Source organism: Nicotiana tomentosiformis, chromosome 2 (assembly GCF_000390325.3).
Source record: "Nicotiana tomentosiformis chromosome 2, ASM39032v3, whole genome shotgun sequence".
NCBI lineage: Eukaryota > Viridiplantae > Streptophyta > Magnoliopsida > Solanales > Solanaceae > Nicotiana > Nicotiana tomentosiformis.
In genome coordinates, this window is record NC_090813.1 from 185,658,953 (window position 1) to 185,731,041 (window position 72,089).

The 72,089-nt window shown below is 39.1% G+C and overlaps 3 protein-coding genes across 3 annotated transcripts; 1 reads left to right on the forward strand and 2 right to left on the reverse strand.

Moving 5' to 3' along the window:
• Window positions 1–20,444: 20,444 nt before the first annotated feature.
• LOC138906247 (uncharacterized) lies at window positions 20,445–20,978 on the reverse strand. Its single transcript, XM_070194779.1, has one exon. The coding sequence runs from the start codon at window positions 20,976–20,978 to the stop codon at window positions 20,445–20,447; it is 534 nt and encodes a 177-aa protein (XP_070050880.1).
• A 5,795-nt stretch (window positions 20,979–26,773) lies between these two features.
• On the reverse strand, window positions 26,774–28,477 carry LOC138906248 (uncharacterized). The gene is made up of 3 exons (XM_070194780.1): window positions 28,160–28,477; window positions 27,303–28,010; window positions 26,774–26,998 (listed from the first exon to the last, which is right to left on the reverse strand). The coding sequence occupies exons 1-3, from the start codon at window positions 28,475–28,477 to the stop codon at window positions 26,774–26,776; spliced, it is 1,251 nt and encodes a 416-aa protein (XP_070050881.1).
• Window positions 28,478–64,219: 35,742 nt separating this feature from the next.
• Window positions 64,220–64,807, forward strand: LOC104116295 (uncharacterized). Its single transcript, XM_033661344.2, has one exon. It carries the CDS (start codon window positions 64,220–64,222, stop codon window positions 64,805–64,807), a length of 588 nt encoding a protein of 195 aa, XP_033517235.2.
• Window positions 64,808–72,089: the final 7,282 nt, after the last annotated feature.

The window sequence follows — 72,089 nt, forward strand, 5'->3', positions numbered from 1 at the left end:
ACGCGCACGACAGATGTACCCGACGATAGAGGAGTTGCTCTCCCTGTTGCTAGAGGCTGAGGGAGAGCTTCAGCTCGTGGTAGAGGACGAGGGCGTCCCAGAGTTGTTCCATTCATGCCACCAGTAGATCCAGTAGAGGATCCTATTATTAAGGAGCAGGGGGAGGTGCCTGCAGTAGAGCCAGCCCTAGTGGATTTCATATCTGCACCGGAATTTCAGGAGGTCATGGGCCGTATGCTACGGTTCATGGATTCTATGACTCAGGCTAATTTATTTCCAGAAGACCCATCCACATCTCACCCGGGAAGGGGAGCACAAACCTCTACTGCTCAGGCTTCAGGGCATGCAACTGCCGTATATTAGACCCCGGGCTCAACACCTGTGGGCGGAGCTCAGCCAGCTGCAACAGTTATACCTGAGCCCTGACCAGCTGCGGTCGGCGATCCGCAGAAGCTATTGTACAGATAGACCATGATTCATCCTCCTGCCTTTGGGGTTGAGCGACATTAGGACCCCCAGGACTTTATTGATCGGTGCAGGGATAGACTGCACAACATGAGGATATTGGAGTCCCATGGGGTGGATTTTACTACTTTCCAGCTGGAGGGCAAGGACCGTAGGTGGTGGCAGTCATATCTTCTTGGCAGACCACCAGGTTCTGCTCCCATGAATTGGGATCAGTTCACACGCCTCTTCTTGGACAGGTATATTCCACCCTCTCAGAGGGAAGAGTTGCGATTTCAGTTCGAGCAGCTCTAACAGGGTCAGATATCAGTGACCGACTATCAAGCGAGGTTCTCTTAGTTGTCTCGCCATACACTTATGATACTTCCTACCAATACAGAGAGAATGTGAAGGTTTATTACCGGGTTGCACTCTGGTATCCAAGCCAACATAGCTCAGGAGGTGGAGATGGGGACTTCTTACGGGCTAGTTGTGGATATAGATCGGAGGTTCGAGGGTGTCCATCAGCTAAGCCGAGAGCAGGAGACGAGGGATAAGCGATTTAGATGTACAAAATGAACCACTATCTAGAAAGCCTCTAAGAGTATTTGACATCCAATGGGACAGGGTACCGGACTACCCATAAGTCCGCAGCAAAATTCTGACACGATGACTCATAGACTCGGCTGTACTTCGAATGAGGTCGAGTCTTACCGATCCTTCGCTGAATGCTAACCTCGTCTACTATGAGGGCTCGTCAAACTGATTGTCTATACCTGTAGGCATGAATGCAGCGTCCCCAACAAAAAGAACGTCAGTACGAATAATGTACCGAGTATGTAAGGCACATAAATAAGTATATAAAAGACATGGAAGAAACATGGAGTAAATGACTCAACCTGTAAGTTTGGATAACTCAGTAAATCATTAAATACTTATAGTGTCACACATATGCATATGAATGTCATGTCATGCATAGGTACATGTGTTCATAACATCATCAAGCCTCTGAGGGCATCCCATCATATCATCTCGGCCACTGTAGGTAAAATCATCAACGTGTACCAGCTGATCAGGCGGTGGTGCGTATATAACGCCGTATGCTACGGTTCATGGATTCTTTGACTCAGGCTGATTTATTTCCAGAAGACCCATCCACATCTCACCCAGGAGGGGAATCACAAACCTCTAATGCTCAGGCTTCATGGCATGCAGCTGCCGTATATCAGACCCCGGGCGCAATAACCGTGGGCGGAGCTCAGCCAGCTGCAACAGTTATACCTGAGCCCTGACCAACTGCGGCCGGCAATCCGCAGAAGCTATTGTACAGATGGACCATGATTCATCCTCCTGCCTTTGGGGTGAGCGGCATTAGGACCCCAGGACTTTATTGATCGGTGCAGGGACAGACTGCACAACATGAGGATATTGGAGTCCCATGTGGTGGATTTTACTACTTTCCAGCAGGAGGGTAAGGATCGTAGGTGGTGGCAGTTATATCTTCTCGGCAGACCACCAGGTTCTCCTCCCATAAATTGGGATCAGTTCACACGCCTCTTGTTGGACAGGTGTATTCTACCCTCTCAGAGGGAAGAGTTGCGATTTCAGTTCGAGCAGCTCTAACAAGGTCAGATGTCAGTGACCGACTATCATGCGAGGTTCTCTTAGTTGTCTCGCCATGCACTTATGATACTTCCTACCAATGCAGAGAGAGTGTGAAAGTTTGTTACCGGGTTGCACTCTGGTATCCAGGCCAACATAGCTCAGGAGGTGGAGATGGGGACTTCTTACGGGCTAGTTGTGGATATAGATCGGAGGTTCGAGGGTGTCCGTCAGCTGAGCTGAAAGCAGGAGACGAGGGATAAGCGATTTAGATGTAAAAAATGAACCACTATCTACAAAGCCTCTAAGAGTATTTGACATCCAATGGGATAGGGTACCGGCCTACCCATAAGTCCGTAGAAAAATTCTGACACGATGACTCATAGACTCGGCTGTACTTCAAATGAGGTCGAGTCTAACCGATCCTTCGCTGAATGCTAACCTCGTCTACTCTGAGGGCTCGTCAAACTGATTGTCTATACCTGTAGGCATGAATGCAGCGTCCCCAACAAAAAGGACGTCAGTACGAATAATGTATCGAGTATGTAAGGCACATAAATAAGTATATAAAAGACATGGAAGAAACATGGAGTAAATGACTCAACCTGTAAGTCTGGATAACTCTGTAAATCATTAAATACTTATAGTGTCATACATATGCGTATGAATGTCATGTCGTGCATAGGTACATGTGTTCATAACATCATCAAGCCTCTGAGGGCATCCCATCATATCATCTCGGCCACTGTGGGTAAAATCATCAACGTATACCAGCTGATCAGGTTTTGGTGCGTATATAACGTTGTCACCTTTTTCCATATCCCATACATATATATACGCGTATATACTGCCATCTGGTCATGGGTCAATGTACATATATAAATAAATGCATTGCATGAGAAGTACGTCAATAAAATCTTTTGGAATGTCATAAGACCATTATGCCTTTGAATAATATCATAAAGTAAACTTTATCAACTTAGGTATTTTCTGAGACCCATGAACAGATGATAGAATAATAGGACACATGGGGAATCAAGAACATAGACCTCTCTAGTATTTCTATGAATAGAGTCATTTATGAAAGCTGTGTGTTTGCTCATTTCATTTGTATCATTTGGATCATGAAAAAAAGGAAAGAAGGGATAGCCTTAACATACCTGTACCGATTCTTTTGATAATTCCTCTAACACACGTCTTTTACGACGAAACACGTAACAACGGATCGAAGTAGGGAAATATCCGTATAAGGCTGGCAAGTGGGCCGGTCCAGGCCCAGGACCGGTCCGGGACCGCGGGCCAAACGGCTAAACGGGCCAGGACAGTTTGGTCCGGTTTTAGCGAGCCTGGTCCGGTCTCGTGGGCCGGTCCTATGATTTAGGCCCGTCAGGCCCGGGACCGTTTGGCCCGCCAGGGCCCGGTCCTTTAGCGGGCCAAACGGTCCCAACGGCTATTTTTTTTTAAAAAAATAAAAAAATAAAATAGCCGTTGGGCTGTCAAAAATAGCTGTTATCTATTTATAAAATAGCCATTTAACCCCCCCTCCCCCTCCCCCCCAATTTTGTTTTAATCCCAAACTTTTTATAATTACACTTTTTCCCTATTTTCAACTATAAATATCCCATCATTATTTTATTTTTTCTTACAAAATCATCAATCTATCACAATCTCTCTCTAATTTACTTCTATAATTGCTACTATTGCTTACTTTATTGTTACAATTTGTGAAACAATTGTGAAGTTGGTGAATTGAAGTCTTCAATGATAATCAATTTCCAACAAGTTATTCGTCAATTCGGTAAACTCGTTCCAACTCTTAAGTTTTAATATTATAATTTTGTTTGTTTTATTTACTTTACTTCATTAATTAAGATGGCTTATTCCTTAAAAAATATGTTTAGTAAAAATAAGAAAAAATCGAAGAGTGGTGAATCTAGTGGCCAATCTGTTCCTCCTCCACTTCCCCCGGCTCCCCGACCCAAACCTGTTGCCCGTCTTACACCTCCTATTCTTGATAGCGATAATAGTTTATTATAATTTACCGAGAGTCGATTTTGCCATAATATTGTACCCGGTGAATAATTAAACCATGAATATATGAATGCTCTTTATGGTAATCCAACTATTGATGAAAATGATGACGAAGAAATAGATTTTGATGAAACGCAACCGGATGACGATACACCCACTAGTCCTGCTCCTGAAGTTAACCCTACTAATAATAATCCAGATGATCCCCCGTCTGACCCTCCTATTAGTGCCCCTATTTTTTCTAGACAACCTTTTAAATGGACAGAAACATCTCTTGTTTGACAATTTTTTACTCAACTAAGAGAAAAAAATAGGGCTAAGTGTAAAACTTGTGGCAAAGAGTTAGTTTTTCAATATATTGGAAGTCGGGGGAGGGGGGGATGGGAAGTTTGACTTGACACATATTGCTATACCCTCAAGATAAAGCTAGATATTTTCGTATGAAAGTTTTGGCTGAGGGAACAAGTGCACCTAGTCAGGCTGACCTTAGTACCGGGTCAAATCAATTTCAACCGGGAATTAACACTATTACCGGTGGTATTTTATATTATGATCCAAAAAGAAATCGGGAAGAATTGGCAAAAATAGTTACTGTTATGTGCTTACCCTATAGTTTTCCTTCTAACCCCCACTTTGTGCATTATATTAGAAAAGTTTATAATCCTACTTATAAAGGTTTTCCTCGCACAACCGTAAAGAGTGATATTTATAAATATAAATATGAATATGAACAATATTTGCGCTATTTATTTACTCATATAAATTGTCGTCTTGCTATTGCAACCGATATTGGTAGAAGTGGTAATGGCTGTGATTACCTTACTGTTACCAGTCATTGGATTGATGAGCATTGGATAATGCAAAAGCGCATTATTGCTTATAGAATAATAAATTCACGTCGCTGCATTGTTAAATCCTACTATGAAATTAGGAGGTCCTCAATTTTGGTATGAAACTGTTTATAATGGTTTAGCACTTGAAGATGAGGAGTTGTCTAAACTTCCGAACGCAATAGCCTCAATTAAAATAAATGTTCAAACTATTTATAATGCTTATCAAGTTGCATTAGATCATGCTAGACCAAATGTTCCAACTCCTTCTTCTTCTAGTTCTCAATCATCTAAAAGAACTGCGGGAGTAAGAGCACTTAGTGCTTGGGCAGGGTTCAGGGGTTCTCAAGGTTCTAGTACTAGTGATTTTTCACAACTAAATGAGCTTGAAGTTTATTTGTCACAGGGAATTGAGGAAGTGAATCCCGACGGCTCCTTTAATATTTTGGAATGGTGGAAGGACAAAGAAAAACACTTTTCGATTCTTTCAAGGATGGCCCGAGATATTTTAACTATTCAAGCTTCAACAGTGACATCAGAGAGCGCTTTCAGTCAAGCAAGACTTCAACTCGGTGATTATAGAGCGTCTATGATGGAGAGCTTGGAAAAATCAGTACTTTTCAGAGATTGGATCCGTTCGGAAAGAAGAAATTTTGGACTTGCTGAATCACAACCAGAGGTAGACGAAGCTTACAAAGAAATGCTAGCTGAACTTGCGGAGGATGATGCTTCGCCTGGAAGCGGTGATGACCAAGCTTCATTTCCGCCACCACCAACGGAAATTCCTCCGGACCTTGAAGGATTTATGAAATTTGTAAGAGATACCATGTAAATTAATATGTAACTTGTATTTTGGCACATCTTGATTAGTTTCTTTTTCTTCTCAATGGTGGTATTAGCACCTTGTTGTGCTCATTCCATAGGGGGAGGAAGACTAAAAAAGATATTGCCATGATTTTTAATGCTATAATAAAAATATAACGCATTGATTTGAATATCGCTTTACAATATTTTTGTCTTTTTATATATCTTAAGCTATACATATAGTATAATATAGTATAGTATAGTATAGTGTGTATGTATATATGTATATATAGTATAGTATAGTATATATATAAGCTTATATATATATGTATATATAGTATAGTATATATATATATAAGCTTATATATATATATATATAGAGAGAGAGAGTATATCTTAAGATGTATACTATCGAATATGGCTTATATACTATGTATATATAGTATAGTATAGTATAGTATAGTATATATATACTATATATACAACTTAAGATATATAAGCTATATTCGATATACATATACATATATATATATATACTATACTATATATATATATATATATATATATATAATATAGTATAGTATAGTATATATATATATATATAAGCTTATATTTATACTATACTATAGTCTATACTATATATACATCTCATAAGATATATAAGCTATATTCGATATACATATATATATATAAGCTTATATATATACTATACTATACTATATATACATCTTAAGATATACTATATATACATAGTATACTATATATATATATATACTATATATACATCTTAAGATAGATTATATATACATAGTATACTAGATATATATATATATATAGTATAGTATAGTAAATATACATGTATATATAGTATATAAATCGAATATATCTTATATATAGTAAGATGTATATATATTATAGTATAGTGTAGTATATATATAAGCTTATATATATATATATGTATATCGAATATAGCTTATATATCTTAAGTTGTATATATAGTATATACTATACTATACTATAATATATATACATCTTACTATATATATTATATATATCTTAAGATGTATATTATCGAATATGACTTATATACTATGTATATATAGTATAGTGTGTGTATATATATATATATATATCTTAAGATGTATATATAGTATAGTGTGTATATATATATATATATATATATATATATCTTAAGATGTATATATAGTATAGTGTGTGTATATATATATATATATATATATATATATATATATATATATATATATATATATATATATATATATCTTAAGATGTATATGTAGTATATCTTAAGATGTATACTATCGAATATGACTTATATACTATGTATATATAGTATAGTATAGTATATATATAAGCTTTTATATATATATATATATGTATATCGAGTATATCGAATATACTATGTATATATAGTATAGTGTGTGTGTGTGTGTGTATATATATATATATATACTATAATATATATACATAGTTTATAAGTCATATTCGATAGTATACATCTTAAGATATACTATATATACATCTTACTCTATATATATATATATATATATATATATATATATATATATATATAGCTTATATATCTTAAGATGTATATATATCTTAAGATCTACTATACTATACTATATATATATATCTAGTATATCTAGTATACTATGTATATCTAGTATACTATAGTATATCTTAAGATGTATATATAGTATATTTTAAGATGTATACTATGTATATATAATATAGTATATATATATTTTAAGATGTATATATAGTATATAAATCGAATATAGCTTATATATATTTGTTACTATTTTTTTTCTCTAACTTCTATAAAAAAAATTTAAAATAGAAAGTTTCTGTTGGGCCCGTTTAGGCTCGTTTTGACCCGTTTAGGCCCACTTAGGCCCGGGACCGGCCCACTTAACTCGGGACCGTTAGTTCGTGGTCCCGGTCCCGAGCCGATTCCAGCAATAAGCCCGCAAAGCCTGGGACTGTTTAGGACCGGACCGCATAGGACCGGCCCACTTAGGACCGGGCCCGCGAAGCCCACTTAGGACCGGGCCCGGCCCACTTGCCACCCTTATATCCGTATAATATTCTTGAGAAAGATTGTACCGTGCTCTCTTAGAATTGCAAATCCCATTGCTATTACGCAGTATAACTTTAAATGAAATTTTTGCTGAAGATCCATTACTTTGCTTAATTCTAATTCACCTCTCTTTGTGAATTAGAGGTCTTATACCTTAGTGAAGTAAAGAGATCCTTGAAATTGTGAGCTTCATCCGTAAGCTTAGCAAGCTTATGTATTTTTCTCTTAAATTATGTATATTAATCTCTTATCTTTGTGATTTGTGGCCCCTACCCTTTTGTGATGATTAAGCCACAAAAATCCTCCAAATGTGCCACCTATTTTATGAACTTAAGAGTCACAATCCTTGGTTTTGTTGGCTGCCACGTTAAGGGTTCCTTGGTCTTATCCAAGGTCCTTAATTAATCATCCACTAATCCTTAATTTATTTGCTAATCCCCCATTAACCAATAATTAATTAATTATCCACATAATTAAGAATTATCTCAAATTACTTAAAATACTACTCACTTTTAACATATCTTATACACCTTACTATCATAGTCATGTGGTACCTTGTATGGCACTAGTTCATAAACATCGGGTATTATAGCTCGGGCCATATTTTATCCCAAATTAACAAACTTCGACGAAACTCATTTTCTTCGATTCGCTTACCCTCTCACCTTCATGAATTTACTTATCACTTGTTTGAAATAGCATAATACTTATAACCTCAAAATTACTTATGGCGTACTTTCACGTACGAAAACATGGGGTGTAACACACACTTTATATCTTCAACTCACTTCTTTTACTTTCGAGCATCTTTATAGATTATAAATAACAAGGCATTTCCAATCAAGACTTTAGGTACACATATGAGCAATTAAGAGTCTTAAGCATATCGAGTGTTTCTCATACAATTTGGCATACTAGCTTTCATTTGGAACACGACTCAAAGCCATAACATATATCATTCTTGGACACATTCCCGAAGGATAACATAATGTGATAGGAGTAATTAGAACACATTTTGAATACATACATATTTCGACACTTTGCTTACTTGGGATAATCGAATTTATTGGAAATAACTCAGAACATGAGAATAAGGAACTTGAGCCAACCATACTTGAAACTTACGGGAACATCATGGAATTTATTTCTAAAAGAGTAGTTTAGCCAACATACCTCAAATTCATCCGTTAATGATACTACAATGATCCACTACACTAAGCAACTTCAATATACAATAACAACATCCAATGAGACCAATATTAGTAATAAATTCCATAATTTAGGCCATTTGGGCACTTTATCAAACACTTAGTAGGCATGAATCTCTACATCTCTTAACCATAGAATTAGTTCCTCCAACTACTAATATTTACCAATAATTTATCCCATCATCATTCTTAAATAATTCATAACTTTCAACATCACATACATGACCATCCATCCACACCCAACCAACAAAATTTCATAAAATAATCACATTTCAATCTCTATAATGGTTATGTATTTAAATTGAGAACTTATGGCTTCCAATCACCATACAATAAGTTCTAATACTTAATTCATACTCATATTTTCATAATATATCCATATATGTAAGTCTAAGGGTGTAGGATTACCTTTTGGAAGAAATCATGCAAAACCCTTTTTTGAGTTCTTGAAGAAATTTCTTGAAGATCTAAGTATTTTATGTGTAGATCTTATCAATACTAGTGTAGAAATGATGGAATTACACATCAAGATAATGGGGATTTCTTACCTTGAAGATGGGAGGAGTTGGTGGTCTTGAGAGAGTGGAGAAGAGCTCCAAAATTCATCCAAATAAAATGGGAAAAATGAGCCCCAAATTGGTTTAAAAAGAGCTATAGTTGGGGCGCGTCTACTCTAGAGAAGTGTACCTCACTTCACTGTCCACTGCATGCAAGGGAAGACCGAATCTGCGTCTGGTCTGGCGAAGCGACTTCACTTCGCTGTCCGCCAAATTAACTGGGTAATCTGACTTTGGTAATTTGATCATAACTTTTAGTAGGAATGTCCAAATGACGAATGGCTTGATGCGTTAGAAACTAGACTCAAAGGGCTACACTCCAGGGGAAAAATTCATTGGAAATATATATACTCATTCAAAGTCAAGTGTTGTGCAAATTTGGACATCTATTCCACTTAACATTTCCAACTCATTCCTAAAAACTTCTTTCCACTTACAAACCTCTTTAATATGTTCCAAAACACGTTAAACACATATTTTCATTTCAAAACAATGTATTTCTATCCCATGAGTCTCATTTAATACTCGAATACGTTATTCCCGAATATCATTGGCTCACTTTAAATTCTCAAATCATTAGGAAATTTTTAACGGAGCCTTACATCTTTCTTCTTCGACCTCTCAAGGCTGGCAACTCTAGTATCACCTCCTCTACCATCATCCGGAATATCATCTACAATAGCTGCTGGTGCTTCGGGGACAGGTGTAGAAGAGGGCTCTGAAGCCTGACTTGCACTCTTCGAACCCTCGGAAGTGCTATGTAAGGAGGAAGGCTCGTCTCTAAGTTGGTATCTGCCCTGTGGCTGTTGTGGATGTGATTGAACATCAGGCTGCTCTTGCACTGAGTCACCCTTCGACGCTTCCCGAGATGGGGCGTATGAACTATATTCGAAAGGTTTGGGCTGTCTTTCTCGGCCTGTTGTGGCTTTCTTACTGATTACCCTTTGGAGGGCGAGGGGTAAATTGCTTTTGCCCCTGCCTCTGGAAGGCTCACCCCTCCCCTTTGATGTATGACCACGACCTCGTGATCTAACCATTTTCTATAACAAACAACAACATGAGTCAGTTCTAGTTCAAGTGCAGATAAATAGACATTCACAAAACAAAACATGTTTGCAGGGTGGGGAAGTACGGTCCGCACAATTGAAGGTGCGGTCGTAGTGTGGGTTGTGCGGACCGCATAATTTGAACTTGCATCCGTAGAGATGAAACTGCGGTATGCATAATTTTGAGTGCAACCGCGCATCTAAAGTACGGTCTGCAAAATTGTCAGTACAACCACACTATGAGTACCTTTAAATAGCAAATGTCTGAAGATAGAGATTGGCCTGATCTGCGGCCGCGCACACTTTTCTGAGGCCGCGATGGGATTTCTGCGTTCCACATAATTTTAAGTGCGGTCCGCATAATTTTGCCTCACCAACTGCCCTAGTTAACACTTCTGCGGATCACATAATGTCTTGTGCGGCCATAGATTTCAAAATTAGATCGGGATATTCCTTAAGGGTTTCGATTTATGCACAAACTGGACATGGTAATAGCAATTAAACATGATAATCAAGATACCCATTCCCCAAATAGCAATTAGGAGTTGACCCAGCACAATTTACACCCCGCATGGATATAAAATTGACTTCTTATGACAAATGGTCTAAAATAACTAACAAATTGTAAATTAAACTATGAAAATTGAAGAATCCTAGAAGTGATTTGAACATACCAGTGATGAAGCAGTGCTAAGGAATGATCACAGATGCGTATCTAGGTGGTAGATGATTGAGCAGATGTGTGCAAAGTTTTAGCCTTATTTTAGTGCTCAGAGAATGAAAAGATTGTACAGTAGCCTTAGCATTACTATTTATACACAACAGATCTGGATCCGAGATGATGACATAATGAGTGTGGGAGGATGTCACAACCCGCATTTTGGGGTTGTGACTTCGTTCAGAACCGGTGAGAAAAGGCTCTTCTGATTCTTTGACGTAGACATTTCTACTTAGGAAACTTGGGCTTTTTAATTTTAAGCATATATAAGGGGGTATAGGTGTTGAAAGCTCGACCTGCCTCCCCCATACGTGCTGCCACCAAGCCGTATCAAATGAGCGACCTTGAGGGGGAACCTCAAGAGCCTGCCTGGATGACTCAAAGGAGTGTCCTAGGTATCCATACGAGTTAGGGAACTCTATGGACGGCGCGATGCCTTCGGGCTAGTGTTGGGCACCAAACGGGCTCTGAAGGCTCGATGTGTGGGTCGGTATGCCCCGCGGGCTGCCGAACTATTGGACAAAGACCTCTGTGCCGATTGGATACTTGATGCACCTATCTTAGGGGCATCATGTTTCGACTTGTAATCATGGCCTGGGTTCAGCCATGCGAGCAAGGGTCCGTTGGCGTAAACGTGCAGTTGTGGGGCGACACTGCACTAGACGGGATGGAAGTGTATCGCGAGGGCTATGTATGGGCATGCAACTAAAGACTCACATGAAAATGGCCAAGGACCAAAGGTTTCCTTACTCGGGCAAGGCGCAAGCCGGGTGCGGATGCACGAGGCGAGTGTCAAGCTTGAGGATTGGGTTGTGCAAGCGAGAGCTATGCTCAATCTTGGGCGAAGGACAAGACATGTCCTTAGCCAACCCCCAGGGCGCGCATGGATTATGATCCTAATATAAGAAGTGCCACAACATGTTGAGGCCAAGAGCCTAGACATCATACGGGCGGTACAGTTGGAGTATACCTTCTAGGCAAGCTTCACCAGAGGCACATAATCGTGCTTGGAAAACCTGGGAAAGGATATAGGCTGGCCTGCAGCGAGGGGAACTGCAGGCATCGCACGGGCTATTCGTTGCCGCTGGCGAGCATAAGAAAGTCGGCCCGTGACATAATAAAAAATATGTTTGCCGAATATCAACATTTCTAGTTCAATTCCCAACATCATATACCACCCATAACCTGTCTACGTAGCCTCTAAGTATGACAGAAGAATAGTATGGAAGTGCCGACAATAAGGCCCCGGCTATACCTCAAAACACAATGTACAACTCGAATGACATCAGGCCCGGAATAGAGTAGGACTCACCAAAACCTGCTGAATAGAGATTGACTGCTAACAAGGACCAAAGTTGCCCGCTACTGAATCACCTGCATCCATTGAAGATCCAGTGCCCCCGGCAAAAGAGATGTTAGTACATATAGAATAGTATTATATGTAAAGCTAACTGTCCTCTTTCAAAATAGAATGCCAGCATAAAGGGGAAAACCATGGAAAAAACAATCAATAATCAATGATATCCAATTTCCAAGTTAAAACATAATAATTTCTAAAATATGAAGATAATATTATTTTTGGTTGGGAGATCTTTAGCATCGATATACCACTGTTCACAATACTAATGTTCATAATACCAATACCACCTTACTTTTAGTACGAAGTCCGATCACGACCTGATCGGCTAGGCCATCTCATCTGAGACATCAACAACAATCAAATTTCAATTACAATTTACAACATAATCACCACCATGTGTGCAGCATGGCGTGCGATCGGCTAGGCCGTCTCACCACAATGTCGTGTGGATCGACATCATCCTTTTCTATCAATCATCTCATCCCAATTAAGGGGAATAATTTTATCACATCGATCTTATCCCAAATAAGGGAAATAATTATAATTCACTCCTACACCGGTACGTCTAGTTTCAGGGTTAAGTTATTTCAACCTACCCTTCCTCGGTGACTATCGATACTCCCAAAAACATTTTTGATTTGCTTACAAAGGAAACAACAATACAAATGCATTTACCTCATAACTTTTCATACTGTATATAGCCTCATTGGCACTTTCAACATCATTATTACATTGGCTCTGTTGGCCATACATATGATTCTTCATTCATGGCACAATGGCCGTTTTTCATATTCCACACTTTCATTTCTTTCCTTTCATGGATCATCATCATAAATATCAACACATATAATATTCCAGAAATCACAACTTTAAGTTCATTGAAAGTGCAAAATTTAAGCACATTGGATTCCTTTCCATGAAATGGAGTAAAATGATTGGCAATCGATGCGCAAGTTAAAATCATAAACAAGTAACACACCATTTATTCTTGAAATACTTTTCCCCCAAAAGGGCAATACACAATTTCCACTCACGAATATGTGAGAACGCAAAACACATTGAAAATACTCACAAAACATAGTATTAGTTAAAACAGCCACATTGGGACATGACTTGAGGACATGAGCTTTTTAGGAAAACTCTACTTTTGAAGTAATTTTGGAACAATTAAATCAAGGCTCATTTCATAATCTTTCTCACATCATCTCATTTCATTGGCACCACTAGCCACAAGTATAGCTTTCATTCTTGGCACGGTGGTCACACCTTATATCTTCAACTTACTTCTTTCACTTTCGAGCATCTTTATAGATTATAAACAACAAGGCATTTCCAAACAAGACTTTAGGTACACATATGATCAATTAAGAGTCTTAAGCATATCGAGTGTTTCTCACACAATTTGGCATACTAGATTTCATTTGGAACACGACTCAAAGCCATAACATATATCATTCTTGGACACATTCCCGAAGGATAACATAATGCGATAGGAGTAATTGGAATACATTTTGAATATATACATATTGATTACTCAAGATAATCGAATTTATTGGGAAAAACTGAGAACATGGGAATAAGGAACTTGAGCCAACCATACTTGAAACTTACGGGAATATCATGAAATTTATTTCTAAAAGAGTAGTTTAGCCAACATACCTCAAATTCGTCCTTTAATGATACTACAATGATCCACTACACTAAGAAACTTTAATCTACAATAACAACATCCAATGAGACCAATATTAGTAACAAATTCCATAATTTAGGCCATTTAGGCACTTTATCAAATACTTAGTAGGCATGAATCTCTATATCTCTTAACAATAAAATTAGTTCCTCCATCTACTACCATTTACCAATAATTTATCCCACAATTATTCTTAAACAATTCATAACTTTCAACATCACATACATGACCATCCATCCACACCCAACCAAAAATATTCCATCAAATAATCACCTTTCAATCTGTATAATTGTTATGTATTTAAATTGGGAACTTATGGCTTTCAATCACTATACTATAAGTTCTAATACTTAACTCATACTCATATTCCCATAATATATCCATACATGTAAGTCTAAGGGTGTAGGATTGCCTTTTGGAAGAAATCATGCAAAACCCCTTTTTGAGTTCTTGAAGAAATTTCTTGAAGATCTAAGTATTTTAAGTGTAGATATTATCAATACTAGTGTAGAAATGATGAAATTTCACACCACGATAATGGGGATTGCTTACCTTGAAGATGGGAGGGGTTGGTGGTCTTGAGAGAGTGGAGAAGAGTTCCAAAATTCGTCCAAATAAAATGGGAAAAATGAGCCCCGAATTGGTTTAAAAAGAGCTGGAGTTGGGGCGCGTCTACTCTAGAGAAGTGTACCGCACTTCGCTGTCCACTGCATGCAAGGGAACACAGAATCCGCATCTGGTCTGTCGAAGCAACTACGCTTCGCTGTCCGCCAAATTAACTGGGTGATCTGAATTTGGTAATTTGATCATAACCTTTAGTAGGAATGTTCAAATAACGAATGGCTTGATGCGTTAGAAACTAGACTCAAAGGACTACACTCCAGGGGCGAAATTCATTGGAAATATATTTATATTATGAGATTTATACCCATTCAAATTCAAGTGTTATGCAAATTTGGACATCTATTCCACTTAACATTTCCAACTCGTTCCTAACAACTTCTTTCCACTTACAAACCTCCTTAATATGTTCTAAAACACGTTAAACACATATTTGCATTTCAAAATGATGTGGTTTTATCTCGTGGGTCTCCTTTAATACTCGAATACGTTATTCCCGAATACCGTTGGCTCACTTTAAAATCTCAAATCATTAAGAAATTTAACGGGGCCTTATATCTTTCTTTTTCGACCTCTCAAGGCCGATAACTCTGGTATCACCTCCTCTACCATCGTCTGGAATATCATCCACAACAGCTGCTGGTGCTTCAGGGACAGGTGTAGAAGAGGGCTCTAAAGCCTGGCTTGCACTCTCCGAACCTTCGGAAGTGCTATATGAGGAGGAAGGCTCGTCTCTAAGTTGGTATCTGCCATGTGGCTGTGATTGAACAGCACGCTGCTCTTGCACCGAGTCACCCTTCGACGCTTCCCAAGATAGGGCGTATGAACTATATTCGGAAGGCTCCGGCTGTCTTCCTCGGCCTGCTCTGGCTTTCTTACTGATTACCCTTTGGAGGGCGAGGGGTAAATTGCTTTTGCCTCTGCCTCTGGAAGGCTCACCCCTCCCCTTTGATGTATCACCACGACCTCGTGATCTAACCATTTTCTGTAACAATCAGCAACTGGAGTCAGTTCTAGTTCAAGTGCAGATAAACAAATATTCACAAAACAAAACATGTTTGCAAGGTGGGGAAGTGCGGTCTGCATAATTGAAGGTGCGCCCGCAGCCTGGGTTGTGCAGACCGCATAATTTGAACTTGATTCCGCAGAGATAAAACTGCGATCCGCATAATTTTGAGTGCGACCGCGCATCTGAAGTGTGGTCCGCACAATTGTCAGTGCGACCGCACTATGAGTACCTTTAAATAGCAACTCTCTGAAGATAGAGATTGGCCTGATCTGCAGCCGCACACACTTTTCTGAGGCCGCGATGGGATTTCTGCGGTTTGCACAATTTTAAGTGCGGTCCGCATAATATTGCCTCACCAACTGCCCTAGTCAACACTTCTGCAGACCGTACAATGTTTTGTGCGGCCGCAGATTTCAAAATTAGATCGGGCAGATTCCTTAAGGGTTTCGATTTATGCACAAATTTGACATGGTAAAAGCAACTAAATATGATAATCAAGATACCCATTCCCCAAATAGCAATTAGGAGTTGACCCAACACAATTTACACCCCACATGGATATAAAATTGACTTCTTATGACAAATGGTCTAAAATAACTACCAAATTGTAAATTAAACTATGAAAATTGAAGAATCCTAGAAGTGATTTGAACATACCAGCGATGAAGCAGTGCTAAGGAATGAACACAGATGCGTATCTAAGTGGTAGGTGATTGAACAAATGTGTGCAAAGTTTTAGCCTTTTTTAAGTGCTCAGAGAATGAAAAGTTTGTACAGTAGCCTTAGCATTACTATTTATACACAACGAATTCCTTCTGCGGTCCGCACTCTGTTACTTGGAGATTTAATTTCCTTTGATGATTTGCGGTCTGCAGATTTAGCTGTGCGGCCGCAGAATTTGGTGCGGACCACAGAATTCGTTGTGCGGCCACACTTTGGTTGTTTCTATGACAAACAAACTTCAGAGAGTTTGCATTTTTCCATCTCTATTTGTGCAATATGCACAAGAATTGTGCTATCGCAATTGCCTTCTGCTGTAGCATTCAAAATTGTGCGGTCCGCACTTTCTCCATACTTAGCCAATTTTTCTGAGCACAGTTCCTGTAAAGCATATTCATTCCTGCAACACACTTCAAATCCAGTTAGCACAAAATAAGACCTATCTAAAGAAGAAGAAAAGAAAAATAAAAAGAAACAAGGATTGCCTCCCAAGAAACGCTTGGTTTAACATTGCGGCACGACACAGATTACCATCACTTGAAATGAATTACCGCCACGACATGGCCATCACCAACTTTTCCCAGATAATGCTTCACCCGGTGACCATTGACTCTAAACACATCATTATTTTTATTCTTCAAGTCCAATGCACCAAAGGGTGTCACACCCACAACCTCAAACGTGCCACTCCATTTAGACTTTAATTTTTCGGGAAGCATCCGTAACTGTGAATTGAACAACAATATAAGATCACCCTCTTTAAACTCTTTGTTGCAGATGTACTTGTCATGAAGATATTTCATCTTCTCTTTGTATAAGGACGAACTTGTGTATGCATGGTACCAGAACTCACCCAACTCATTCAAATGTGCCACCCTTAAGTTGGCGGCGACATCCCACTCAAAATTCAACTTCTTTAAAACCCACATGGCTTTGTGCTCAAGTTCCACCGGAAGATGACAAGCTTTTCCATACACAAACCGGTATGGAGACATTTCGATAGGTGTTTTTTAAGACGTCCTATAAGCCCATAAAGCATCATCAAGTTTCTTGGACCAATCCGTCTGATTAGCATTCACTGTTTTGGACAAAATACTCTTTATCTCCCGGTTGGAGACTTTCACTTGAACGCTTGCTTGTGGATGATAAGGAGTCGTGACTTTTTGAGTGACACCATACTTGGTGAGTAATGTGTCAAAAGTTTTGCTGGAAAAATGCGACCCCCATCACTTATGATAGCCCATGGAGTACCAAACCTTATGAAAATATTCTTCTTTAAAAATGCCACCACACTTTTCGCTTCATTGTTGGATAAAGCAACAGCCTCAACCCATTTGGACACATAATCAACCGTGACCAAGATGTAGGTATTTCTATAAGAACTCATAAAAGGACCCATGAAGTCAATACCCCACACATCGAAAATATCAATCTCTAAAATGGTGGTGAGGGGCATCTCATTTTTCTTTAAGATTTCACCGGCCCTTTGACATTCATCACAACGCTTGATGAGATCACTTGCATCTTTGTAAAGAGTGGGCCAATAGAAATCGCAACTTAGCACTTTGGCCGCCATTCTTACTCCACCATGGTGGCCACCATACGGCGAAGAATGACAAGATCCAAGGATTTTACATTGTTCCTCATCCGGTACACATCTTCTAAGCACTCCATCCGTACAAATCCGGAAAAGGTACGGTTCATCCCAATAATAGTCTTGACAGTCCCGTTTGAGCTTCTTCCTTTGGTTTGAAGAGAACTCATCCGGGATGATACCACTTACAAAAAAGATTTCTAGATGCACAAACTATGGCATCTCTTTCATTGAAATAGCCAAGAGTTGCTCATCGGGGAAGGAGTCATTGATTTCAAGGCCATCATGCGGCCTCCCCTCCTCCTCCAAACGAGACAAGTGGTCAACCACTTGGTTTTCACTTCCTTTTGGATTTTGGATGTCTATATCAAACTCTTGCAACAAAAGCACCTATTTCATCAACTGAGCTTTGGAATCTTTCTTGCTCATAAGATAACGAAGTGTCGCATGATCCGTGTGGACAATCATTTTTGCACCCATCAAGTACGGGCGAAACTTCTCAATAGCAAAAACAATGGCAAGGAGCTCTTTATCCATAATGGTGTAGTTGACTTAGGCACTATTCATAGTCTTACTAGCATAGTAGACCGGATGAAAAATATTATTGATGCGTTTCCCCAAAACATCCCCTACCGCTATATCACTTGCATCACACATGAGCTCAAAAGGGACACTCCAATTTGGAGTGGTGATAATGGGAGTAGTAGTCAACTTGAACTTTAGAAATTCAAAGGCTCTCATGCAATCATCATTGAAGTGGAACTTAGCATCTTTCTCCAAAAGCTTGCACAACGGGTTCACCACTTTAGAGAAATCCTTTATAAAACACCGGTAAACTCTCTCGTGGCCTAAGAAACTCCGTACACCTTTCACCAAAGTTGGAGGTGGAAGTTTAGAAATCACCCCAATATTTGCCTTGTCTACTTCAATGCCATTCTTTGAGATCTTTTGGCCAAGGACAATGCCCTCCTCGACCATGAAATGACATTTCTCCCAATTTAGCACCAAGTTTGTTTCTTCACATCTTGCCAACACTTTATCCAATTTTGCGAGACAATCATCAAAAGAATTCACAACCACTGAAAAGTCATCCATGAAGACTTCAAGGTATTCCTCCACCATGTCCATGAAGATCGCCATCATACACCTTTGAAAGTCGCCGGTGCATTGCACAACCCAAATGGAATCCGCTTGAAGGCGAAAGTACCATAATGACATGTAAAGGTAGTTTTCTCTTGATCCTCCGGAGCATTAAGAATTTGGTTGAAGCCGGAATACCCATCAAGAAAATAATAGAAAGCACGGCCGGACAATCTATCAAGTATTTGGTCTAGGAAGGGAAGTCTAAAATGGTCATTCCTAGTGACTTTGTTCAGCTTACGATAGTCCATACACACTCTCCACCTGGTCACCATTCTTGTAGGAATCAACTCATTCCTATCATTAGTGTCCATCATCATGCCCCCTTTTTTGGGGACACATTGAACTGGAGAAGTCCACGAACTATTGAAAATGGGGTAGACAACCCCGTCATACAACTACTTGATGATCTCCTTTTTGACAACCTCTTGCATGGCTTCATTGAGTCTCATTTGATGTTCAATAGATGGTTTGTCACCTTCCTCCAAGTTAATATTGTGCATGCAAAATGCGGGGCTTATCTCCCAAATATCCGCCAATGTCCATCCAATAGCCTTCTTCCTCTTTTGTAGCACTGCCAGTGTAGAGTCTACCTGCACATTAGTCAAACAAGAGGAAAAAATAACTGGTAAAATAGAAGAAGGGCCAAGAAATTCATACCGAAGATGTAGAGGCAATGACTTCAACTCCAAGATAGGAGGCTCTTCAATTGAAGGTTTTATAGGAGGAGTTGTCCTATTTTCAAGATCCAAGGACAATTTGCGGGGTTCATAAGTGTACGACCCCATTCCTTGAAAAGAGTTCATACATTCCATGAAGCCATCCATCTCGTCATCATCAAAGTTGAGAAATACGGCCTCCAATGTATCATTAACATTCATCACATCATTTGTTTCATCTACAATCACATCGGTCACCAAGTCCACGAAAGAACACACCTCTTTGCTATTGGGTTGCCTCATGGACTTACACATGGAAAACCATTATTTCATCACCAACCCGGAAGGTAAGTTCTCCGTCTTCAACATCAACTAGAGCCTTCCCCATAGTAAGGAAAGGTCTACCACGAATAATCGGCACCTCATTATCAACCTCACAATCAAGAATGACAAAATTTGCCGGAAAAATAAATTTATCGACACGAACTAATACATCTTCAATCACTCCCAATGGTCTCTTCATGGTACAATCTGCCATTTGTATTCTCATGGATGTGGATCTTGGTTTTCCAATTCCCAAAGTTTTGAAAATTGAAAAGGGCATCAAATTGATACTTGCCCCAAGATCACAAAGGGCTTTTGCAAACTCCGCACTTCCAATTGTACAAGGAATCGTGAAAGCGCTGTGATCCTCTAACTTGGTAGCCATGGAATGCACAATTGCACTCACTTGATGAGTCATTTTTATATTTTCAAAATTCATCGACCGCTTCTTTGTCACTAAATCCTTCATAAATTTTGCATAACCAGGCATTTTCTCCAAGACTTCAACCAATGACATATTGATTGATAGACTATTCATAATGTCAATGAACGTTTTGAATTGATTCTTGACATTTTTCTTGGCAAGCCTTTGAGGATATGGAGGAGGAGGCCTAGGTATTGGTGCCTTAGCCTTTTGCACTACCAGTTCCAGTATGTCAACAATGTGATCCCTAGACGGGTTCACTTCCTCTTGAGCTTCTTCCACATTGTCATCAATATCAATCCGCACTTCATCATTTGTTTTCACCACATTTTTCGGGGTTTCATATTCTTGAACCACTTGCTCATCATCCATAAGTTTCCTTTGACTTGAGGTCGGTGCATCCCCACCTTTTCCACTCCTTGTAGTAACGTCCATGGCATGTCCCATGTTGTTCCCACCCTTTGGGTTCACCATCGTGTCACTTGGTAGTGCCCCCTTAGGACGAGTATTTAGGGCTTGAGAGAGTTGACCCATTTGGACTTCCAAGTTATGGATAGATGTATTGTGAGAGACTAGTTGGGCATCGGAGTTGGCATTCTTCTCCATCATTTGCTTGAACATATTCTCGATTCGTCCCATCTCATTGTTGGAAGAACTTGGACCATGGGAAGGATAAGGAGGCAGGTTTCTTGGTTGTTGATACATCGGGGGCCTTTGAAAACCCGACCGCCGATTGTCTTGATTATTCTTCCATCCCCTTTGGTTGTTGCCTCCCCAATATCCTTGATTATTGCCACTCCAATTGCCTTGGTTATTTCCACCACTCCAATTTCCTTGATTGTTATTATTCAAATTCCCTTGATTGGTGCCACCACTCCAATTACCTTGATTACCTTGATGTCACCATTGTTTTTGATTTGGGCCTTGAGAGTTGTTTCTTTTACTTTGAAAGTTGTTCATGTATTGCACTTCCTCCTTTTATTCATTGTAAGATTCATCTTGATCAAACCCACTATCTTGTTGCACATAATTCTCCATACGGTTTTGCACTTGTAGACCCTCGGGCCTTCTTTTGTTCATCATCATACTAACTCCCTCCATGGCATTGACTTGCTTAGGACTTTGCACTTGTTGAAGTTGAGCAATGGCTAATTGATTCATTGTGGTGGTCAATTCTGTAATAGCTTGCCCATGATCACGCAATTCTTTATGTAGGTGAGTCACGTTCAGATCACCTTGAGGAACATTTTCCTTACTTTGTCATACCGATGAAGTGTCCGCTATTTCATCTAAAATCTCACAAGCTTCCGCATATGACGTTGTCATGAAATTTCCACCGGCAAGTTGATTTACAACACACTGATTGGTCGTATTGATCCCCCGGTAGAAAGTTTATTAAATCATAGCCTCCGTCATATCATTATTGGGGCACTCTTTGACCATAGTTCGGTACCTCTCCCATATTTCATGCAACAGCTCATTGGGCTCTTGTTTGAATGCTAGAATCTTGTCTCTAAGACTAGCCATATGCCTAGGAGAAAAGAACTTGGAGATAAATTTCTCCACCAACTCATCCCATGTATGGATGGAATGGTTTGGAAATTTCTCTAACTAATCCAGGGCTTTCCCCCGTAGAGAGAAAGGAAATAGCCTCAACCTTAAAGAATCCTCGGAGACATTTGACTGTTTACTCCCCCAATAAGTGTCCGCAAACCTCTTCAAGTGTTTGTATGCATTTTTACTCGGATCCCCGGTGAAGAAACCTCATTGCTCTAGCAATGTGAGCATTACATTCGTGATTTGAAAGTTGCCCGCCCTAATGCGGGGCGGGACTATGGCACTTACATACCCTTCATTCGGCAACACCCGGTATGGAGCCGATCTTACCGGAGGTAGGGGTGGAACTGGGACGTTGTATTTAGGCGGTCAACCTCATCTATTTGCTTGAGGTTCAAGAGGAACCTCTTCAACTTGGTCATCTTCAACGTCCACATCCCCTAAAAGCATGTTTTCGAGTTGATCATTGATGAGGGCCATTGTTGCACCTACAATTGATTTACATAAATCTGTAACACGGAAGGAAAAGAAGACAATTCACATACAAAACCAAATATATAGCTAAATTCGTTTTTAGCTACCCGGCAACGAAGCCAAAAATTGATCTTATCCAAATTACACCACTATTTAAGGTTATGAAACGGTCGATGTAATGGTAATACCCAACAAGGAGTCGGGGTCGATTTTTTCCAGGGAGCTATGAATGGGACTTAGGGGTATATATTATAGTGTATGATCTTGAAATATCTCAAATTGCACTTCCACAAACTTGGGTTGTTTCTAGGTCTAATTTAAACTAAAATTACAAACTAAGAATTGAAACTAGGAAAGTGTTTTTATTGTTGTTTTTCAAATGATATAAAAGGCCTAGGGATATGACCTTCACCTAGGTGTTTGCCTAACGGGTTATAAACTTTAAAGCTTGTTTTATTGGACGGGTGTGTATTTTAGCTATCAACACTCGAGTACCCACTCAATACCTCTCGGTCAGAGAGTGATTTTTGTCCAATTTGGCTTTCTCAAGTCCAAATGGGTATTGAACAAAAAGTTTGATACAAAGCTCAAGTCGGGTTTTACTATCTCTAGGCTCAACCCTTTTATTGTGACTATCAATCTCTTGATTTACCCAATTTTTTGTTAGCCAAGTTTTTCTAGACTAAGTCTCTCTTTCTCAAGTATAGACCATGTCAAATAGGCATGAACTAATGTTTGCAGCCATTAATTCTACAATTAAAAGCAAGAACAAGGCTAAATAATAAACACCCAACCATAAACAAGCAATAAATCAAACGCCCATTAAGATTACACTCTAGGGTTGGGTCACAACCCTAGTGAAAATCTATCTACTCATGCTTAAGATAGAAGAAATAACAGAAAAAATAATAATTAAACCCATATTGATAATTAAAATGATGAAATCAATATTCAAAAAGCTCAAAATAGCAAAAAATACTAAAAAGAGTAAAATAAACCGTCTACTGTAGCAGCTAATGTCAAAACTGAACCTATAAAAGTGAAACTCTTCTATTTATATAGGGCTGGAATTTTCGGACAAAAATGCCTTTTCAGAGGTTCTGCGGCCGCACAATTCCATGTGCAGTCCGCACTTTGCTTCAGCCTGACAGGATTGGAAAACCTACGGCCGCATAATTCTGAACTGCGGCCGCACTTCTCTCTTTCTACAATCTGCACAAATGTGTCTGTGGCAGCACCTTGCTTTTCTGTGGTCCGCCCAAATGTGACTGCGGCCGCGTAGCTGTTCTTCTGTGGCCGCACTATAATTGTGCGGTCCGCACTTTTGTTGAACTTGACATGCAGGTTCTCTGAACTTTTGCTCTTACCCAATTTCTGTGGCACACATATCATGTACGGACCGCACTTTTCACACTTCTCTGATGGGCGTTTCTTCACATCCTGTGGCCGCAGATGATAATCTGTGGTCCGCACTTGTGAGCTTTTTTGCTTGTTTTTGTCCTTGAGTTCAAATCAATCCTTCTTGAGTTTGATTTCATCTTGGGAGCTCATTTTCAAATATTCCTTTAATTAAGCACATTTCATCAGTTTACGGGAACACAAAACCAAATATATAGCTAAATCCATTTTTAGCTCCCCGGCAACGACGCCAAAAATTGATCTCGTCCAAGTCACACCATTATTTAGGGTTATGAAACGGTCAATGCAATAGTAATACCCAACAAGGAGTCGGGGTCAATTTTCCACAGGGAGCTATGAATGGGACTTAGGGGTATATATTATAGTGTATGATCTTGAAATATCTCAAATTGCACTTCCACAAACTTGGGTTGTTTCTAGGTCTAATTTAAACTAAAATTACAAACTAAGAATTGAAACTAGGAATGTGTTTTTATTGTTGTTTTTCAAATGATGTAAAAGGCCTAGGGCTATGACCTTCACCTAGGTGTTTGCCTAACGAGTTATAAACTTTAAAGCTTGTTTTATTGGACGGGGTGTATTATAGCTATCAGCACTCGAGTACCCACTCAATACCTCTCGGTCAGAGAGTGATTTTTGTCCAGTTTGGCTTTCTCAAGTCCAAATTGGTATTGAACAAAATGTTTGATACAAAGCTCAAGTCGGGTTTTACTACCTCTAGGTTCAACCCTTTTATTGGGACTATCAATCGCTCGATTTACCCAATTTCTTGTTAACCAAGTTTTCCTAGACTAAGTCTCTCTTTCTCAAGTAGAGACCAAGTCAAATAGGCATGAACTAATGTTTGCAACCATTAATTCTACAATTAAAAGCAAGAACAAGGCTAAATAATAAAAACCCAAACATAAACAAGAAATAAATCAAACACCCATTAAGATTACACTCTAGGGTTGGATCACAACCCTAGTGAAAATCTAGCTACTCATGCTTAAGATAAAAGAAATAGAAGAATAAATACTAATTAAACGCATATTGATAATTAAAATGCTGAAATCAATATTCAAAAAGCTCAAAATAGCAAAAACTCCTAAAAAGAGTAAAAGAAATTGTCTACTGTAGCAGCTGATGTCAAAACTTAACCTAAAAAAGTGAAAGTCTTCTATTTATACAGGGCTAGAATTTTCGAATAAAAATGCCATTTTGGAGGTTCTGCGGACGCCCAATTCCATGTGCGGTCCGCACTTTACTTCAGCCTAACAGGATTGGAAACCATGCGGCCACATAATTCTGAATTGCGGCCGCACTTCTCTCTTTCTGCGGTCCGCATAAATGTGTATGCGGCCGCACCTTACTCTTCTGTGGTCCGCACAAATGTGCCTGCGGCCGCGTGGCTATTCTTCAGTGGCCACACAATAATTATGCGGTCCGCACTTTTGTTGAACTTGAGATGTAGGTTCTCTGAACTTTTTCTCTTGCCCAGTTTCTACGGCCGCACATATCATGTGCAGACCGCACTTTTCAAACTTCTCTGATGGGCGTTTCTTCACATCCTGCGGCCGCAGATGATAATCTGTGGTCCGCACTTGTGAGCTTTTGTACCTGTTTTTTTCCTTGAGTTCAGATCACTCCCTCTTGAGTTGGATTTCATCTTGAGAGCTCATCTTCCAATATTCATGTAATTAAGCAGATTTCATCAGTTTACGGGAACACAATTAAGCGCTTTTGTACTAAAACGAAAGCAAAAAGGCGCTAATAAGTAGTCAAAATCCCCACTTATCATCCTCGAAGGCTCCACCAATGAATTGCTAGGTAATCCTCCACTCGACAATATACTTTGCTTTGCCTTAGGAATCTATGCTATCGAGCGAAAGAATACCTAACAGTCCTCTAGTGGTTTGTGCTCATGAACGGTCGGGTAACCTCTGTTTGGCAGCAAAGTTAACTTTCCGATGGGAATTTGCTATCGAAACAAATATTATCTAATCATCCCCAAGTGGAAACTTGTTTGTTTGCCTTGTTATCAAAGGTCTTATTACTGTTGTCTTCGTAGTATGCTTTCTGTTGCTGCCTCGTTAAAAACCTTTGCCAGAAAAAACCCAATTGGGATAAAAACTGAACGATGGGAAAAAGAGTGCAGCACATATTTTCCGTTTGACTGTTGTTTGTCAGCAGTAATATCTTTTGAGGTGAGCCACGTTCCAGTTGTTGGGCAATTTGTCTCCGTTCTGGTTCTCTAACTCGTATGATCCTTTCCCAGTGATAGCTGAAGTCCAGTAAGGGCCTTCCCATGTTGAGCCTAACTTGCCAGCGTTGAGTTCCCGGGTATTTTGAGTTACCTTCCTCAAGACCAAGTCTCCTACTTTTAAATAATGGAGGTTGGCTCTTCGATTATAATATAGCTTCATTCCCTGCTTCTGAGCTGCCAATCTTACATGCGCTTAGTCCTTGCGCTCCTCGAGTAGCTCCAAGTTGATTAGCATTGCTTCGTTGTTTGATTCTTTATCCGCCTGGAAATACCTTAAGGTTGGTTCCCCTACTTCCACCAGTATCAAAGCTTCTGCACCGTACATAAAGAGCAAATTGGGTTTCTCCTGTGCTTGACTTGGCCGTTGTTCGGTAGGCCCATAGAACCCCAGGTAATTCTTCAGGCCAGTTTCCTTTTGCTGCTTCCAATCTTTTCTTGAGATTTTGAATAATCACTTTGTTTGTTGATTCGGCTTGACCATTTGCGCTCGAATGATAAGGTGAAGAGGTGATCCTCTATATCATCAAATCTTCAAGGAACTTTGTAACTTTTGCGCCGATAAACTACTGCCTATTGTCTCATGCAATCTCCTTTGGTATTCCAAACCTGCAAATTATATTTTCCCATAGGAAGTCGACCACTTCGCATTCTCCGGTCTTCTGATAAGGATTTGCTTCCACCCATTTAGAAAAATAGTAAGTCAAAATTAAAAGAAACCTTACCTTTCCAAGAGCCGGTGGTAGCGGTCCGACGATGTCCATCCCCCATTTCATGAACGAACACGGGGACAGAACCGAATATAGGGGTTCTGTTGGTTGATGTACTAATGGTGCGTAGCGTTGGCACTTTTCACATTTTCGTACGAAGTCTTTGGCATCTTGTTCCATACGGGGCCAGTAATATCCTGCCCGAACTAATTTCAGCACCAAAGAATCTGCACCCGAGTGGTTGCTGCATATCCCTTCATGGACTTCTCTCATGACATAGTTAGCTTCTGATGCTCCTAAGCACCGGGCCAACGGGCCTCGAAAGGATTTTCTGTACAATTGGCCTTTCTTGAAGCTATATCGTGCAGCTTTGGCGCCTAACACTCTTGATGCTTTGGGTTCTTTGGGCAACCTTTCATGCTCGAGATAATCGATTATTTCGTTTCTCCAGTCCCAGACCAAACTAGTAGAATTCAATTCAGAGTAACCATCTGTGTCCAAGATTGAGTTCATCAGTTGTTCTACCATCCCTAATTCTAATCCCTGGATTTCTGTCATTGAGCCCAAATTTGCCAATGCATCTGCTTCCACATTATCTTCCCTCGAGATATGAGTAATTGACCACTCCCGGAAACGCGCCAATAAAGCCTGAACCTTTACCACGTATTGTTGCATACGTTCCTCTTTGGTATCAAAAATTTCGTAGACCTGATTTACCACCAACTGCGAATCATATTTGATTCCAATTTGAGCCCTGCAATCAAAGCTTCGTACTCCGCTTCATTGTTAGTTAAAGGAATCATTCTGATGGCTTGCCTTAAGGTTTCCCCCGAAGGCGTGACCAAGACTACTCCGAGCTCGGACCCTTTTACATTTGAAGCTCCATCCATAAATAAGGTCCAAGCTATTGATGCCAATTCTGACACCATTATTGCCTTCTTAGCTGCCAGAGGCAATAGTCCCGGACTGAAATCGGCCACGAAGTCAACCAAGCCTTGCGACTTAATTGCAGTCCTCGGTTTATACTCTATATCAAACTCGCTCATTTCGATAGCCCATTTGGCCAATCTACCCGAGAGCTCGGGTTTATGGAGGATATCCCTCACAGGGAAAGTAGTCACCACAGCTATCGGGTTGTATTGGAAGTAGGGCCTCAGCTTCCGAGCGGCAACTACAAGAGCTAAGGCCATCTTTTCCAGATGTGGGTAGCGAGTCTATGCTCCCGTTAAAATTTTGCTAACGTAATAAATGGGAGATTGCGTATCTCCACCCTCTCGGACTAAAACTGCATTTACCGCAACTTCTAAAACCGTGAGGTAGACTAGCAATGTTTCACCTTTTTTTGGTTTTGAGAGCAACGGAGGGCTTAACAAATATTTATTCAACTCTTTCAAGGCTTGCTGACACTCCGGTGTCCATTTGAAATTGTTTTTCTTTTTGAGTAGTGAGAAGAAGTGATGACATTTTTTGGATGATCGGAAATGAACCTGCTCAAAGTTGCCAATCTCCCTGTGAGCCTCTGGACTTCTTTTACGTTAGACAATTGATCCGGGATGTCCTCTATGGCATTGATTTTGTCGGGATTTACCTCAATTCCTCTTTGCGAGACTAGGAATCCTAGGAACTTACCCGAACTGACCCTGAAAGCACACTTCTCGGGGTTAAGCTTCATATTATGCTTCATCGGGATATCGAATGTTTCTTGCAAATGCTTCAAGTGGTCACCTGAATTCAAAGACTTAACGAGCTTATCGTCTATATATACTTTCATAGTCTTTCCAATTTGTTTTTCGAACATCTTATTCACGAGCCGTTGATAAGTGGCTCCGACGTTTTTTTAACCCGAAGGGCATCACATTGTAATAATATGTACCAAAATTCATTATAAACGAAGTCTTTTCCTTGTATTCTAGTTTCATCTTGATTTGATTGTACCCAAAATAAGCATCGAGGAAACTCATTAACTCGTGCCAGACCGTGGCATCAATCATTTGATCGATATTTGGCAATGGGAATGAGTCTTTCGTGCTCGCCTTATTAAGATCCTTATAATCTATGCATATGCAGAATTTATTATTTTCTTAGGAATTACTACTACATTGGCTAGCCAGTTCGGATATCACACCTCTCGGATTGAACCAATATTAAGTAAACGGGTTACCTCTTCTTTGACGAATTTATTCCTTGCTTCAGCAATAGGGTGCTTCTTTTGCCTTACCGGAGGTATGTTGGGATCCAAGCTTAACTTGCGTACGGCTACCTCCGTTGGGATTCCTGTCATATCCTTATGCGACCATGCAAAACAGTCGGCGTTAATTTTAAGGAATTCAATAAAAGCATACCTGAGCTCCGGGTGTAGTCCTGTTCCCAAAAGAAATTTTCTTTCTAAGAATTCTTCGTACAACGCAACTTGCTCTAGTTCTTCTGCCGTGGACTTCGTCGCGTTTGTCTCTTCTGGTACTTGAAAATACCTTGGTACCTGCTATTGTTCCGACTCTTCTGCCCTCGGGCTAACTTCCTCTGGTTCGAGGGAAGGTGTCGGTTCCAGTAATTGTTATGTCGCACGTTCCTTTCCTTTGCTACTGGAGACCAAAATTTCATTCATCTCTCTTACTGCCGGTTGATCACCCTTATCTTTTTTATCCCTTAGGGTGTCGGAAACTTTAACAACTGGTGATATGTTGAAGGCACAACTTTCAACTCGTGCAGCCATGGTTATCCCAAGATGATATTATACCCCATGTCTCCATCTACCACTTCGAAGAAAGTTGTCTTCATTACTCCCTCAGCATTCGTGAGCAGCAAAATTTCTCCCCGGGTTGTCATGCTTGCGAGGTTGAATCTAGCGAGGAGTTTCATTGCCAGGATAATGCTTCCGATGAGTTTAGCTTGCTCCAGTACTCTCCATTGTATGATATTATCTGAACTTCCTGGATCCACTAAAACACATTTAATTTTAAAATCTAACACATTTAAAGGAATTACCAGTGCGTCATTGTGCAGTAGCAGCAATCCATCTGCATTTTCGTCCATAAATGTGATATCGTCTTCTCGGAGCCTTTTACTATGAGTTATCGATACTTTTATCTTCTTTGATGCTGAAAAGGTGACCCCATTATTCTCATTCCCTCCGAAGATCATGTTGATTGTTTGGCCTGGGGGTTCTTTTCCTGCTTTCGAGGGTTCAGCGTCTCCCCTGTTCCGACCATAATTGTTTTTAGCTTGGTCACTCAAGAATTCTCTGAGGTGACCATTATTTTACAGTGTTGCCACTTCTTCCCAGAGGTGTCGGCAGTCCCCAGTACGGTGGCCGTTAGTGCCATGGTATTCACAGCATAAATTGAGATCCTTCTGGCTGGAATCAGATCTCATAGGTCTCGGGAATCGTGCCACTCTGATATTTCTCATAGATGACACCAACTCCACTATACTGACGTTGAAGTTATACTCTGATAACTTTGGGTAAGAAGAATCTTGTGACCCCGAGATTTCTTTATCCTGCAGCGATTTGTTATTCCGGCCACGATCGGTCCTTCTATCAACGGTGAACTTGTATATTGTCCGGAAGCTCCTGCTAGATCTTCTGTCTGCTTGTATGGCAAAAACCGGCCCTTCGAAGTCCGTCTATCCGTGTCAATATCGTCTTTCATTTTTTCTTTGTTCTTCTCCCGTCCTTTGGTCGGCGATGGAAAGCCAACCTAATCATCTTCGATCTTTATTTTTGACTAGTACTGGTTGTGGACATTCGCTTAAGTCGTCGCTTGAAACTCGAGCAGACTTTCCTTTAATTTTCGGGAAGCGTCCGAACTTCTCGGATTTAAACCTTTGGTGAACGCTTCAGCTACCCATTCATCCAGGACTGCCTGTAGTAACATCCTTTCCTTCTGGAATCGGATAACGAACTCTCGTAATAACTCGAATTCTCCCTGCGCGATCTTGAATATGTCGGCCTTTCGGGCTTGTACCTTTCTGGCACCGGCATGAGCCTTGATGAAAGAATCTGCGAGCATCTCAAAGGAATCTATGGAATGCTCGGGCAATAATGAATATCACGTTAAAGCTCCCCTCGTGAGAGTCTCACCAAAAATATTTAGCAACACGGATTCAATTTCGTGAGGAGGAAAATCATTTCCTTTCACCAATGTTGTGTAGGTGGTAATGTACTCCTGTGGATCTGAAGTTCCGTCATTCTTCAGCACTTCGGTCATTTTGAACCGCTTCGGGATTTATTCCGGGGCTACGCGCGGTTTATAATGTAATTGAATATACTTCTTCGAGTTTGGGCCTTTTAATATTGGCGGTGCGCCCGTGACTTGATCCATGCGGGTGTTTACTTCCTTCATAAACCGCAAAACTTCATCCTTGAACGGATCATTCTCGTTATTGAGGCTGGATATACTCCCCCCAACCCCGTCGGATCCAACTTCGCCGCTAGGAGTGTTATTATTAACTCTCTGCATCGTTTGGTTTGCGGGAACAATAGGAGGAACTAGATCTCGCCTGTTTGCATTATTTGAGGCACCCGATAGTGCCTGCTTCAGTTCTGTCATAACCTAATACTGACGCGTGAGATGGCCTAGAATGATTGCATGTTGCTCTTGCAGGACCCTTACTGCATCCGCTACATGTTCCTCATCAGCATCATCAAGAGTTGCCTCCCGAACCTGTCGAGGGTAACGTCTGTCATGTACCGGTGTGGCGCCGTTTCCCTTATTGCGAATTTCACTAATTGAATCCTCGAAATGAGGCCGCTTCCCTTGAATTTCAGGGTTGCGTGTGCCGTTAGCAGTGTTATCTGCCATTTTTTGTAATTTTTTGCTAAGACAAAGTAATCAAAACACGTTAGTAAAAATGCAAGGATCAATTTAATTGCACGGCTGTCCGGGCCCTATGGTGGGCACCAAACTCTTTGCCCGTAAAACGGTACAGTTGAATTTGTTCGTAGTTTCTAGACAAATGAATTAATTTTATTTAAAAAATAACGAAATAACTGATGAAATATAAGATACCTAGCCTTAAAATGTAGATGAAATGGCAGAGCTGACGAGTCCGGGAACAGGGTTTCCGGACATGGTAATGATGAGATCAAAGAGCGAGAAAGCAAAATTGTATTAAATTTCTGTATAGAATGTAGTGTGAGTTAGCCAGAAAATTCATGTCCCTTCCAATGATCATTGAGCTTATTATTTATAGCTATGAAGAAGGTACTAGAGTCGTGCCCTTCTTTAATGTCAATTATGAGAAGTATTGATGAAGACGTAACGGTGAACATAAACGCCAAGTTCTCTGTAACAGGCCATTGCTCTTAATGCTGTGGAATATTCCTCATTGAATGCTACCGGGCGCAGAGTATTTAATGCCTTCATGAACATTATCTTTTTCGGTGACACACGGGATAGCCGCGTCCGATTTTTCGTCCTCCCAACTTAGGTTCCATGTGGCCCCTTCTTGGGTAGCCACTTGCCATAACATATTTTACCTAATACAATATTAATACTGAGAACAAAGAATTTATACTAGGAAGTAACAATATGTAAGGATAATAACAGAAAGAAACAGACGAGGGAGAGACAAAGCCACAAAGAGAAACAGACGAGGAAGGGAGAGACCAGGAGAGAGGAATTTCAAAATAATAATTCACATAACCTTCTTGCTAACTGGTAGTCCCTTTTAACTGATTCCTGATTGCATCTCTTGGCTTGGATCCCAAATTAACTTTTTTAAAGGCCTTGTCCTATGTCTTCTTCTCGACCCAATAGCTCTTCTCAGCTCAATATTGGGTTGGGGCTGATTCATAACACCTATCATATATGTTCTGAATTTTATCTGGCAATTTTCCTTATTAATGGCGAACCCATCATTTTTTCCCCAATATATAGTTAATTTAATCAATCAATGCAGCAGCAGGCTGGTAGCCAGTAATACGCTGTTAGTGAGGATCCATGTAGCCAACCAGTGGCGTAGTATCGGAGCCACCTTATAGGAAGGGGTGTCAAATGATATTCCTTCGCGAAAAAAATACACTGTGTAGGTAGGTTAATTTTTTTTATATTTATATATATACTATGTATTGACTCCCCTTAATTTCCTAATATGTTTACTTTTGTATATTTTGACATCCCTTAACAAAAATTTTGGCTCCACCTCTATAACCAACCCCAACTTGCTTTGGATTGATGCATAGTTGTTATATCAATTAATTAATCAATCAAATAAGTCTGGATGCCAAATTAGTTTGGGTCTTTATTCGGGCCGTATCATAAGTAACAAATATTTTGTCATTTACGGCAAATTACCGTTTTTCAGATTCTCCAAAATTTCACACTTATCTCAAATGCATACACGTTAGTTAGATAAAACAAACTGTATATTTAGCGGTGGTGGGACTTAATTTGAAGTTATGCATGTGTAAACTTGTATAAACACATTGATATTGCTTAGCAATATGCTTGATGCTAGAAACCATTTGATATGCTCATGAATAGGGCTTCCTACTGTAATATTAATGACAGCAACTGCAAATCTAGAGCCATTCTTCAATATACTTCCTCCGTTTCAATTTATACGAGGTAGTTTGATTTGGTATGGAGTATTTTAAGAAGAAAAAAAAAAGAAGATTTCTGACACTTGCGGTCTGATGGGGTAAAAGTTTTGTGGGATCGTGACATCTGTGTGACAATAAAAATTGCTCGTTAAGGGTAAAATGTGTAAAATAAAAAGTTTTAAGTTAAATTATTTCTAAATATAAAAATATGTCCTTTTTTAAACGGATTAATAAGGAAAGTGTGTCATATAAACCGAAACGGAGGTAGTAATTGGAATAATGGTATATCTTGATTGCTTTTGGTCTTTTGTTTAAGAATTTGTTTGTCTTAATGACGTTGCTCAAGTCTTGAAAGTAATATAAAAAAACAAATCTTGCTGCCTTTATAAAATGCTTCACGCTTCACGAAGTATAAAAACAAATCTTGTACTTTTTTTTCTGGCAAACAGTTTTGTTAAATTTGGTTTTAGTTCAGTTTTTGAAAAGTTTTTGGCGAAAATATATGAAAAGTTTTATGACATAAGTTTGGAAAAAAGATGTGTACTAACTGGATTGCTTTTTTGTGAAGTTATTTCGAAAAGTGTGTTTTGTAGGTTTTTTAACTAAAGGGAAAATTGTGATTGGATTCGGAAACGTTTCCAGAAACTGGAAAGCAAATCCAGTAGTAAATCTCAACATTTGCACTTGAAACATATAAGCCTGGTTTGTTTGCGCGGTGTGAATCTTAATTATTCAGATCTCAGACATTAAGTGTGTTTGTTTTTAAAATTTGAATCTTAATCATTCATATCTTAATTATTAACTGTATTTTTTTTTTTTTTACTTCATAACCACTTAATGGATCTGAATAGGTATATATGATTAAGATATACTCCCTCTGTTTCTATTTATGTGAACCCATTTGACTGAGTACGGAGTTTAAGAAAAGAGATAAGACTTTTGAATTTGTGGTGTAAAATGAGGCACATATATTTTGTGTGTGGCTATAAATCATTGCATAAAGGTAAATTGTTTCCAAATAAGGAAAGGGGTCATTCTTTTTGGCACGGACTAAAAAAGAAATATGTTCACATAAATTGAAACGGAGGGAATATAACAAAAACTTAGGACCCGTTTGGCCATACATTTTGCCAAAATAAATTTAGATTTTATTTGGCAAACACATGATTCGCCATAGATTTTGCCTACATTTTGGCAAAATCCCAATTCTAAATCCCAAAATCAGCTCAATAGCTGGTTTTGGGCCAAAATATCACTATTATATTTTTTAAAAATTGCCCCAAATTTTTATATTTTATAAAAGAGCCCACAATTTATTATTTTATAACAATGTTGCTTCGTTTTTTTGGTTACCTAATAGTGTATCATGTAGTTCATTATAAAATTGATAATTTTGTATCAAATTTATTTATGTTCAGAACTATGGTTTGCGATAATATAAGGAATGTTATTGATAATGGTACTGTTAGGTATTTGTGATAGTTTTTAGAACTTGTAAGTATAAGTCATGTTTCATGTTTTTCCAAAATAAATTTAGGAAATATGTTTTAAAAACTGACGTCCAAACACATTTTCATCTTCAAACCAAACTTCACCCAAATCAGATTTTTCAGAACAAATTGGGAAATCTATGGCCAAACGTTAGCTTAATTTCATTAAGATGCTATCATCCACATTCATTACTAACTGCCGTCATCGCCTACCATTATCAACTACCACCACCACCATCCTCAACCACAGCAGCCACCACTATCACCACCCACCACCACCACCACCATCATCCTCAACCATAATCACATACTCACCCACCTCAACTACCACCACCAACCACCCCATCACCATCAATAACCATAGTCGACACCGCCCACTATTTTAAACTACTACCATCCACCATTACCTTCCTCAATCACAACCACTACCATCACCACCCACCATTATTAACTATCATCACCCACCACCCTAACCATAATCGCTATCACTACCAATCACCACTAATTACTACCCAAAATATTAGGTTAATTAGTATTTTATTTGAATTTATGTTTATTAGTTTTAAAATAAAGATAAATTCTATATATTCAGATGTTTAAAAAATAAACAGTCTTAATCATTTAGTATTCAGATCTTAAAACATATCTTAATATTCATATGTGTATTCAGATTCAGATGTCTTAATCTTAATACACATATGCATCTTAATATTCAGATATGTATTTAGATTCGGGTATTTTAATCTTTATAAAAAACAAATGAGGCCATACTAGTACCATTTTACGCAAAGGACAAGTTGTCAGACCATGAGCAACTGAGGGCTTTGCGAGATCGATTAACTCGACACCTGAATGAATACAATTTATTTTTGTTTAAAAATTAATAATATAAATTCAAAATAAAATAATAATTAAAAATAAATATATGGTGACTAATGGTAGTGATGGCTAATAATGGTGGTTGTGAGTGACAACCTGGGTATCGATTGGTGATAATGTTGGCTGATAGTGGTGATTGTGGGTAGTAGCTAGTGGTAATGGTGGATGACGGTAGTTGTTAACAATGGCGATTGATGGAGGTTGTCACGACCCGAAATTCCCTCTTTCGGACCGTGATGGCGCCTAACATTTCATTTGCTAGGCAAGCCAACGTTAGAATAATATTAATTAATTTTTAAATAATTTTTAAATTATTAATAATCAATAAAACAAAAGCGGAAGCAAAGTTTAAAATATAGTGAAATAATCCATAAAAATAATGGTGTCTAAATATCATCCCAAAATTGGTATCACAAGTGTACGAGTTTCGAGAATAATACAAATAAAGGTCTGAATAAAATGAAGTTGTCTTGAAATAAACACACAGCTAAAGTAAAATAGACGGGGACTTCAGAACTGTGGACGCCATGCAGTTATACCTCAAGTCTTCTCCGAGTAGCTGAAATCCGAGCAAGTCTATGACAAGCCGCTGGGACCAACTCTGATATCTGCACAAGAAGTGTAGAGTGTAGTATTAGTACAACCGACCCCATGTACTGGTAAGTGTTGAGCCTAGCATCGACGAAGTAGTGACGAGGCTAAGGCGGTTCACTTACATTAACCTATACGTAATATTAGTAACAACAATAATAATAGAAATAAATCAGGTAACTCATTTATAATGATTGAAAACTCAGCAGTCATAACAAATTACCATTTCCATCAATTCTGTTGCGGCGTGCAACCCGCTCTCACAATATATTCACATTCAATTCTGTTGCAGCGTGCAACCCGCTCTCACAATATATTCACATTCAATTATGTTGCAGTGTGCAACCCGCTCTCACAATATATTCACATTCAATCAAGTCTGTTGCGGCGTGCAACCCGATCCTCCAATATAGACTTTTAGTAGTCTGTTGCGGCGTGCAACCCGATCCTCCAATGTGAACTTTTAATAAGTCTGTTGCGGCGTGCAACCCGATCCTCCAATCCTCCAATATGGACTTTTAACAACCCGATCCTCCAATATATTCATTATAATCTATCCTGTTGCGGCGTGCAACCCCGTTCCTCCAACATATTCATTTACCAATTCTCATAGAAGAATTTTTCCAATAAATGAAATAATTAATATAAAATTATAAGATAACAAGCATACACTAATTATGATATAATTACGAACAACCAAAGGCAAATAACAAATTATTATAGAAATCAGAGAAAAAAATATGCAGTTTAATATTTAATATGTTAAATGTCCAATAACAATTAAGGCACATAATTCAAATAGTATATAACAATTAATGCAAGAATTCAAGAATTAATATTTGACAAAGAATATGAGAGAAACAATTATTATAACAATTAATTCATGCTTTAAAATAATTTATGATTTTTCATGTAAGCAGGCAAACAATCAATTTGACGACGCATAGACACTCGTCACCTTGCCTATACGTCGTTCACATTCAATTCACATAACAAATAATTTAAGGGTTCTATTCCCTCAATTGAAGGTTAACCACGACACTTACCTCACTTTGTAAATTCCAATAAATTACTCGACCACAGCTTTTCCTTTTAAATTTGTATCCAAAAGCTTCAAATCTATTCACAAACAATTCGATATACTCAATAGGAATCATAGGAATTAATTCCATATGAATTTATAAAATTTCCGGATAAAAATCCGAAATTTATTAAAATATTCGACAGTGGGACCCACATCTCAAATACCGAAAAAATTTACGAAATTTGAACACCCATTCCGAGACGAGTCCAATCATACAAAAATTATCCAATTCCGATGTCAAATGGACCTTTAAATCTTAAATTTTCGTTTTTGGAAGATTTTATAAAAATCTGATTTTTCTTCCATAAATTCACGGATTCATGATATAAATGAGTATGAAATCATGAACTATAATCAATATAGGATAATGAACACTTACCCCAATGTTTTTCCGTAAAAATCGTCCAAAAGTCGCCTTACCCGAGCTCAAAATGAAAAAGAGTTGAAAATGGGTCGAAACCCCATTTCTAGAACTTAAGTTCTATTTCTGGGATTTTTACCCTTCGCGAACGCGGTTAGTGCCGCGCGTTCGCGAAGCACAAATTTGTGCTGCCCCATTTTACTCTTCGCGAACGCGAATCTTGCCTGGCTTGGCCTTCGCGAACAAGAGATGCCCTTCGCGAACGCGAAGGCAATTAACCTGGCCAGCCTCTTTCCCTTCGCAAACGCGAGGCTTCGATCGCGAACGCGAAGCTTTGAACCTCAAGCCTTCGCGAACGTGGTCACTCTGTCGCGAACGCAAAGCACAAAATGTGCTAGACCCAATTTGCTCTTCGCGTTCGCGAGAGTACATTCGCGAACGCGAAGAAGAACACACCAGAAGCCTGAAGTCTGCAGAAAACCAGATTTCCTAAGTCCGAAATTATCCCGTAGCCCATCCGAAACTTACCCGAGCCCTCGGAGCTCCAAACCAAACTTGCACATAAGTCTTAAAACATCATACAAATTTGCTCGCGTGATCAAATCGCCAAACTAACACCAAGAACTACGAATCGGACACCAAATCAAAGAAAATTTTCAAGAAATCTTTAAAACTTATATTTTTACAACCGGAAGTCCGAATCACGTCAAATCAACTCTGATTCTCACCAAATTTGGCAGACAAGTCATAAATATTATAGTGGACCTACACCAGGATCTGAAACTAAAATACGGACCCCAGGTCAATAAATCCAACATTAGTAATTTCTTAAAAATCATTAAGCTTTCAAGCTTTTAATTTTTCGTCAAAATTTCATATCTCGAGCTAAGGACCTCGGAATTCGATTACGGGCATACGCCCAAGTCCCAAATCACGATACGGACCTATTGGAATTGTCAAAATATTGGTCCGGGTCCGTTTGCTAAAAATATTGACTAAAGTCAACTCAAATGAGTTTTTAAAGCTCTATTTCACATTTTAATCTATTTTTCACATAAAAACTTTTCGAAAAATTATACGGACTGCGCACGCAAATCGAGGAATGATAAATGATACTTTTCGAGGTCTTAGAACATAGCATTACTTATTAAATTTAAAGATAATATTTTGGGTCATCACAGAGGTGGTGACTAATAATGGTGGTGAGTGATATATAGTGGTGACTGATATGGCAATGGTCAATAGTAATTGGTGGTTGTTGTGGTAATGATCGTCGACGATGATGGTAGTAAATGGTGACTAGTGGTGGTGATACCTGACCGTTTGATGAATAACAGTGATCGATGTGACTGAGAATGGTGGTTGTAAGTGTTGGTGGTGGGTGGTGGTAGTCTATAATGGTGGGTAGAGATGGCGGTAGTGGTAGTGGTTAGCCATGAAAGTGTACGAAACCGTGGTCAAATATTGTCACGACCCAAAACTAACACTCGTCGTGATGGCGCCTATCGTGAAACTAGGCAAGCCGACTCATTTTCAAAACACACCGATATTTTCACTTTAAAGATAATTTCAAGGTTATTTGACATAAAACCTCCATTAAAAGAGTTCAAATCAAAGAAAAATAGAAGTACGGAAAATAAAAGCCCGATATCGGAGTGTCACTAGTCATGAGCATCTACTATAATCTGTCTAACAATATCAAGGCTAACTCAGCCTGAAAAATAGCTAAATACTACTAGAGGAAGATAAGAGGGAGAAGAGCAGGGGCTGCGATCGCCAAACAGCTACCTTGCTATCTACAAAAAACAAATCTGCAAGCAGAACACTCAACAACCGCTACCGTGTCCAGCTACACCTGAATCTGCACACAAGGTACAGGGAGTAACGTGAGTACGCCAAATCAGTAATTAACAACAATAAATAAAGACTGAGCAGTAGTGACGAGCAATAAAGCATATAACATTCATATTATGAAATCTCAATAAAGTACATCATGCTTTAAAAATCAGTGTTTGAATCAAATCATCTCGTTTAAACCCGGTTCCAGTAAAAATCATTTAAAGATATTTTTCCAACAGGTTTTCAAATAAAGACTCAATGCAAAAGTGAGCAAAAATGATGAAATCATAAGCAGCCCCTCGGGCAAAACATCACTCATATACAGCCCCTCGGGCAAACCTCACAGTCGCTCGTGCCACTCGGGCATACCTCACAATCACTCTTGCCACTCGGGCATACCTCACAATCACTCATGCCTCCCAGTCACTCAGCACTCGGCACTCGCACTCAGTAGGTACCTGCGTTCACTGGGGGTATGTACAGACTCTGGAAGGGCTCCTTCAGCCCAGGCGCTATAATCTGCACGGACAACTCACGTGCGATAATAATAAAGTATGTTGCAGGCGGGCAGCCCCGATCCACACTCATCCTCACAAATCAGGACCTCGGCCTCACTCAGTCATAAAGAATGCTGCAGGCGGGCAGCCCCGATCCACACTCATCCTCACAAATCAAGCCACTCGGGCATTTCAGTAAAACAGGGCATTCGGCCCAAAATATTTATATGCATCAAAATAGAGTCATAAAACTGAGTTATGCGGTAAACAAGTATAAACATGACTGAATATAGAATTTTCAATCAAAAACAGTAAGAGGATGGTAAGAAACAGCCCCTAAGGGTCCAAACAGCATTGGCGCAAGGCCCAAACATGGCATTCAACCCAATTTACAGAAAATCTAAAACATATAAGTATCAATGGTTTCAACAAAGTATGTAACTTTATAGTTGCTACGGGACGGCCCAATTCACAAATCCCCAATAGTGCACGCCCACACGCCCGTCACCTAGCATGTGCGTTATTTCAAAATAATAGAATGATACAAAATCTGGGGTTTCATACCCTCAGGATCAGATTTACAATCGTTACTTACCTCAAACCGGTCAAATCTCTAACCCGCAATGATCTTGCCTCTGGACTCGGCCTCCAATTGCTCCGAATCTATTCACAATCAGTACAATACCATCAATACGTGCTAATGGAATGAATTCCAAAAGAAAAACTACAAAATTAGACCAAAACCCGAAATTGGCTCAAACCCGCCCCCGGGCCCACGTCTCAAAATCCGACCAAATTTACAAAACTAGAAATCTCATTCACTCACAAGTCTAACCATACCAAATTCATCAAAATCCGACATCGTTTCGTCCTTCAAATCCTTAAATTATTTTCCAAATATTTCAAGCCCTAACCCCTCATTTTCACTAATTACCATGATTAAAATAACGGAAAATCACAAGTATACAAGTATAGGGCTCAAGTAACTTACCTCAATGAAATCCCCTTGATTCCCTCTTCAAATCTCTCCCAAAAGCTCCAAAAACCGAGTTGAAATTGTGAAGAATGACCAAAATTCGCGAAGGGTTCTATTTAAGGATTCTGCCCAGGTTTTTCGCACCTACGGCCATTTTCTCGCACATGCGGTTCCACATCTGCGGACAACGGTGCGCACCTGTGCAACTCACTTAATCCCACAGATTCTGCATCTGCGGACCCCTTCCTTGCACCTGCGGACTCGCATCTGCGGTCCCAGGTGCGCATCTGCGAAACCAGTCCAAACTCCTCCTCTCCGTATCTGCGCTCAAGGCTTCGCACCTGCGGGCTCGCAAATGCGGACAATTCTTCGCACCTGCATTACCAGCCTTAGCCCAATGTCTCCCGCACCTGCGCACTCCCCACGCGCACCAGCGGCCTCGCACCTGCGACCCTTTCTTCCGCAGGTGCGGAAATAGCCGAAGCAGCAGCTCCAGCTGCAATTTCCAACTTCAACAAATTCGTTAATCACCCGGAATCACCCCGAGGCCCTCGGGACCTCAACCAAAAATACCAACAAGTCATATATCAACATACCAACTTAGTCGAACCTTCGAATCACTCAAAATAACATCCAAATACCAAATTACCCTCGGATTCAAGCCTAAAAACTTCTAAATTTTCAAATTCGGCAACCGATGCCGAAACCAACCAAACCACGTCCGAATGACCTCAAATTTTGCACACACGTCACAAATGACACTACGAACCTACTTTAACTTCCGAAATTCCATTCCAACCCCCGATATTAAATTTTCCACTGCCGACCAAAATTGCCAAATTTTCAATTTCGCCAATTCAAGCCTAATTCTACCACGGACCTCCAAATTACATTCTGGTCGCGCTCCTAAGTCCAAAATCACCTAACAAAGCTAATGAAACCATTAGAATTCCAATCCGAGGTCAAATTCTAAAGAGTGAAATTTTGGTCAGCTCTCCCAAATCTAAAGTTTCAACAATGAAATTCTTTCTTTCAATTCGATTCCAAAATACCTGCAACCCAAAATCGATGATTCACACAAGTCAAAGTACATCATACGGAGCTACTCATGCCCTCAAACAACTGAGTGAAGTGCAAATATTCAAAACGACAGGTGGGGTCGTTACATCCTCTCCCACTTAAATACACGTTCGTCCTCGAACGTGCCCAAAGTTGTTCCAAAAGCCATCAAATCGCTGTGTAGCTTTCACATGCACATGCCCGGGGCTGATCCCACGTCACCCTATCCCATACAGGTCCGATAGCACAGCATAACTGAAATTTCTAAATTTAACCTAGTCCACAAGCCTTCGAATCAAATTTCCAACATCCAAAATTTCCTATAAGATGAGAAGTTTGCATCTATATACCGTATATGTCTAAACAATCTGTACCAAAAGCCATAACCATAACTCAATTACTCAAATTCAAATACCGCATAGCTCGAATGCTCAAAGCAATGATTTCTAATCACAGTATCGACTCAAATCAACCCAGTGCCGTAATAACCTCATATCAGACAAAACCTCATTTCAAAACCTTCGTACACCGCCGATGATGAAAGAAACATACCAAATTCATAACCATTCATTAGACCAACAGGTTATGGAGCTCTCGTTCCCTCTACAAGAACTATAGCCAATTTCAAAGCCGACTTCCGATATTATCCTCCTAATTATACCACAATCAAATCTGATAGCATCCATTCTAGGCCCAATGACCTCGTCTTCTCCAACACGACCACTCTAGTGACATGACACATCAATACAATTTAATGCCACAACCCGTGCAATCCGTGCACCAGATAGCAACATTCCAAATGTATCCAATCGTAACAATGACCAAAACAGGAAAAAAGTTCCGCAAGCTCGAGGAGTACCACCCCGACGCAATACTAAGAACCCATCATACACCGCATAACCATAACATACGAATCTTACACAAGGGATCATATTTCCACATAACTCTGTTGTAATACGCGACCTTATCCAAATACTGGTCCATATGAAACACCTCAAGCCACCCTGCTAAAATCAGTAACCATGCGCAATTCGACATCAAGTACCCAAAGTGCATTACTATAACCACAGAGAAGCAAACGATACCATGCCACATAAAATCCGAAAGAACATGACCAATACGTCATCAACCAAGCAATATCCAATACTATTCTCGCTCAAATTCCGCTATAAGGCCATAATAGAACCGCACCATATGTGCATATAACCAACGAATCACAACTCTTCGTAGCATAGAAGAGTAACTCACAGATCATTCCAGAACACTAATAAGCTTCACATCAACCGAATGGCACATCCTTCAAAAATAGTAGTATGGAACCAATCAATCCGGCTCGGTGTAGAATACATATCCTAATTGGGCCTACCACTAGGCCCCAAATCAACTATGGTCAGCCACAAATAGATAAATAACCTTCGAAAGTCCACAATGACTGAATCATAACACATTCTATCACCTGGCTAGCTCCGGTCACAACTTCACAGTCCACACCCATGAAATAATTTGCTCATGAGAACTCCCAATCTTCAATTCCATAGAACACATGAATCACCCTATTTGATTCCACCTCCACTGCCCGAATGCCTAATGCCTCTCTCATACTCAATCCTCCCACGAGAAATACTTTGAAACTTCTTCCGTGCCACCTGGCAAAAATTTGAATATCAACAGTCGATCAACCAGGAGAGTGCCGCAATACCAGCGAAGTACCCATAAATCAAAACACACTGCCCCTTCTGAAATGTACGCTCTCATCAAGCTATACCAGATAATAATATCATTTAACTAGTCATCGGAAACCGTTCATGCTACCTAAGAATTTATGTCCTTCCCTTCAAAACTGAACTGTGACCTGGTACATGTAAATCCTATTCCCGCACAACACACCATATCTATTATGCCATCATGTGACAAGCATAAGAATTCCATTATCAACTCTGAGTCGCTAGCAAATTACATACCTTATTAGTCAGAAACCTCTTTCTTGCTTCTTTCTAGGAAAAAATCATAACACACAACATGCTCCGTACATCGGTAGAAATTATCCGGTTTAAACCATGGTAGAACCCATCATGAACACTTTGAAATCCATTTGCACATAATCAAGCTATCTGAACCGAATTGCTCTAACTTTACCAAGCCACACAGGTTGCTAAATCCGGGAGCATTGCCACGAAGCACCTGTAGATACTAGCCACGTTATAAGTACACAAATAACCGATCATGCCCATTATTGTACTACCCCAACCTACTTCCAAACTGTCCTATTTCCCCAAGTCCTTTCCAAATTGCTTTCAAATTGCTATTTTATTTCCTTATTAGAACACTACTATCCTTAACTAAAACTTGCCCCACGAACTCTAGCATAGAATCACACTGCCCTAAGGCTTATAAGCCACCGAATACCCTTTTTTATGTATTCCAAAGGTTCCACAACCAAACATGCTTACTCCAAAGAGACTTTATAGGAACCTAAAACCATTTCCTTCTTGACACTGAAATGCATAATTCACAATGATATGAGATGCAACGAGTCTCAACACCGTTCAATGCGATTCCCAGTTTTCCAGCCATATTTATAAATCTTGAATCCATTGTAACCATTCTCGAATTAACCAACCAAACGGACCAAAACGACATGTGCCCCATTAGCACATCAACATCCAAGGAAATAAAGAGTAACCCTCACTCCTACGCAACCGAGCAAATTCCCGCTCCATGTACACTACATTCTCTGTGAATAAACAACCAATTATTTTTATGGTCCTCCTATAACCATAGAGTGTAATACAACTTGTGTCCAGAAATTCCTTTACCCGAGTCATCCTCGATTTCGACCTCTGCAAGTCATAACTAATTCACCGGTATACCCCGAACCGAAACTAATACGACCTATAACCGTGCAATCAACTCGTCGATAGCAGACTCCCCCACTTAGCCTTAAGCTGCAATTATATAAAATTAGAACCCGTAAGGATTTCTCCTTCTCAATTACCAAGGTTTCACACTGTTAACCTGCCAGACTTCTCGAAGTATTTTATTAAGCCTCTCATGAACATTCTGAATCTCCGGCCAAAATTACACACAGGGCCTCCTATCGGGTAGCTAGTAATATTCCTCACAAAAGCTTCATCAACATCACGCCACATCTAGCTGCACACAAGAGATAACCCACATGTGGAATTCCTTACCGACATCTCCTAATGACACTGCACTGAGTACAACGACTACGAAATTCTTAAATTCCCCTGAGTTCATGCTCGCCCACCATTTATATAAGTCTGCACTTTCCCTATTGACATCAACTGTACGTCAACAATACCTTCCAAACTCAAGTCATATTGCACCTGGCACAATAATTAGATTTTCACGCCTCAATTCATTTCAAACACACTCTTTTCTGCCATATTCAATTTAGAGTATGCAGAGCATGCAGGCTGATTCACATATTAACATGATTCCAAACCATTCTACACTTTCTCAAGGCGCACGACTACCCTACTAGTGAATTCATATGCTAATCTGCCACTCTTACTTCGGTTAAACCATCTCCTTTAAGAAACTTCTCAACCTCTACTTCTCCTACTTGACCTGCTAGTACTTCAACCACCGCGAAACACTTCCTGCCATGTCTTCCCTCATACTTTGCTACCCAACTGCTGCATCAAATCGAAATGTATTTCTGTCGCACCTGAACTAATAAAATGTTACCGACTCTAAGTCTCTTCAAAGATTATCTTTCCCGAGACATCAACATCAAAATACCCATTCGCAACCACCATTACTACACAACCACTTACTCTTCTTGAGTTCAAACTCATTGACAGACATGAGAATTTAATTTGCCCCAAAATTTAACAACGTGAAAGATCCTTCAAAACATTCACACTCGAGACGGTACGTCGCATCAAAACGAAAATCAAGCACCCAATGGACTTCCTTTACATTCAAAGAAAACACTTCTCGTCACATTCACATAGTCTTAACACTTCCAGCAGTTACGTCATACTCACCACAAAGCCATTCCACTGCTCATCGAGCCACAATTCAACTCGTAGGGACATTATCGGACATATGAGTCCAAATGTATAGGTTACAACTGAAGCTACCGAGCCTAAGCTGCGGTCTAACCATGGCCTCAAGTCCTCCAGACTGGCCCATCACCATAACACAGAATACACATCTCAACCTTGTTCATAGAATCACAAGCCGGCGATGCATAACTAATACCGAGCGCTCATGTGCGCATACGAGATGCGTGGAAGGAATTCAAAGAGTTATGTCTCAAGCTGAATCAATTTCGCACGATAGAATACAAGAAAGTGAAATTTTCCTAAGAGTTCTGCAGCCTCTCGAAGATAAGTACACACGTCTCCGTACCGATCCGCAAGACTCTACTAAACCCGCTCATAACTCGTGAGACCTATGTAACCCGGGCTCTGATACCAATCTGTCACGACCCAAAACTAACCCCTGACGTGATGGCGCCTATCGTGGAACTAGGCAAGCCGACTCATTTCCAAAACAAACCGATATTTTCATTTTAAAGATAATTTCAAGGTTATTTGACATAAAACCTCCATTAAAAGAGTTCAAATCAAAGAAAAACAGAAGTGCATAAAAGAAAAGCCTGACATCGGGGTATCACTAGTCATGAGCATCTACTATAATTTGTCTAACAATATCAAGGCTAACTCAGCTTAGAAAATAGCTAAATACTACAAGAGGAAGATAAGAGGGAGAAGAGCAGGGGCTGCGATTGCCAAATAGCTACCTTGCTATCTCCAAAAAAACAATCTGCAATCAGAACACTCAATAACCGCTACCGTGTCCAGCTACACCTGAATCTGCACACAAGGTGCAGGGAGTAATGTGAGTACGCCAACTCAGTAAGTAACAATAATAAATAAAGATTGAGCAGTAGTGACGAGCAATAAAGCATATAACATTCATATCATGAAATCTCAATAAAGTACATCATGCTTTAAAAATTAGTGTTTGAATCAAATCATCTCGTTTAAACCCGGTTCCAGTAAAAATTATTTAAAGATATTTTTCCAACAGTTTTTCAAACAAAGACTCAATGCAAAGGTGAGCAAAAATGATGAAATCATAAGCAGCCCCTCGGGCAAAACATCACTCATATACAGCCCCTCGGTCAAATCTCACAGTCACTCGTGCCACTCGGGCATACCTCACAATCACTCTTGCCACTCGGGCATACCTCACAATCACTCATGCCTCTCAGTCACTCAGCACTTGGCACTCGGCACTCGGCACTCGCACTCAGTAGGTACCTGCATTTACTGGGGGTTTGTACAGACTCCGGAAGGGCTCCTTCAGCCCAAGCGCTATAATCTGCACGGACAACTCACGTATGATAATAATAAAGTATGCTGCAGGTGGGCAGCCCCGATCCACACTCATCCTCACAAATCAGGCCCTCGGCCTCACTCAGTCATAAAGTATGCTGCAGGCGGGCAGCCCCGATCCACACTCATCCTCACAAATCAGGCCCTCGGCCTCACTCAGTCATAAAGTATGCTGCAGGCGGGCAGCCCCGATCCACACTCATCCTCACAAATCAAGCCACTCGGGCATTTCAGTAAAACAGGGCATTTGGCCCAAAACATTTATATGCATCAAAATAGAGTCATAAAACTGAGTTATGCGGTAAACAAGTATAAACATGACTAAATATAGAATTTTCAATCAAAAACAGTGAGAGGATGGTAAGAAACAGCCCCTAAGGGTCCAAACAGCATTGGCGCAAGGCCCAAACATGGCATTCAGCCCAATTTACAAAAAACTTTCTAAAACGTATAAGTATCAATAGTTTCAACAAAGTATGTAACTTTACAGTTGCTACGGGACGGACCAAGTCACAAATCCCCAATAGTGCACGCCCACACTCCCGTCACCTAGCATGTGCGTCACTTCAAAATAATAGAATGATACGAAATCCGAGGTTTTATACCCTCAGGACTAGATTTACAATAGTTATTTATCTCAAAACGGTCAAATCTCTAACCCGCAATGATCTTGCCTCTGAACTCGGCCTCCAATTGCTCCGAATCTATTCACAATCAGTACAATACCATCAATACGCGCTAATGGAATGAATTCCAAAAGAAAAACTACAAAATTAGACCAAAACCCGAAATTGGCTCAAATCCGGCCCCCGAGCCCACGTCTTGAAATCCGACCAAATTTACAAAACTAGAAAGCTCATTCACTCACAAGTCTAACCATACCAAATTCATCAAAATCCGACATCGTTTCGTCCTTCAAATCCTTAAATTATTTTTCAAAAATTTCAAGCCCTAACTCCTCATTTTTACTAATTACTATGATTAAAACAACGGTAAATCACAAGTATACAAGTATAAGGCTCAAGTAACTTACCTCAATGAAATCCCTTTGATTCCCTCTTCAAATCTCTCCCAAAAGCTCCAAAAATCGAGTTAAAATTGTGAAGAATGACCAAAATTCGCGAAGGGTTCTATTTAAGGATTCTGCCCAGGTTTTTCGCACCTGCGGCCATTTTCTCGCACCTGCGCTTCCGCATCTGCGGACAACGGTGCGCACCTGTGCAACTCACTTAATCCCACAGATTCCGCATCTGCGGACCCCTTCCTCGCACCTGCGGACTCGCATCTGCGGTCCCAGGTGCGCATCTGCGAAACCAATCCAAACTCCTCCTCTCTGCATCTGCGTTCAAGGCTTCGCACCTGCGGGCTCGCAGATGCGGACAATTCTTCTTCGCACATGCGCACTCCCCACGCTCACCAGCGGCCTTGCACCTGCGACCCTTTCTTCCGCAGGTGCGGAAATAGCAGAAGCAGCAGCTCCAGCTGCAATTTCCAACTTCAACAAATCGGTTAACTACCCGGAATCACCCCGAGGCCCTTGGGACCTCAACCAAAAATACCAACAAGTCATATATCAACATACCAACTTAGTCAAACCTTTGAATCACTCAAAACAACATCCAAATACCAAATTACCCTCGAATTCAAGCCTAAGAACTTCTAAATTTATAAATTCGGCAACCGATGCCGAAACCAACCAAACCACGTCAGAATGACCTCAAATTTTGCACACACGTCACAAATAACACTACAAACCTACTTCAACTTTCGGAATTCTATTCCGATCCTGATATCAAATTTTTCACTGCCGACCGAAATCGCCAAATTTTCAATTTCGCCAATTCAAGCCTAATTCTACCACGGACCTCCAAATTACATTCCGGTCGCGCTCCTAAGTCCAAAATCACCTAACGAAGCTATGGAACCATCAGAATTCCAATCCGAGGTCAAATGCTAAAGAGTCAAATTTTGGTCAGCTCTCCCAAATCTAAAGCTTCAACAATGAAATTCTTTCTTTTAATTCGATTCTAAAATACCTGCAACCCAAAACTGATGATTCACACAAGTCAAAGTACATCATACGGAGCTACTCATGCCCTCAAACAACTGAGTGAAGTGCAAATGTTCAAAACGACTGGTCGGATCGTTACAAATATCATCTTTGCATAAATTCTTGAATGTATAGCATTTAATGATATTATGAATTTGCTATAAATCTTAAATTCAAACCCATTAAGTAATTGTAAAATTAAAAATCAAATGAACTTCATGATTAAGATTCAAATTTGTAAAACAAACACACTTAATGGCTGAGATTTGAACGTTTAAGATTCAAAAGCTTTCTTTAAGTGCAAATAATGAGACCTTATATAGTACATAAGATTGGTTTCTCAACGATATATGAATAACTACTTGCAATACAATTAAATAAATGTTTCAAATTAATGGATGAACCGTCGATAGCATCAATGTATTGTAAGTAAACAATCAACTACGACATTAATACATCATTATCCTTCAATATTGTAATCAAAACATGAAACAACTAATCATATCAATTAATTAGGAGACATGAAAGACCTTTAGAAAATATCTTATTAAACCATTGGCCTTGTTTATCTAATCTTCGATACATTTTAAAAAGGCAGCCCGCTGCACAAAATATCTCGCATTCACGTAGAGTTCGGAGAAGGGCCGAATCCCAAGAATGTAATGTAGACAATTTACTCTCCGAGATGATAAAAAGCTTAACACCTCTCATTCTTATTACTTTTTCAATATGAAAATGAAAAAAAATAAAAAATAAAAAATAAAAAATAAAAAATCAAAAGGTTGTTTTATTCAAAACCCCAATTGTGACTTCCCTTCTCTCCCACTTCACACCTCGGAACTTGCATCAATAATTATTTTCTTAAAATTTCAGATAAAATTATTTTCTTTTTGCTAACGAATTTTTCTAAACTAAGATTTTATGGACACTTAGGTCCTCCTCTCTTTGTCTTCCAATTATTGTAGCATGAACAACAATCTTTATGCCCAAAAGTTCCTGGTGGAACACATTGGCACCCTTCACAACAATGGTTGCAGTAAAACAGACATGGTTTTTTGTGAGAAGTTGCTGAGCATCTCTTGTTGCATGCCTCTTCACATCCTAAAATTAAAAAAACAAAAAGAAAATTTAGAACTGAAAAAGAAAACAACAAGTTAAAATTGCGTACATTTCTTTTATTGAAAAAACATGTAATCTAGTTGTAATGAATATTGCGAAGACTATACAACGTATATAATATGATTGAACCAAGTGGGGCAGAGCCAGGATCTTCAATAAGGAAATTCAAAATATAAAGAAGTAAAAAGACGAATAACTCTTGGATCAAGGGGTTCAACAACATATCCAGTATGATTCCACAAGTGGGGTCTAGGAGAGAGTTATGCCCTTATATATACAGTATAATCTTCCGGCTAAGGGGGTTCAAATGGACCCTTAAACCAAGTTGTGTTCATTGACATTAATTACAACTCTGCTGAGAAATTTATTATCATTAATGTATTATTATTATTATTATTATTATTATTATTATTATTATTATTATTATTATTATTATTATGTAAATAATATATTTTCTAGAATGTTACATGTATCTATGTCTCTCTATGTGTGTTTCGTGTGTGTACATACATATACGTATAATAGGTGATACATCTTGAAAAATAATATAAGTAAACATCAATTAAAGTAAATTAAGCTTTAAAATCTCACAGTTCCAAACACATGTACAAGACGAATTGTGACAATAGATTAGTATTGCTTAAAAACCCTACCTACGCTACTATACGTAAGGTATTCTGTTGGTTCTCAAACGCACACGCAAGTATACGTGGTCGTATAAGTAATAAAATGATAAGTCGAGTGTCGAACCCATAAAGATTTATATTAATTACCCACTAAATTTACCAAGATTGTTATTCAGTCAAGCCAAAATCGAGTTCAAGGATGTGATTATACTAAACTATCATTCTAATTAATAACTAAATTATCAAGTAGCAAAATAATTATGGTGTATTCAGTAGAGATAAATATTCCAGGGTTGTGATCGATTCACCAATCCTATTGTGTTCTAGTTAACTGTCTCTTTCATACAATTCACTCATGGTTGCTAATTAATCGAACTATTGCTCTCATAGCCTTCTCCCGAAGTACTACTCGCTTATTCAAAATAGATTAACGCCTATATTCCTATGGAATCAATCTATCAAAAACGCATTAAGATTACGATATTTAATTAAGCACGGTGACTAGGTATATTCCTATCCTAACCACAAATCCGTCCCCCCTCCCCCTAAGAGTTAATATCGTGCTCTCTTCAATTCTTCTCTAATCTAAACATGGCTTTCCCAAGCATAGCATAGATAGTAAATAGAACCTAACTGTTGGCCAGACAATTAAGCAATTAATCACAGAATTGAAAAAATAACATATATTAGTGAATTGTAATTAAGGTTAAGTCAACGTGAAACAACAATATTCATGGCTAAATCACAACCCCAGAACTATGGGTTTTAGCCACTCATGATCGTAGTAACAATTTTTCAAGTATTTTGCATAAACAAACTACAAAAAAAAAAAGATAAAGGGATGAAGAACTCAATAATTTTCTCCTCCAAAAGTTGTCCACGTGAAGTTCTTGCCTCCGGTCGCCAAAACACTCCCTCCAAGTGGCGTTTTTAGGTCTATTTATATGTGTAGGAAAAGAACTAAACGTGTAGGCCAAGTCCTAGTCAAACCCGGAAACGAATTAAGTCTTCAAAACTCAGATTGGACCTGGCCCTAGGCTTGGTATCGCCATCCTAACGCCAGCTTCAGCCTAGCCTTTGCCTTGCAACGCCAGCCTAAAGCCAACTTCAAGCCTGGCGTCGCCGGGTTCTCTCATTCAATGCTCCCGCACACGTTTTTGACTTGTAGGTCTTCTTTTTCTTCTACTTTCATCTCTAATTCACCTACACATTAAATGGACCCTATTACACGCAAATAAGGTGTACTTTATCATTAAAACGTATAAAAATGCAAGGCAAATAATGTGCTAAAGCATGAATTATAGCCACACATCAATACCCTACACTTAAATATTACTCATCCTCGAGCAATCAAACTACACTTATAGACACAACCTATTAAGAAATTTCCTTAACTCATTATGCCGAGAATCTTTAAAATAGACTAAGCACAAGGGTGTAACATCTTCACCTCAAGATTTGACTCACAAGTACCATGCATTATTTCACAATTCACTCACTTACTCTAACATAGAGGTCAATGACATTTCCTTTCCTTCATGAATCAAGTCCCCTCACACAACAAAAGAGAGTAGTTCCACATACAATAAATTTTTAAGAACAATCAGGAACTCAAGTTAGAAAGAATTCACTCACTCTCAGAAATAACATTCATATGCTATAGAAGATGCACCATAGGCTTTCCTGTAGTGCAATACTCAACTAATCGAGCTCATTCAATCTAAGATCAAGTAGGACTTTCATTGGTTGTAATGTAGGCTATGGGTCGGGTATGATACATTTGGATGTAAGAGTGACTATACCTCCCTAAGTACTTTAATACATACACTTTAATATTTAATCCCACACTTATGTCAAACCATAACTCCACCTTCACATCAATATATATGAACTCCATACTTCTTTAAGCACAATTACATCAAGAGTTACCGCTATCAAGGAATATTTTTCACAATAATACAACTTTATTTTTTCCTTTCTTTCTCTTTCAATTCAAGTGGCTTTTCTTATTTTATTTTTTTCAAAACAGTGCACCTTTCTCCTTATTTCATTAGTTCCACTCAAAAGCCAAACCAACCACCCCACATTTTAACTTTTAAAAAGTTCATAACAATTCAAGTACTCATGAGAGGTGAAAAGGTTCAAATAGATGGTTAATTCAAACAAATGGGTAAGGCTTTCAAAGTGGTTGCCAAAGAAACAAGATTACAGGCTCAAAGGGGTTAAGTACGATACATAACAATAAAGCGGGTAAATTATATAATTGGTTCAACAAAGAAATACCTATATCACTTTCAAGACTGAACAAAATTACTATTTCGCTTTGCAAACACACGGGGCAAGTTCTGGACATCAAATGTAATGCACAGAATTACACATAAACCTCACACACACATGGCACATAACTCACTCAGGATTAGACTCATCAAGACATTCTAGTCAAAGCAGTTAAACAAAGTTAAGATCATATGATTTAAGCTACTTATACAAGAGTCAAAAACTGAGCCTAAGTGTCACAACCAAAGTACTCACTATTCTCAAGGTATAACAAAGTCAAGAGATATTGCTCCAATTCACTTCATCTCACAGTGACTCCTACTCCTAAAAAAATAAAACTACCTACACCCGGTTCAAATAAAACCCTTGAAAAAGAATCGCAGCACAAAGAAAAACTAAGGAAAAATTATTACACTACCTAACAAAAGAAAATCTTTTTGTTTTTTTTTCTTTCAACTTAAATCCCTCAAGAGACATGTCGAATGAGATCCATCGTCGGGAGAAGTCAAACTTTTCTACTTTTTTCATTATTTTTTTTCTTAAATAATACACAACTTGGGGAAAAAAAATTAAAAATTTTCTACATCCACTACTAATTATCTAGAGAATTCTCCCACCCTACACTTAAAAGAGTGCAGTGTCCCCAATGCACAAATAAGCAAAACAATAACGAGGGTGGACAAGAAACTCTCTGAAAGGCCAAAGGCCGAAGCAATAGCGGCTCACGGGTACTCAGACTTCCCCCATGCATGATCTTTTGTGTGGCACTCCACACTTAGTTCTCACCATCTAACTCGCTTTTGCACTCTTCCAATGGCTTTTCCTCCTATGCTTATAATTCTACAAAATGAAAACAAACACTACAAAATAATATAATAAAAATAAAAATAAAAGAAAGCAGTAAAGTCGGGTTGCCTCCCAACAAGCGCCTGATTTAACGTCGCGGCACGACTCAGAATCTCGCTTACTCATTAGTGAGTACAACATTGGTCTTCTCACGATCAATTATTCCTCCCCAATAATGCTTTACTCTGTGTCCATTCACCAAAAATTTTCTTTCACCATTCAAAGCTCGCAGCTCAATTGCACCATAAGGAGTTACTCTCACTACCTCAAACGGGCCTGACCATCTCGATTTTAACTTCCCAGGAAATAGCTTTAGTCTAAAATTGAACAATAATACCTGTTGGCCTGGCTCGAAGTGACGCGGCTTGATATGCTTATCATGTCATCTTTTTGTCTTTTCTTTGTAAAGCTTAGCATTTTCATAAGAGTGCAGCCTAAACTCATCTAACTCATTCAACTGCAAAAGTCTTTTCTCGCCCGCGGCTTCAAGGTCCATATTTAACTTCTTAATAGCCCAATATGCTTTGTGTTCAAGTTCAACAGGCAAGTGACATGCCTTCCCATAAACTAGCCTATACAGTGACGCCCCAATTGGCGTTTTGTATGCAGTTCTATATGCCCACAAGGCATCATCTAACTTTGTATCCCAATCTTTTCTATTCACACTCACCGTCTTCTCTAAGATTTGCTTGAATTCTCTATTAGACACCTCAACTTGTCCACTTGTTTGAGGATGATATGTTGTCTCAACTCTATGGCAGACTCCATATTTAGTTAGAAGGTTATTCAATAACCAATTGTAAAAGTGTGTCCCTTCATCACTAATCAAAGCACGTGGAGTCCCAAACCTCAAAAATATGTTCTTTTTAACAAACCCAGGTACCACCATGGCATCATTTGTTGGCCATGTGATCGCCTCTACCCATTTTGACACGTAGTCAACTGCTAGCAAAATCTATGGGAATGGTCCCACAAAATCTATCCCCCATACATCAAAAATCTCAACCTCCAGGATGTTATTCAAAGGCATCACATGCCTCCTAGTGATTGTTCTTATTCTTTGACACTGGTCACACTTCTTAACAAATGCATGGGTATCCTTGAATAAAGTTGGCCAAAAGAAACCGGATTGTAATACCTTTGCAGCTGTTCTATCTCCTCCATGATGGCCCCCATAAGGTGATGCCTGGCAATCATACAACACTAATTCTACCTCCTTTTCTAGAATGCATCTCCTCATCAACTGATCAGCACATTGCTTGTACAAATATGGCTCATCCCAATAGTAGAAGTTCACATCATGTAGAAACCTCTTTCTAGCTTCAGATTCAATTTCAGGAGGAAGTAATAATTCACATAGTCTGCGTACCATGGGGGGGAGGTCTTGGGTGATAGCAAAAAGATGCTCATCAGGAAATACTTCTTTAATTTGGCCACCCTCTTCCACGTGGTCGTGATTTTCCAGCCTTGATAGATGGTCAGATACTTAGTTCTCTGTGCTCTTTTGATCTCGTATATCTACATCAAATTCCTGCAACAACAAAACCCAGCGCATCAATCTAGCCTTAGATTCTTTTTTTGTAAATAAATACCTGATTGTTGCATGATCGGTATGGACTATGACTTTTGTTCCCACCAAGTATGCCCGAAATTTCTCAAAGGCCCACACAACAGCTAACAACTCTTTTTCAGTGGTGGTGTAATTCAGTTGTGCATCATCAAGAGTTTTACTCGCATAGTAGATGGAATAAAATACCTTGTCTTTCCTCTGGCCTAGCACTGCCCCAATAGCATGGTCACTCCCATCACACATAAGTTCAAATGGTAAGGACCAATCTGGTGCCACAATAATGGGAGCAGCCACCAACTTCTTTTTGAGTTCTTCAAATGCCTTGAGGCAGGTGTCATCAAAATTGAAAGTTACATCTTTTTCAAGCAACCTGCACAAAGGAGTAGCAATTTTAGAAAAATCTTTAATAAAGCGTCAATAGAATCCTGCGTGTCCCAAGAAACTCCGGACACCCTTCACAGAAATAGGTGGAGGTAATTTTTCAACCGCCTCCACCTTCGCCTTATCAACTTCAATGCCGCTTCTAGACACTCTGTGACCCAACACGATGCCTTCCTGCACCATAAAATGGCATTTTTCGCAATTCAAAACCAGATTTGTTTCTTCACAACGGGCCAACACCTTGATCAAATTCTTCAAACAATAATCATAAGAAGACCCAAAGACTGAAAAATCATTCATAAAAACTTCCACAAATCTTTCCACCATATCGGTGAATATAGTCATCATGCATCTCTGGAAAGTAGCTGGTGCATTACAAAGACCAAACGGCATTCTCTTGAAGGCAAACGTGCCATAAGGACAAGTAAAAGTGGTCTTCTCCTGATCCTCTGGGAATATGACAATCTGATTGTATCCTGAATAACCATCAAGGAAGCAATAATATTCATGCCCCGCTAATCTGTCCAACATTTGGTCAATGAATAGAAGTGGAAAATGGTCCTTGCGGGTTGCTTTGTTGAGCCTTCTATAATCGATGCAGACTCTCCACCCCGTCACAGTGCGAGTAGGAATTAGCTCATTTTTCTCATTCTCTTATTCGCAATCACAGTCATCCCCCCTTTTTTGGGCACACATTGAACTGGGCTTACCCAGTTGCTGTCAGAAATAGGAAAGATGATACCTGTATCGAGCAACTTAATTACTTCCTTCTTCACGACCTCCTTCATAATGGGATTTAACCTCCTTTGCTGCTCAATACTAGGACGGTGTCCATCTTCCAAGAAGATTTTATGCATGCAAAATGATAGACTGATTCCCTTAATGTCAGCAATTATCCACCCAATAGCCTTTTTATGCTCGCGAAGTACTCTGAGCAATTTTTCTTCTTGTGTGTTAGTCAAGCTGGATGAGATAATCACGGGCAATGTCTCAGAGTTCCCCAAATAAGCATAACGCAGATGCACTGGTAGGGGCTTAAGTTCTAGCTTTGGAGCTTCTTCAATAGATGGCTTAGGAGGGGTCAGAATGACATACATGTCCAACTCCTCAAATTTTCCAAACCCATAGACATAATTGCAGGACATATCAAGTACTTGTCAATTTCTCCCATCATTTCATCTTCGATGTCTTCTTCATCCCCAATCAAAGCTCGTTCAAAAGGATCTATAGGGCTCATATAAGGCACTAATGATGTAGCATCACCTTCCATCACAGAAATCATGGATAGCTCTTCATAGTGGGCTAGTAATCTGAGTGCTTTATATACATTGAATACTTCCACTCGATCGCCTACACTCATCGTCATCTTTCCTTCGCAAACATCAATAATAGCTCGGCCCATGGCTAAAAATGGACGCCCCAAAATAAATGGGACTTCTTGATCAGGCTCGTAGTCCAAGATAATAAAATCAGCAGGGAATATGAAAGAACCCACTTGAACTAACACATCTTCAATCACTCCTTCAGGATGAGCAAGGGAGCGATCACCCAACTGTGAGATTATCGTTGTTGGGGCGTGGTTCACCCAACCCCAACTGTCTAAACACAGATAGTGGCATCAAATTGATGCTCGCTCCAAGATCATATAAGGCTCGCCCGACTGCATGCTTACCAATCGAGATTTGGATAGTGAAACTACCCGGATCCTTCAATAGATAGCTTGCTTTAAATTCTTGATCTACATTCCTCAGTGAGTGCCACAGTTTCGAACTCGGTTAACCTCTTTTTATTTTCCACTATGTCCTTGATGTATTTTGCATATTTGGACACTTCTTGCAAGATGTCTACCAATGGAATATTAATTTGCACTTGCTTTAAAATATCAAGAAACTTTTTATACGCGGCATTATCCTTCACTTTCTGCAATCTTTGTGGAAACGGAGGTGGTGGCCTCGTAACCAATGGTGGGGGTTGCTCAGCCACCGCCTCTTCAGCTAGCTTCTCTAATTCCTTTGATTTTTCTGATTTTGATTCTATAGTGGCTGGCCTCTCATTAAAAGTCACATGTTTTCTCTTTTTTGACTGGACTTCTTCTAATTGTCTCCCATGCCTCAATGACACGGCATTAATGGATGCCTTAGGATTAGCTTCAGTGTCACTTGCAAGAGCTCCAACTGGTCTAGTATTTTGGGCACTGGCCAGTTGTCCCACTTGGCGCTCCAAATTTCTCATTGTTGTGGCTTGGGCCTGCTGGTCAACCATCAATTTCTTTATCATCTTTGCGGTGTGGGTTTGCTGGTCAGCCATCAATTTCTTTATCATTTCCTCAATATGACTTGTTGAGATTGCTTGTTGTTCAGTCTGAGGTGGTCTATATTGTTGTTGAGGTGCTTGTGGTCGGTATTGATTTTGAGCACCTTGATTTCCACCCCAAGAGAAGTTTGGGTGGTTCCTCTAGTTGGGATTGTAATTGTTCCCATATTGGTTCGCCTGGACCCTATTTGCATTACCCACAAAGCAGACAGACTCTGGATTAACTGGGCATAAGTCATTCGTGTGACCCTCTCCACATACTTCACAAAACACTTGAACCAGTTGCACTGGTTGAGCTTGCTGCTTGTTAATAACCAAGGTCATCTGATTGACTTGGTTGGTCAGTATAGAAATTTGCGCTGATAATACCGAGACGACATCTAACTCGAGAACCCCTGCAAATTTTTGCACCGTGTGTCTGCCTATTTCTCCTTGCCAATCCGGATTGCTTTTGGAGAATTTGTTCAATAATGCATATATTTCATCAAAGCTTTTCTCTAACACTTGACCTCCAGCTGTAGCATCTACCACAATTTTTGTTTCAGGATGTAGCCCTTCTACGAAAGTGTGAGCTAACACTTCATTTGTTTGATTGTGATAAGGACAGTCTCTGAGCAGCCCCTTGAACCTCTCCCAAGCTAAGTATAGAGACTCCCCCGCTTTCTGTTTGAAGGCGACTATCTCACTTCTGATCTTTGCAGTTTTGCCTGAAGGGAAGAACCTTGCAAAACATTTCCTTGCCAAATCATTTCATGATGTAATAGAATTAGCTGGTTCTGCCTTTAGCCATCGCTTTGCTTTGCCCAATAGAGAGAAAGTGAAAAGTGTGAGCCTCACATAGTCTGGAGTGACCCCATTAGTGATATAAGTATCACTAATCTCCAAGAAGTTCAGGATATGCTGTTGTGGATCCTCATGTGGAAGACCCATAAACTTCCCATTCGCATGAAGTAGCTGGATCATGCTCTATTTCAGCTCAAAGTGCCCAGTGATTCTGGGCTTCACGATGTTGGAGGTAACATTAGCAATGATGGGCATCGCCACCTCCTGAACAGCCATGTGTTGCTCCTCTGCCATGTTCACAGGAAATTGAACGGGTGCCTAAAGATTATTTGTATCCCTTGCTTCCCTCAACCTCCTATGAAATGTTCTCTCAGGTTCGGAGTCAAAGCCTTGAAGTCTGTCCTGGCTTCTGACCCTACGCATTCAATCAAAGTTCCTGAGACCAGAACAACAATCAAGTAACGTTAGACTTGACGAAATAAACAATTAAAGCAAAAACTAGAAAGTAGTCGATATTCAAGTCCCCGGCAACAGCGCCAAAAACTTGTTTGTTCCCAAATGCACACACAAGTATACGTGGTCGTACAAGTAATAAAATGATAAGTCGAGTGTCGAACCCATAGAGACTTGTATTAACTACCCACTAAATTTACCAAGATTGTTATTCAGTCAAGCCAAAATCAAGTTCAAGGATGTGATTATACTAAACTATCATTCTAATTAATAACTAAATTATCAAGTAGCAAAATAATTGTGGTGTATCCAGTAGAGACAAATATTCCAGGGTTGTGATCGATTCACCAATCCTATTGTGTTCTAGTTAACTGTCCTTTTCATACAATTCACTCATGGTTGCTAATTAATCGAACTATTACTCTCATAGCCTTCTCCCGAAGTACTACTCGCCTATTCAAAATAGATTAATGCCTATATTTCTATGGAATCAATCTATCAAAAATGCATTAAGATTACGATATTTAATTAAGCACGGTGACTAGGTATATTTCTATCCTAACCACAAATCCGCTCCCCCTAAGAGTTAAGATCGTGCTCTCTTCAATTCTTCTCTAATCTAAACACGACTTTCCCAAGCATAGCATAGATAGTAAATAGAACCTAACTGATGGCCAGACAATTAAGCAATTAATCATAGAATTGAAGAAACAACATATATTAGTGAATTATAATCAAGGTTAAGTCAACGTAAAACAAAAATATTCATGGCTAAATCACAACCTCAAAACTATGGGTTTTAGCCACTCATGATCGTAGTAATAATTTTTCAAGTATTTTGCATAAACAAACTACAAAGAAAAGATAAAGGGATGAAGAACTCGATGATTTTCTCCTCCAAAAGTTGTCCACGTGATGTTCTTACCTTCGATCGCCAAAAACTCTCTACAAGTGGCGTTTTTAGGTCTATTTATATGTGTAGGAAAAGACCTAAACGTGTAGGCCAAGTCCTAGTCAAACTCGAAAACGAATTAAGTCTTCAAAACTCGCATTGGACCTGGCCCTAGGCCTGGTGTCGCCAGCCTAACGCCAGCTTCAGCCTAGCCTTTGCCTTGCAACGTCAGCCTAACGTCGGCTTTAGCCTGGCCTTTGCCTTGCAACGTCAGCCTAAAGCAAGCTTCAGCCTGGCCTTTGCCTTGCAACGCCAGCCTAAAGCCAGCTTCAAGCCTGGCGTCGCCAGGTTCTCTCATTCAATGCTCCCGCACACACTTTTGACTTGTAGGTCTCCTTTTTCTTCTACTTTCATCTCCAATTCACCTACACATAAAATGGACCATACTACACGCAAATAAGGTGTACTTTATCATTAAAACATATAAAAATACAAGGCAAATAATGTGCTAAACCATAAATTATAGCCACACATCATATTCCAACTTCCAACCGATAGATTTGGTGCTAATAATCTTAAAAGTCGAAAACCAATTTTCGAATAGTCTTAACGACCTCGTTTTGATAAAAATAAGGTGGAGGAGATGAAAAAAATTAATACAAGTTGATAGAAAGAGATACTCACTATTTTTAGGGACAGGACAAGTTGTTGGACCAATTGGGGGATTTGGGATACCTTGGCTGATTATTTCAGCTTTTGACAAAATTGTAGCAATGAGCAACAACAAGAATATTTGGAGAACTCTCATCATGTAATTTTCAATTCTTATTTCGTTAGAAAATGGCAGCATTGAATCCCTTAATTGGGTGAATATATAGGCCAGATTAGTTATCATACATATTAAATTCTAATCCATATTGTAATCCATATTTAAATATGCCAGATTGTTCAGGTAATACTTGCATTTATTAAAGGGAAAAACTTCAAATTTGCCCAATGTATTATTTAAAATTGCTCAATTTTATCATATATTAGAAAATCGTCTCGCATTTCACCTTATCATTAATGCAGCTTCAACATTAAATGGGAAGACTCCACATGTCCAATTCAAAAAGAAAGGTCCAAATTTACTCCTCAACTTTTGATTATAGTTTAAAATTACCCCTCAGGTTAAATATCTTTTAGGGGTCAAGGGCAAACACAATATTGTTTCCTAATATTGGGAGTAATATTAGATTAATAATTTAATGGTGGGCGAAATTGCTTAATTTTGAATAGTACATGGGCAAATTTAACCATTTTCCCAGTATATAAATTAAAGACTTGTGCTAATGTAAACTATTCTAAATTTAATTACCTCAAATGCTTCATATATATATAATTTGTGGCATCTATTATTCTACATCGTGAATTTGTGATTTTAAGTTCATCCACGCTATAAATAAAGAAGTTTTTTCTGGAATTTAATTACTGCAAAATTCATCGCTATTTTTAACATTTGATTTCTTAAGAATAAGGCACATTCAGTATTTGAATCATCATCTTCTATTTTTAAATTGTGTGTATAGATTTATTAATATATATACTTTCTATATAGAAATTTCTTAAGTTTAATTGCCATTAATAAAATTATTGATTAGGAGCAATAAAAGTTCATTTATATATATTTTTTTTATCCATAACTTTTTATTTCTCAAAGTTATTACCAAGAATGTTTGGTTACTATTTGTTACTTTCTTATTGTAAATGACATTCAATTTGATATATAAAGTCATAATGATTTAATACATATGAAAAAGAAGAAGAAATCATAATACTAAAAAATTACAAATCTAATGAAGTTGGCAAAATAATAATAATAATTAATTTTATAAAATCGTATAAGTCAAAAAATACTTATAATAACTAAAAGGTGGAGAAAGTTTATTTTTACATAAAATTAAAAGAAAATATGATTTTTACCCATGTTATGGCCGGGAGTGAGTGAGAGAGTGAGAGAGAGTGGCGGGGAACGAACCTTTTTGTTTCACTTTCCTTCCTCTTCTCTCTCTTTGTAAATTGTGTGTATTTTACCCTTTAATACCTTTTTTCTTCATTGATTTAGCTTTGTTTGATTCATTGATTCACAAATTTGATTCCTTCTCATGTATGCTCTCTTACACCTTTCTAATCCTTTTGTAAATGAAATGTCAAGTCTGTTTGCAAATCTCGACTGTTATTTTCTGCACGAAAATGTTCCCTAATTTTATAGATCATATGTAACATTTTGATTCACAATTCTTGCTTTTCTCTTTTTTCATTTTTTCCCTTGCATTTTTAGTTTGAGTTCTCTTAAGATTTCTCATTTCTAAAAAAAACTGTTTTAAATTCCCAAAATTTCAAATCTCATCACGAATTAGATCTGATTATTTCAGAGTTTTCAATTTTATATGTATATATTGATCAAATCGAAGGTAGTAAATGCGTATACATTCAATGTTCTTGCACTAGATTGATCCGCCCCTGCCTAAGAAAAATTTGCAATGTTTTTAATTTCTATTCTCACGCTTATGAATTCCATGCAAAATCTCTCATCTCATTTGCATTTTGTAGGAAATTCCTCAATGGTTCCTGATTGTGGACGGGAAGTGTTGATGGCGGCCAAAATATTAGTGACGATTTAGTCAATTCTCCCAATCTTTGAGATTTTTAGAATCCAAGAAAATAAACAAACAACAACAACAATAAAAAATAATTCTACACAAGCCCTTTTTAGGCATTGTGTTGAGTGACAAGAGAATAGGTGTAGCAATAACAAGAATATTCTACAAATCTAAGACCATTTGCAAATACTTCAGGGAATTAAAAGGCGAAAACCTAAAATGGATTCGATTCCCACAACGCCAGTTCCTGCTTCTGACATTCCGATTCAACAAGGTAACAATCGGACAATGTCTCGTAGGCTTTCTACTCGTTTTCCTTCATCCAAAGATGCCACGTACCCGGATGACATAGTAAACGAATTCGGCCATTCGCCATTATCTGGATCGAGAAGAGGGATGGATCCAGGCACCAGGAGTAGAACATTGAATAGAAATTCAAGTCGAGCTCAGAGAGGAAGCGCGAGTGCACGATTCGACCCGTCAATGTCAATGAGAAGATCGGGCACGGACAACGAAGTTGAAAATGAGGACGAGTATGAGGACGAAAATGAGGAAGAATGTACGGAAGAAGGGGAGGAAACGTCGAAAGGAGGAGAGGAGCCGGTGAGAATGTCGTTGATGGCGTTGTTAGCAGAGTCTGAGGGATCGTCGTATATGATGGGAGAGGACGAGGACGAGGATGAGGATGATGGTGGTGGCGACGTCGGAGGAGGAGAAAATAATAGTTGTTGTGTTTGCATGGTTAGACATAAGGGTGCAGCATTTGTACCTTGTGGACACTCATTTTGCAGGTTATGTTCAAGGGAACTTTGGGTTGAAGGAGGTAATTGCCCACTTTGCAACAATTTCATATTGGAAATTCTAGACATTTTCTGATCACTCCATCAATATTTATCCAATTTTTACATATTTAGTATTACTCTGCAAATTTTGTCAATTTAGATTTATGTTGTTATTTCTTTTCTTCTCTTTTTCTTTTTCTTGTTTTTTGCACTTTCCTCTTGTTTGTCTGAAAAGTGTATCTTGTAGTACTTGAAATGTCCATTGTGATTGCATTTCCTCCTTTTGTATATTAACTCAATTTTCTTGTCTTGTATGAAAACTTATATTGAGCACCAATACACATAAAAAACAGATACCTTTTTGAGGTTAGATGATATTTTTTTTTCCCAGCCTTCTAAGTAGTATTGATATGGACAATCCTGTTATGATGAGTGCATAAACAGGGGTTGATTTCACTACATAAGACCATATATACATATGTAAAAATATTTAAACAATCTCTATTACATATGTGAACAAAGTCTCGCGTAAAAATTAATAAGAAAAAGAAAATCATGAAGGTTTGATTCAAAGCATACAATATCACACGTTAAGAGCTAGCATTTTTTGCGTTGGCTTAGCTCAACATTACTCCCTTTGGCTCCTAAATATTAGTCGTTTTGACAATCAAACTTATTTTGTTTCAAATATCTGGCGTTTGAAGGGGAAAAAGAGAATTTTTTTTTTTTTATTATTATTATTATTACTACTACTACTACTACTACTACTACTACTACTACTACTATTACTACATATGGTATTCATTGACCTAGAGAAAGTATACGCCAAAGTCCCAAAAGAGGTCCTATGGAGATGTTTGGAGGTTAGAGGTGTACTTTTAGCATACACTAGGGTGATTAAGGACATGTACGATGAACCCACGACCCAGGTTAGGATAGTGGGAGGAGATTCAGATCACTTCCCAATCGTGATGGGGTTGCACCATGAATCAACTCTTAGCCCGTTCTTATTCGCCCTAGTGATTGATGAATTAACGCGATACATTTAAGGGGAGGTGCATCGGTACATGCTATTTGCAAATGACATAGTACTGATTAACGAGACACGATACAGTATTAACACGGCTTGAAGTTTGGAGATAAATCCTGGAGTCTAAGGATTTCAGGTTGAGCAGGACTAAGATAAAATACTTGAAGTGCAAGTTCAGTGACGTGATTCATGAAGCTGAAGTGGAAGTGAGGCATGATACTCGAGTCATCCCTAAGAGAGGAAGTTTCAAGTTTCTTGAATCTATAATCCAAGTTAATGGGAAGATTGATGCAAAACACTTATGCAAAGAGAGGTGAGAAGGCAGACATGATACATCTGCAGCTTACCGAGGACATGACCCTTGATAGGAGAGTATGGAGGTCGAGAATTAGGGTAAAATATTAGAGTCAAGCTTTTCCTTTTTCATACTTGTAGTATCATTATTATTCGCGGATTATCCAACACTTAGATCTCTATTACTACATATTGTCTATTTTGCTTCGGTTATCTTATTATTATACTGTTGTTACTGCTTCTTGTTGCTATTTTTTTCCTTTCCATGGCTTCCATATTACTATATTTCTTTTCAACTATGTGTGACTATGCTTTTCCTAAGTCGAGAGTCCGTCGGCCGCAACCTCTCTACCTCCACAAGGTAGGGATAAGATTTGCGTACACAATACCCTCCCCATACTCACTTGTGCAATTGCACTAGGTTTATTGTATTATTATTATTATTTCAAATCTACCCTTAATGTTTCATATATTGTAGTGTTGATTAAGTGAGACGTGTAAGGAGAGACAATTAACAAATTCTGATGAGGCGATTAAGGTCTTTCTTAAAGTTAGTGCAAACAAATTTAACGAAAAACAGTACATAATAAAATACAATATCAATTGAGTTTTATTTGTGGGGTCCATCCCATAAATTCTCATGTGAAAGGAATAGTTTTCCTTTGGCAAAGGCTACACCGTCCAAATCCAAGTTTGCCAAATAAAGATTTGTCTAGTAAGGAAAAGTCAAAAAAGAAGGAAGGCAAGTTTGGTAAGCTTACTATTACTGATGTCACCACTGACATCTTTGAGAAGTTCTTCACCTCTATAATTAAAGAAGTTCTCCTTCAGTTTTGAGACACACTAAAACGGAGAGAAAGAGAACGATTCACAGAGTAAGAAGTAAAATATTTTGTGAGAAAAACATATAGAGAGTTTCAGTGGTATTTGTAGTGAGGTGAAAAATCAAAAGAGTATTATTTTTTTTGAGTGTGTAGTGGTCTTGGAGTATTTTACTCAATACCACAAATTGTAAAATCCTTCCTATAGTGAAATCAGTTGCTCCTCTTGGATCGTGGATTTTTTCTTATTCAACAAGGATTTTTCATGTAAAAATCTTGGTGTCCTTGTTTCTCTTATTATTACCGTTGGTTACTAAATTTAGTAATTTATATTTATTACAGTCGTATACCATGAATATTATTTCTACGGGGGGTTATTTTTCCAATAATAGGTATCAAAGCACAAGTTATGCTCGTTCACAAAATTTACGATCGATTTTACTTTGTGACAAAGATGTCAAGAGTAAAATATAAAGTAACAAGATTCGACGGTAATGACGGTTTCTCCATATGGCAAAGAAGGACGAAGGACCTACTCATCCAACAAGGGTTAGATATTGCACTACATGAAAAAGAGGCAAAGCTTGAAACCATGAAAGCCGAGGATTGGGCATGCAAATATGGATAAGAAGGCGGCTAGTACAATCAGACTGCACTTGTTTGATGAAATGTCGGGGATGAAAATAGTGCATGTGGTATTTGAAAAAGACTAGAAAGTCTATACATGTCCAAATCCTTAACAAATAAGTTGTTTTTGAGAAATCAACTTTATGCCATTCATATGAGTGAAGGTACAAATTTTTTTTCTCATTTAAATATGTTTAACGGATTAATCACCCAGCTGGCAAACCTCGGAGAAACAATCACTGAAGTAGATAAGGCTATCCTGCTTCTAAACTCGTTGCCAACTTCCTATGATAATTTGACAACAACCATCCTGCATGGTAGAGATACCATCGAGTTAAATGAGGTCATATCATACATCCTAATCAATGATAAGATGAGGAAGAAGCCCAAAAATTAGGGGCATTCTCTTATCATGGAAAACAGAGGAAGAAGTTTTTATAGAGCATCGAGTAGCTGTGTGTAACGATCTGGTTGGTCGTTTTGAGAGTTATAGCTATGTTCCCCCATTTACTACTCATTTTATGCTTATTAGTTGCCATGTGACTTGCCGGGGTAGTTGGTTCGGGTCCGGAGAAGTTTCGGAATGAATTGAGACATTTAGTCTCAAGGTTGGAAGCTTAAGTTGAAAAGGTTGATCGGATGTTGACTTATATGTAAATGATTCCGAAATGGAGTTTTGATGGTTTCGTTAGCTCCGTTAGGTGATTTTGGACTTAGAAGCATGTCCAGATTGTGATTTGGAAGTCCGTAGTTGAATTAGGCTTGAAATGATGAAAGTTGGAAATTTAAAAGTTTGACCGAGAGTGAAGTTTATGGTTACCGATCTCAGATTGGGGTTATGGGAGTTAGAGTAGGTCCGTGGTGTCATTTGTGACTTCTGTACAAGATTTGAGGTCAATCGGACGTGATTTGATAGGTTTCGGCATCGGATATAGAAGTTAGAAGTTTAAAAGTTCATTAGGCTTGAATCGATGCGTGATCCATGGTTTTAGCGTTGTTTGATATGATTTGAAGGCTCGACTAAGTTCGTATCGTGTTTTAGGACTTGTTGGTATATTTGGTTGAGGTCCCGGGGGCCTCGGGTAAAGTTCGGATGATTATTGGATCAAGTTTGGAGTTAAAAAGGGTGTTATAACTGGAGTCTTCTGGTGCAATCGCACCTGCAGAGCTTTGGTCGCAGGTGCGAGCTTGCAGGTGAAGATGCGGCCAGGAGTGAGGAAGGTTATGGTCCCAGGTGCGAAGGATTGTCCGCACCTATGTGGTCGCAGATGCGGAGAGGTTGAGCACATAAGTGAGGGGTCAGCGTAGGAGCGGGAAGATGGTCGCACTTGCGTTTGCGTAGAAGCAGAGTATTTTCCGCAGGCGCGAAGGCTTGGTTCCAATGTTTCACTGCAGAAGCGGAAGGATTGTCGCTTCTGCGACACCGCAGATGCGGTTAAGTTGTCGCAGGTGCGGAAAGCCTGGGCAATGTATTAAAAATTGAGGGTTCCATGATTTTTCATCATGTTGGACATTTCAAGCTCGGGATTAGGTAATTTTTTGTGAGGGATTCGAAGGGATTCTTGATGTAAGTCACTTGTGGTTATTTTTACTCAATAATTATGATTCCCCATTGATTTTCTCACTTAGATTGTGTGGTTTTGAGGTGTAATTTTGGAGTTTGAGGATAGGGATTTTGAGAGTTTAAATTGGGGATTTGAGTGACGATTTAGTGTCGGATTTAGGTAAGTTTGGTATGGTTGGACTCGTGGTTAAATGGGCTTCCGGATTTTGTGACTTCTGTTGGATTCCGAGATGTGGTCCCGAGAGGCCGACTTTTGAGTTGACTTTTTGACTTTTGATTAAGAACTTAGTATTTTCTTATGGAATTGATTCCTTTGGCTCGTGTTGATTGTATTGAATTGTTTGTGACTATATTCGAGGCATTCAGAGGATGTTTCATGAGGCAAGGTCTTGTTGGAGTATAGTTTTGCACAGTTTGAGGTAAGTAACACTTTTAAGCTTGGTTCAGAAGGTATGAAACCTCGAATTTTTGTGCTATGTGATTTGTGTTACGCATGCTAGGTGACGGGCGTGTAGGCGTGTAACGTAGAAATTGTGATTTAGTCGATTCCCTGGAACTATGTTGCTATTTTATCTGAATATTTTGTTGTACTCTATGTGTTAGAGCAATTGAGTTGTGATTCATGCTAGAAATCATGTTTAGGCCATATGCTAATACTATTGGGACCCACAGTGGTCGTTCTTTGCTATGGAGTTATCTATTTAGTTGCAGTTGTGTACTCAGTCAGATTCATCATTACATGTCATACCTCAGTCTTTGTTATCGTATATTGTCACATCTCGTATCATTGATTAGGGTTTCTTAGCATGAGTGTTGTGAGCCCGAGAGATTGATGACTGAGTTGGGGCCTGAGTGTTGTGCTGTGAGTAATATATATATATATATATATATTTCGAAATCAATACATATATATATATATATATATGTGTGCGCGCGCGCGCGCGCGTGCGTAAAATAATTATAGACAAAGTTAGATACTATATATTTTGGAATTCGAGGATCGGATTGCACATCGCAACGTGCCTTATGGATATATGTGGATAGGGTTGCACGCCGCAACAGGTATCGTACAGTACCGAGTGACTGAGCGTGACGAGCAAAAATTGAGACAGGCAGATTGAGTGCTCTGAGAGTGTGAGTATTTGGGATTTCATTGTGTTGTTTCACATTGGCAAGTAGCTATAGAGACGTAATACTTTCTTATCAGTCACACTTGGCATATTTTATCTGTGTTAAACTTAACCGTTGAACCTAGAAGCATGCCTATTTTTCTATATTGTTAAACTCTGTATCTTTATTGTATTTTTTTAGCTCGTCACTGCCTTCAGACCACAAGTTAGACTTGGTAATTATTGAACTGGTTGTACTCACGCTACACCCTGCACTTCGTGTGCAGATCCAAGTGTTTCCGGGCACGGCAGTTGCTGATTCCTGACAGTTCATCAGTTCGGAGATCATCGAGGTAACTGCCTTGGCGTCCGCAGTCCTTGACTATCCTCCTTTATCTGTTAGTCTTGTTTATACTATTCTATTTTCCTAGACAATGTTCCATTGGTTAGACCGTGTTGTTATGTAGATGCTCATGTACTCCGTGACACCCGCATCTTTGGGGAGAATTTTGTATTGAGTTACGATGTTTATATCCAGTTTTTACGAGATTCTTACTTATTTAAAATTTATTTCAGTATATTTGGAATTTAAAAATATGGTGTGTGTGCGATGTCGGCTTGCCTAGTACCATAATAGGCGCCATCACGACATGTTGAGTTTTGGGTCGTGACACCGTGATAAATCCAAAGCTCGTGGAAAGTCCAGGAATCGGTCAAAGGGTATAAAATTCTATAGTTGCGGTCAACCCAGTCACTTCAAAAGAGATTGCCCAAAGAAAGGTCGAGGCGAGAGTAGAGGCCAGAAGAACGATGACAACACAACTGTTGTAGTGCACAACTATGATTTACTGGTTCTCTTCGTTCACAAGGAGGATGAATGCATGCACTTAGCAAGCCAAGAGTCAGAATGGGTGATTGACACAACAACATCCTACCATGCCACACCGGTAAGAGAATTCTTCTATAGGTACAAAACAGGAGATTTTGGAATGGTTAAGATAGGAAATACGAGTCACTCAAAGATTGTGGAGATTGGCAAAATATGTATCAAGATAAATGTCGGATGCACATTAGTTCTATATGATGTGCGACATGTACCAAATGTGTGAATGAATTTGATTTCAGGGATCACTCTAAATCGAGATGGGTACGAGAATCACTTTGCCAATAGGAAGTGGAGACTCACCAAGGGATAATTGGTGATTGTTAAAAAAGTTGCTCCCTACATGTTCTACAAGACAACCATTGAGATATATGAAGGTGGATTGCGTGCGGCTGTAGATGATACGTGTAACGACCTAGCTGGTCATATTGAGCATTTGCATTCCGTTACGTGCGGCTGTAGATGATACGTGTAACGACCCAGCTGGTCATATTGAGCATTTGCATTCCGTTTAGCTGTTTGAAGTCTTGAGTAGCTTCATATGATGTATTATAACTTATGTGAATCGTCGTTTTTTGTTTTCAGGTGATTCGGGATTGATTCGGAAGAATGATTCTCAACTAGGAAGCTTTAAGTTGAAAGAGTTGATTAAGTTTAACTTTTGAGTATTTGATCTCGGATCAAAGTTTTGATGGTTCTGCTGGGTCCAGATGGTGATTTTGGACTTGGGCGTATGCCCGAATTTGCATTTGTATGTTTCTAGAAGGTTTCAACACTATTTGGCGACAGTTGAAAATTTGAAGGTTTGGAATGTTTATAAGTTTGACCGGGAGTTAACCTTGATGATATCGAGTCGAATTGTGGTTCCAAGAATTGGATTAGCTTCGTTATGTCATTTGGGACTTATGTACAAAATTGAAGGTCATTCCGAGTTGATTTAATATGGTTTGGCACGAGTTTTGGAACTTGAAAGTTCAAACATTCATTAAGTTTGATTTGAGGTGCGATTCGTGGTTTTGATGTGGTTATACATGATTTGAGGCCTCTA

Excerpts from the sequence above, each read along its gene's own strand:
- LOC138906247 (XM_070194779.1), bottom strand. The coding sequence starts at position 20,978 with ATGTCATTGGTTGAAGTCTTGGAGAAAATGCCTGGTTATGCAAAATTT.
- LOC138906248 (XM_070194780.1), bottom strand. The coding sequence starts at position 28,477 with ATGGCCTTAGCTCTTGTAGTTGCCGCTCGGAAGCTGAGGCCCTACTTC. Across the intron at positions 28,011-28,159 it reads TTATGGATGGAGCTTCAAAT|TTGGTGGTAAATCAGGTCTA; the intron begins GTAAAAGGGTCC and ends TATGATTCGCAG. Across the intron at positions 26,999-27,302 it reads TACCACCGGCTCTTGGAAAG|CAAAAGGAAACTGGCCTGAA; the intron begins GTAAGGTTTCTT and ends GATTGGAAGCAG.
- LOC104116295 (XM_033661344.2), top strand. The coding sequence starts at position 64,220 with ATGTCTCGTAGGCTTTCTACTCGTTTTCCTTCATCCAAAGATGCCACG.